Source organism: Numida meleagris, chromosome 1 (assembly GCF_002078875.1).
Source record: "Numida meleagris isolate 19003 breed g44 Domestic line chromosome 1, NumMel1.0, whole genome shotgun sequence".
Lineage (NCBI taxonomy): Eukaryota > Metazoa > Chordata > Aves > Galliformes > Numididae > Numida > Numida meleagris.
In genome coordinates, this window is record NC_034409.1 from 128664581 (window position 1) to 128736669 (window position 72089).

At 38.6% G+C, this 72089-nt stretch overlaps 1 long non-coding RNA gene across 1 annotated transcript; it reads left to right on the forward strand.

Annotated features, from left to right (window-relative positions):
• On the forward strand, positions 13853-18702 carry LOC110406155. The gene is made up of 4 exons (XR_002443301.1): positions 13853-13906; positions 15062-15125; positions 17236-17327; positions 18499-18702. It is a non-coding gene; the product is annotated as an uncharacterized LOC110406155 (long non-coding RNA).

A 72089-nucleotide genomic window follows, 5' to 3' on the forward strand; every position in this document is an offset into this window, starting at 1 on the left:
CTGCTGTGGACATAGAGTCATTCGTCTGGGTGGGCTGGGAGGGTGGTGTGGGGGATGGAAGGAGATCAGTGCCTCCAAGACAGGACATCAGCAAGGCCAATTCCAAACCACCCAGCACTGTCCTCCAGCCCTTGCAGGGCTGGTACTGCTCTGAGAGACATTTGTAGAGCCTTTGACTGTACACCACTACTGTTCAAATCATTCTCTCCAACACACTCAACCACCTGGATGACCATCTTGGGTATCCAGCTCTCGTAATAGTGCAGACCTGGGACAAGGAGCTGCATGCTTAGCCAGACCCATGTGTAGCAGCCTTTCTTACTCTCCTTCAGCCATCCCTGTCAGTGAGGTGGGAAATTCTTCCTACCATACCTTCCTTGAAGTCCATGAAGAGTGTCTGAATGACCAAGCCATGCCTGGCAGTGTCTTGAATGCATGGTGAGTTTTGGGAGATGTGGAAGCATTTGCCTTGTGAGCAATGAGTCCTGCCATTCCTCTTAGGGACACAAGGGAGCTGTCACCTTTTCTCGCCCTGTGTCACTGATCGCCCTTTGCTCAAACATGCATCTTCTCTATCCTTGCCACAGTGACTGCTCCTGCCAGAGTAAGGATATGCTTCTCAACAGGTGAGGAGCAGTGGCTATATCTATACTGTAAACACAATAAATGAATAGGAACAGATCTGCAGACCAAAGCATAAGCTCATGAAGACCTGACAGCAGCCTTTCAGGGAGATTTATTTTGGACCATGTTTGGTTTGCTCTTGCTGACTGCATGCCTGTTAGAAGCTGGAGTGCCTTAGGTTTGCTCCTGGCATCAGTCTTCTGGTTAGCTTTAATCTAAGAGCAACTTTGTGCAGTCTGATGTCACTTCAGCATTGTGAACCAAATTCACACAGTAGGATGCATGAGAGGGAAATTTGCTTCAGAAATGTGCTTTTGGTCAAACACCAGTTCCCTGATTCAAAGAAACACAGAAGACTTTAGACTAGAGAATGTGATACCTGTGACCTGGCTGTTAACTGTGGTCCACAAGCCCTTGAGCATCCATCTTCTTGCTAGTTCAGGCCCTCTGTTTTGTGTATTTTGAAAGACAAACACAGGCTGTGCTAATCCTGTTGCATATAATGAGATATTTCCTCAGGGTGACGTCTTCCACTGGCACAGTGCTAGTAACACCACTTTTGCCAAAAACTGTAATAAAAAAGTCATTCGAGAAAGGACATAGAAAAGAACAAAAGGGTTTATTGATCTTTCTTTTGCAGAAGAATATTAAAAATTGAATATATATGCAGAAAATTGTTTATTTCCTAATATACTCCTCATAATTTTATAGAGGTGCTGAGTGTACTTCCTGCTCACTGAATGTTATTTGAGGGCTTTTCCATAATCAGCCATTGCTTCTCCTTAGAACACCATAATAAAACAGAGATCACAATAACATCTGAGTCATACAACAGATGAAATTTCTGTTTTGGCCACTAAAGTGAAACATTTGCAAACATGTATAAGCTGTTATGGGATAAGGCTCTTCACTTATTGCTGTTCCACTTCACATTGCTAAATATTCTTCAAGCTAGAGAGAGGAAGAATATCTCAGTGGTAAGTTAATTAAGGGCATTGCTGAAAAATGTAGGTTTGAATCCCTGTTTGCATGAATATTCAATTTACACAAAGTATAACAGGAGACACGGTACTTACTGGTAGTTTAGGCATCTTCTGGGAGGGCTGAAATGCTGGTTCTGAACAAGGTAGAATGGAGATTTGAACTGGGGTATCCTGTGCTGCTCAACAATGGGGTTATCAAGAAGGGTTCTGTGGCTGCTGTGGGCTGAGGAGAGGGCAATGATATCATGTTCCCCTGATTTTTGTGGATAGCCTCACAGGCTACTCACAGGCTATTAAAAACCAGAATAGTGAGGATGGGATGCAGGTACCATTGGATTTGTCTTAGGATAGCTGAACTGTTTACATAGAGCTGGAGGTTAGGTCCCAGGCTGCTCTACAGCTGAGGCCAGATGGGATATTTCAAAGGCATTTCAAATGGCTTTAGGCATCTATATTTAGTAGTAGAGCCTCAGACATAGTTTTGGAAAAGCAAAAAGAAGTTAATGATTTTTTGTTTTTCTGATACGGCCAAAGATGAGTGCTTATCAAACAAAATACATTCCCCAGTAATCTTCCTATTTATCTGACAACAGTTACTTACTCACATGATTATGAAGAATTATTTATCAAAGACACTGTTATGACGTTGTTGTCTGTAAAGAGCAAAGGAGGTATTTCTGTCCACTGCTTCACTCACAGATCCTTCTCTAGGAAACACATGAGCAAACAAATTCTTAAGATGGCACAGGCAGGCTGACATTATCAGGTGTTAAGTGTCCAGAGAAAATGAGGTGGTAGCTCGGGGCAGCACATTCCTTGTTTAAGTGGAAGAAACATATCTGCAGGAACCAGAATGATCCAGCACCAGCAAAGGCTTTGCATTGTGTGCTGCACTGGGCTCTCCCAGCCAAGCATTTGGTGATGGCACAAAATCACATCTGAGAAGGTAGGGGGATTTTGCCTGTCAGCACAGGTCATGTCATATATGAGATTTATATTACAGTTTTTCAGGTTTTCTCTACTCAGACATCTGATCCAGTGCACACAGCAGCTCAGACTGTCACTGCCACCCTGAAAATATTGGCTAAGTGCTTTCAACTTTTGCAGTTCAAAGACAATCAGCTGCTGTTACATGGGAAAGTGGTGGATCATCAGCAATTTTAATATTTGAGAGTTCAGTTAATGAATTAAGTTACAATTACAGTGGGGAGCATTCTGATTTCCACACAATAGGCAGGTTTATTTATGTTTTTTCCTGCAGGTCTCTGGTGAAGTGCCCACTGGCTGTGTGCTCAGATGCTGCATGCCCAGGAGCACCATTGTTGTACTTACATGGGCTGTCTGAACAACATCACCTGTGTGCACTACTTTTAAAATATCCTGAAGAGAATGTGCTTAGCAGTGGTATATGCGCAGGGCAGACATTAGTGATCAGATGGTAGATATGCAGCTCACTGAATACACAGCTTTACCCAATGTTATGATGAGCTCATATCCCTTCGAACATTATTCAGGTGCATTTTGAGAGGACAACCTCATGATCTTTATGTAAGTGTGAAGAAATCTCGTGCATTCCGTATAGTCATTCATGTATTCTACACAGGCATGGAGACCAGAGACCTGCCTGCCAGCTGCTTCCCCTGTGAGGACAGGCTGAGCGAGCTGCGGCTGTTCAGCCTGGAGAAGGCTCTGGGTAGACCTGAGAGCGGCCTTTCACTACCTAAAGGGGGCTATAAGAAAGAAGGGGACAGACTCTTTAGCAGGATCTGTTGTGATAGGACAAGGGGAAATGATTTCACATTAAGAGAGGGAAGATTTGGATTGGATATAAGGAGGAAGTTTTTTATGATAAGGGTGGAAGAGGTTTCCCAGAGAGGTGGAGGATGCCGCTGTCCCTGGAGACATTTAAGGTCAGACTGGACAGGACTCTGAGATACCTAATCTAGAGTAGGTGTCCCTGTTCATTGCAGTGGGGTTGGACTAGATGGCCTTTAAATATCCCTTCAAACTCAAACAATTCTATGATTATATGAAAACTATAGTTGCTATGAACAGCTAAATAGTTCTCCATGGTACAGAAGTCCTTGGCCTAGGCAGTTGTCTTTGAGAATATTTTAGTACTATGTGTCTCTTTTTTAATTATGTGTTTCTTCTCCCATACTGGGGACAGATGATGTGTTAGTTTGTGTTGGGATCACATTACAGTTTAAATTGGAAAATGGTTTAAGTGGGCTCTCCTTATCTGCTTGAAAACTCATCCCAGGGCGCCCAGTCTGTTGTTGCAATTTATTTATGTCGGTAAATGAAAGCAAAATGTTCCTGTGTTAAGTGGGGCTCACAGTTGGGATGGTCTTTCTTTCAGAAAGTGGAACAATGCTTACTCACAAGATGTAAGAAACAAAGGATTATTCTTGCTGTGCTACATGTGAAAGAACTGACAGTCTGAGTGACAGGCTAGAGCGCACACAGTCTGTAGGGAGAGCCAGGCTCTTCCAACACCATACCTGTCCACTACTTACAAATTTATCCATCTCTGAAGAGAAAATTCAAAAGAATTTGCCACCCAGGAATCTAATTTCCATATCTGACTCATTCATTCCTCTCCAAGCACCTAATACATTAAGATACTATTCAAGAGAGCTAAAGATAAGATTAACCTCCAGTCTTCCTGCTGCTGTCCACTCAGGTATCACCTCAGGGGCAGCACTCTGCCTGCATTTTGAGAAAGAGCCATTTTCCAGGGTCTCCTCTATTATGTCCAGCCCCAGTGACTGCAGTCAGGAGCCCAAGAGGTGCTGACCCAGCCTGGGCTGCCCCTGATCCTTTACAGGCCTTCTGACTGGGTGAGAGAACACTGCCTCGTATTTTGGGGGTTTTCTCACTACCCTCTCTTTTCCTTCTTAATTCAGTATATTCTACCTTATTTTTTTTGGCAGACCTTTCCTCATCTCTGTTATAGTCTTCTAAACACTATTTTTGAATGTACAATCTTTGTGTTATATTTCTAATTATTTTCTTTCTTGATACATATTCATTGTTTTGGGTTTACAAATACTGAGACATCCCAGAGCATCCAAAATCTGAAGTCCTTTCTGTATACTGCATTTTCAGTGTATTACCATACTGTTATCTCATGGACTTGCTGTGAAGACTTGGGTGAGACTCCCAACATGTTACCCTCAGACAACAAAAATAATTGCTCAGTTGAGAAGGTTTACACTGCCTAGCACAATCCTATACACCTCTTTGCATGCACATTGCTAGGTTTGGGGGTGGCAATCCTGTTACTGCCAGCCTACAAGCTGTCACAACAGTTTGCTTGGTGTGATGTGGTAGGATGCTAATTATTTTTTCATGTTGTTTAGAAACATCCCTTTTTCCTCTCTGTACTCATAGCACAGGAAGGAAGCTCTGGAGAACTCTAGGGCATGGTCTGTACCCAAAAAGATTATCTTTGCAGTGAGATAATCCTCACTATGGCAACTAACAAGGCTTTAGATCTGGATTATGTTTGCTATGTAACAAAAGGCTACAATATAATTTCAGAGAATCTGGACCAGTTTGCATGGGAATGGAAAGTTCTGCATATTAAAATGGTAAATCTGTCATTTAATGGATGTGTGCATATGAAGAGAAGGAAGGTTTTTTTGTTTTAACTCTCACTCATTATGTAGAGTTGCAAAAAGTCTGGCTGTGGTAGTGTAGTTCTGTCTTGATCCAGAGATGGCTGGAAGACAAATAAGTCTTCAATTCAGAACAAAAATCAGTAAAGCAAACAACATTTCTGATACAATCCCATTCATCATAGATATCATTTTAGAGCTAACTGCTCTGGGCTAATGTCCTTTCTCAGAATATAATTTTTTGTACTCAGAAATTTATCTGGATGACTAATAGATTTTTCATTCTAGTGGATGAGTAACAGATAAAGAAAAGCGTGAGACTAAATAAAAATAACCATTTATTTATTTATTTAATAATCTACATGACATTTAGACACATTCTCTCCAAAGTTGCACAGAAAAACAATAACTTCAGTTCAGCCATTGACATTTACTTCAGTGTAAGTCAAAGGTGCACTTTATGTATGTATGTGTGTGTGTATTTTTATTTGACAGTGAAGAATTATTTACAACTTTTATATATAGATTTAAATATTTTCCTCCAATTTGATTTTTAAAACTCCTCTGGTCTGGCATGAGGCTATGGCTTGAGGTCACATAAAATGCTGCCAGCCAAGCATCTTAATCTATTTTTGAGACCTTCCATTCCAAATGTGAAAAGAAATAATCTACATATGTTCAGATCTTTTCTCTTTTCCCCTTGTTTTGTTGAATCTACTGAAATGGAATTTAGTCATTCTTTTCCAAATTATAGAAAAAGTTTAGAAATTGCTGCTGTAATCAAAACTTGATCCATGGTGCTGCATAGATATTGGTCAGAAATTACACCATCTGGGCTGATCTGACCCAGGGAAAGAGTAGCTGGGCTTTCAGACCTCCACGCCTCCCAGTGGGATTCACTTCTGTTTGTGCCTGTCCCTGCACCTTTGAGTTTGCAAACCATGGGCATTCTTTAAATGCATTTGACTCAAGCTCCAGTAGCCCTAGGAAAAGCTTAGTACCCTGCAGTGCTGAGCTGGTCACTGTGACATTTTTCAACATCTGGTCTGGAACATTTTAAGGACTATAAGTAACTTTGTTAGCTTTTTCATTCAACTTGCTTTTTGATTTATAGGCTATGACAAAATGTCCTCAGCAGGGTTCATTTTTTTTTCTCCTGGTGATTTGTACACACCAAATATACAGTAGGACTAAGAGCTACATGTAGATGACTGAGCTATGCCATCCTGGGAAAGCAGAGGCTTTGCGTGCAATGATTTCCTACAGCACAGGAGGGAAGATGAATGAGTGAGCTGCAACACCTCCATCACCTGAGTCCCTGCAGCCAGGCCACAAGGTATCGGCAAGGTGCAGTTCATGATAAAAACTATCTATCTGCGGAAATAACTTCAGATGCTCCAAAATCGTTCAGTATTTATAAACCTAAAGATATAAAAGTAAAAAAAAAAAAAATACTTTTAGCATAGATGAATATATGCTAATTTGTACCTCAGCCCTGCAGTGATGTTTGATGTGGAATGAACTCGTGGTATAACAGCATTCCCATTTCAAGATCTTCACAGTGCTTCTCAAGAAGTTTAAAAATTACATTGTAAAATTAAAAATGCCAGCAACATATGTCAGATAAATTTCAAGCAGCTTTTTGCTTAGAAGCCTATAATGTGATCAGTGACTTACGGCTAGTTTCTGGGACACCTTCACAGAAGGGGAAGTAATTGCCTGAGCACCATGCACGTGTATTAGTGAGTAATACTTACCAGATATATAAATAACAATTACACAAGGTGTTTTCCTAAGTCTTGTTTGCCTCTAGTGTAAGCTGAATTTTAAACAATACATAGGAAAAAGCAGGGAAGAAGGGGCAATTATCATGCCAGGGCAATCACTTACTATGAGAAAACTAAAGTGACACTGCTAGAGGTGCAAAGAATAATAGCGTAAGGATGACAGCAGGAGAACGACATAGAAAGAAAAAAAACCCACAAAAAAACCCACAAAACCTCACAGAAATTTAGGCAAAAGATTACAGAGCCGTAAGTAAAAGATAAACTATAGAACTGCAAATCTGAGTCTTTAGCATCACAAAGGTTAAGGCACAGAACGACACGGGGAACTTCAGGTATTTCACGGGACATTCATTATTCCTCAAAGAGAGATAGACACGATCAATAGAAAAATAAATAGACCACTTGTAACTTGACAAGGTTTTACAAGTTCCCTTAATTGCTCTGTTTCCTCCCTTTGCATCTTTCAGAGCAATAATAATTCCTGGCTCCATATAGCAGTGACAAGAAGCCAGCTTGACAACTTTAAAGGAGGAATTTGCATTTCAACTTAGAACTCCCCCAGAGGCAACAAGAACCGCTACAGGAAAAGGAGGAAATATTAGGTGTATGGCAAATACGCCGACCGCTGTTGTTGATGGATGTGGAAGTGTAGCCTCTTTGAGGATATTTAGAACCAAAGAAATTCTGTGCTTTTTAGGTCTTGCTGAGCCTGAGATAATTTCATGACCATCATCTGCAGTCATGCAAACTGACACTGAGTGAGTGAGTGTCCCAGCTGCTTGGTCAGCCGAAGTTCTACCTGTAACTAACCTCAGACCAGCCTTTGTGAAATCTCCATCATTTTGGCCATCTGAGGGCATACTGAAGAAGGGAAGTATTGCCAGAAGAACTTCTTAACAAGACAGAGCATCCTTGCTTAACCTGTCCAAGTTTTATGAACTTTATCTCAAGAAAACTCTGTGCCTAGTTACTTAACAGTAACAGCTCTAATGGATATGGAAACCAAACATCTGGAAAGCTAAGTAAGATAGAGTAAAAGCAAACAGTCAGGAAATGTTGCCTCCTTGACAAAGAACAAGTGCCTGGCAGGGATTTCTAGCATAATGGGAACTTTCTGGTAAATACAGAGAGTAGTTTCTCCTGGAGATCGAAATGATCCCCTTGGTGCACAGACTGTGGTGGCCACTGACCAGGTGCTGTAGGTACCAGGTGGATTGTTCAAGCTCAGGTGATTGAAATGACATTGCTGATATTTCTTTTTTGTAAATATTTTAAAGTTATAGGTGTTCCGTTACTACAAACTGAAAGCAGGCAATTTTGCTTAAGCAGTAATTTAAAAACTGCAATCAACTATGTGTACAGTGCCTAAAACCATGATGCTACTCTTGGTTTCATGGTTCAGTGCTCAAAGTTTGCAAAAAGGAGAGTGGTTCTACATTGAAAACCCTTGAGAAATGCTAGTCTCAATTGTCTGTTTACGAATGACATTAATTACTGAATGCCCAGGCATAGTAACCACATGGAGAACAGTCAGTGACAATAGCATGAGTTCTCCTAAGGGCTTTCTTCACACAACTTGCATGCTTTTGCATCAATTCAAGTTAATTAATAAGATAGTAGATTAAAATATTCTTTATTCTTACCCTAAAATTCAAAACTAAGCATTGCTACAAATCTCAAATCTATACTCCTGTTACAGTACCTCTTTGGGCCATTTGTACTGGCTTTTTCAGTTGTTTACAAAGACCCTGCAAGCAGGTTGTACACAGATTTAAAAGATAAGAAAATTACATCTTGACCAATACATACAAAATATAGCCCATATTTAATATGCCACATAACTTATTATACTTCCCACTCCAATAAGATACTGAAATAGTGGCTGCAGGCTACGCAGACATTAGTTGGAAGGAGAAGAACAGAACTACTTTGCTGTTTGGTATAGAAGATGTTCCTGAGTTGTAATCCTTTAGCATCTCTGTTACTTTTTTCCCTTTAGAATTTTATCCACTTCCATATCAGTGCTTTCTTTCCTGAATTCTTGAGCTACTAGAGATACTGCCTCAGCCATCTTACCTCTGTCTTCAACTTTATCATCCTTTTCTGTTCTACAGACTTTTCACAGTTCTTTCTCAAAACTCAGCAATTTCCTCAGCAGTCTGAGTCAAAAGTTATGCAGATGGGCCATGTTGGTGGCTTACCATTACTGGCACGCAAGTAACCAAGTCCTGGGACAAGTTACAGAAGGGTAAAGAAAGAGAGACATACATTGTCTACCATTTCACATTCGCCATCAGAATAAGATAAATGAAACAAGGAATAGAAACTACAGCACAGACTTTCCTATATGCTGAAATTTCACTTTATAAAATCTTCTAAATGTTATTTGAAAGAACTTCTGAGGTAAATCCTTTGAGTTTTTCTTGACTCCTGCCAAATAGGATAGTTGTTATTACTTGGATTACTCTGTACTTGTCAGATGATCCTGAAGTAGAGGTGCAAATTGTTTGAAAAGCTAAAGAAGAATCCCTGCGATGAATTTGAGTTTGCTTCTAGTTGACCATTATCCATTCATAAACACATTGGTCCCTTGCATTGTCCTGGCTCAGGCTAGATCATTATAAAACTTACAGTAATGTCTCTTATTTTTCAAAATTTTGTATGGAATTAAGCAATATTTTAAACCTCACACAAACCTCAAATATTTTTGAAGGAAGATCTGGATATCTCTATTCTACACGTTGCTTAAAACAGTGCTGGCTTAAAAGCTGGATCAGGTTGCTCAGAGGCAGTTGTCTATACTAATTTTGAAAATCTGCAAGGATGGTGATCACATAAAATCTTCAGGCAAGATGATCCAGTATTTGACACTCATCATTGTGAACATTTTTTTCTTTATGTTCAATCAGAAATTTTGTGTCAACTTGTGCCTGTTGCCTTTTGTTCTTTTTAGTGCACATCTGAGAAGAGTCTGACATCATATGCTCTGCAGCCTTTCTTCACACAGTGAAAGATAGTAGTTAAATTCCCATTTTGTATTCTTTCTTCAGGCTAAGTAAGTCCAATTCCTTTAATTTCACTTACACTGCTCTGGACTCTTAAGCACGCCAACATCTCTCTTGTACTGAGGAACCCAGACTAGAGGCAGTGTTCCAGAAGTGGCCCCATGTTTGATCAGCAAGGAGAATATTCTCTTCCTTTGACCTTCTGACTGTGATACTGCACATGCAGCCCAGGATGCAGTTGATCTTCATCTTTGGTCATGCTGCTGCCCTACGTTCAGTTTGGTATCCTCTGGAACAATTGGACCTTCTCTGAAAAGCTGTTTTCCAGCAGCTTTCCTGTTAGCTACTAGCATGTTCTGCCAACCCAGTTGCAGGACTTCGCACTTGTCTTCGTTGAACTTCCCACCTGAGGTTCCCACCAGTCGAGGTCCTTCTGGATGGCAGACTTGTACTCCATTTTATCAGTTGTAGTTTGTAAACACAAAAAAAACAGTTTATAAAGTTGCATAATTTGCAAATATTTTGCATTGTTCTCTTTCCTAACATGATGTCAGTAGGAATATAGTAGTACTTCCTAATTACAACCAACAAAAAGCATTTTTAAAGCTTGGGACAAACTTTATAAGATTGAGTTCATTCAATTGGGTATCAAGTCAGATTTCCAGTTGTTATCTGTTTCCATTATTCCTCACACTGGCTTTTATTTTCTTTCCCATTGTTTTTCTCCCCTTACTTTTGGGTAACAAGGAGAGAAGTGAACGAAATCCAAAGTTCTCCCAGAACAGTGGGAAAATCACCCTTTACATTAGTAGATCAGTATCCTCTTCAGTATTTCAGCTTCCTTGCTGTAAAAAGAATAACTTCAGCTGAGACAATATAGTGAATGAAGAACACACCAGAACATTTTATAGTTTACATTGCTAAACATAACAAAGCCATGAAAAGATTCAAAAATATGAATACACAAGACCTTTGCAATAGAACAGCACATTTTGCACTTTATATTCATTTTGACTTCTAATTTGCCTAAAGTCCTGCAGAGGGAAGCATTTATGTTTTGATAAAAATTGAGAGCATATATGTTTAGTGCGCATAGGTGGTTGTGTTTGCATAGGCAATAAGAGTTTGAGTTTAAGCTTGTCTAATCTAGATGAGAGAGCTTCAGAGCAGGAGATCCCATGTCTGTGCAGTGAAGGAGGCACTTATCTCCCAGAATTCTTAAAAGGAGCATTTTTTCCAGATGCCTTATGCTTATATTGTGTCCTCATTTAAACTCAAATGTCAGAAAGCAATTAACCATTTTCATCCTTGCTTCTGGGTGGATGGAGTCAGAATGAAGCTGCCTCATTTTCAGAACATTTGACATTAAGGGCTAAATTTCCACTTCAGTGCGTGGGCTTCATCCCTCCGCCTCCTATTAACATTAATGGAGATCCCTTCTCTAAATCCCCTGTAGTACATTGAAAATCTCTTCCTGTTTATAACTCGAGGTCATGTTCTTGTTTCTCCCTGGATTGTGTCCTGAGGGGATTATTTCCATTTTTATGCTCATGTTTTCATATAAAACAGAAGGACACGTTTTTAACATTTCTGGGCAGTATAATTTGCTTTTCATGAGCCTAGGAGCTTCATGATTATTATGTTGCAGTTTTCATTTCCTTTTAAACCTGCTCACACCAAGAAACAGTTCTTCTGGCTCCAACATTGAAAAAACAATAAAGAACACCCCCTTAGACTATTTATTCAGTTTTATTGCAAGTTAATTCTACACTTGTTTCTTCAAGACCAGAAATATCAATCTGCAGCTCACCCTGACTGACACGTACCAGAATACATGGCATTGAACATGTACTCAGTGTGGAAGGCAAGAACTATTTTTTCTTTTGCCTCAAAGCTTGCTTCCTGAGGCCTTTTGGGTGTTAAGGCTCTAACTGACAACCGCCAGTTATCTAGGGGGGCGAGTGGTGGGTGTCACCGTGCTAGGGTGCTTCTGCTTATGATTGATAAGCAGAAGCAAGACAAGCAGACTTTTTCGGGGGTGCGGCTTGAAGGAGCTGACCACTGCAAAAGGTGATAATGCTTGTGAATGGCAATGAAGGCACCACTGCCTGCTAGCTTAGCTGTTGGGCCAGATGTGTCACACTAACAGAGAGAAAGGAAGAAGAAGAAGAAAAAAACTGTGAAACAGGGGATAAAAGGTCCCCAGTAAACTAAGAACTTTGGAGAAGAACTCCCAAAGAAACGAAATCTTTGGGGGAGAAGAACTCCCAAAAGAAAAGAAAATTTTGACAGTGGAAAGAACCCCTCGGGGCCTGCTTGCTGTGAAGCTTCCTGGCTTTCTCCCATCCCCTGCGGTGATTGCACGAGTTCCTGAGATCAACGGAGGCATTACGAACAATGCTGGACCCATGGTGGTGACTGTTCTCTCTCTTGCTTTCTACAAGGACTCCTTCCTTTTTCCTACTCCTTTTCTATCATCTGCCTTCCCTTCCCCTTCTTCCTAAGCAACTAGGATTTGCAATAAACTGGTCGGGCTAACATTCGACCCGCTGTGTCTTAATCTCGCCATCAGGTATACATATATTAAAAGAACCTCCTCTTCCTCCTATAAATTGGAGTGAGACACTCAGGTCTTGTTTTGGCATACTGCTGGGAGTGTCAAAGAAACACTGGGAAGCACTCCCGAACTTCACAGCACGCAAGTACCCCTTCTGCGGAAAAACAATCACTCTGGGTGTGCATAGGGTGTGTTTCTGACTTGTCTACTCAGCCAGAGGTATGTAATAGCAATTAAATATGGAGTTACATGGACAGATCTGCTGATCACAGCTGCCTTTTCAGGGTGGAGGAAAGCTGCAGCAAGAGATGAAATGAGAAAGCTGTGCAAGCTTTAAGGCTTTAAGAAATACCTGAAATGCCTAGCATGCCTGGAGAGCAAAATCGACACACTCTGCTCAAAGGCTGTTTACAGCAGTGCATAAAACATGCATGGGAAGTATCCTGGGCTTTGATGCCAATTGGATACTGAATGTAAAGGAGCTATCTTACCCTCCCAAGCAGTTTGCCTATGCACCAGCTGTACATGTGATGGGGATGGTCCCCGGCACATGCTCACTCCTGAACCATGCCTGGAAATCAGTTATATGGCACAGAGTGGCTTGGGTCGGAACTGTCCCAGAGACAGTCCATCTATCTATCAGTACAGAGGGCTGTACTTCTTAGTTCACTGCTGTAAATAAACCTACCCATATAGTTTTCACACAGACATTTGCCATGTTAGATGCATGGGAAGAGCAGCGAAGATGATAGGTCAGCTCAGGTTTTACCTCAGCTGGCAGCCAAGGTGCAAAGCTTTGACTCAGGGACTCAATTCCATTTATGTCCATCTGACAGCATATGTTAATGCTGAAGCTCTCCCACCCTTGTTGCTGTTGTTGTCACTCCTATCTAGCTTAAATCTGCCACATTCATTCTATGATGTGGGCAGACCATATGTTCCTTAGATTTCAATTTCCTTTTTAAAAAGTATTTGGATGTTCAGCTGCCTAAAACTTCCAGAAACTTGGCAGAGTTTAGGTCACAAAGCACTCAGCCTCATCTGCAAAAGCTGCTCTGTGCCTCCCATACGCAGCCTCAGCCAGGGCAGTGCCACAGCTCAGCCCCACAGGACTGTAGCTGGACCTGTCCCTGGAGGTGCCCTAGGCCAGGCTGAATGGGCTGTGGGCAGCCTGATCTGATGGGTGGCAGTCCTGGGGTTGAAGACGGGTGATCTTTGGGGTCCCTTCTAACCCAAGCTGTTCTATGATTCTACAGCTCTATGACCCACCATGCTTCAGGGCAGATTCTCTCTATGTAGACTTCCAGCTTAGCAACAGAGCTCCTTGGTATGTTAAGCACCACTCGGTATACTCAGTCCAAAACTAGCTCAGGGCAGGAGATGAAGAAAAGTACTTGGAATAACAACTTCATAGACCTATATAAGATGTTGAGAGAGCTCACTTGTTATTTCTCATGAATGCTACCAGGGAGCCTCTTATACTGATAAATGGCTAGGGCACCTGTTGGTGTGATTTTCCACTGGAAAACAGCAACACCACCACCACCACACTAGATTCTAGTTCACTGTACTATGAAAAGTATTAGAGCTAGAGTCAGAAGGAAGAGTTCTGACTGATGAATGACTCACACCACATAGAGAAATCTTAAATATAATTATTCTGACTACCAGAAGTTCTACTGGTTTAAGTAATAAATGCTGGAGCTTGTTGGAAAACAAACATGCACTTTTAAATACATAAAAAATATTAATAAAATAAAGATTTGTTGTATGTATGCCTGAAAACTATATCTATCATATCTTACCTTGAAGATCAACAAGATGCTCCTACCTTTCTCCTTCTCCCTTCCAAGTAAAGACTTGAATTTTTGAAAAAGAGGAGATAGCATTCAGGTAACTTTTAGCCCCAGTTTGAATCCAAGAGATGTGGCAGCAATCCTTGTATGTGTTACAATAGTAACCTTATTTCTTTCATGGAACTTTGAACCAGATTCATTAGATGATGGAAAAGATAGAAGTGCAAGCCACTAAAAGTCGGGAAAAAGTCACACAGATCTTTCATTTTTTGCAAGCCCATGAAGGAGTGTCAAGAATCACATTTTTGAGACTGAGTATGTCGCTGCTGGCTATTAAAAGTCACCGGTAACTGCGGTTACATTGTTCATTTATCATTGTCTTCCAGCACGTCAGAGCATAATTGTTTTATGCCACATGTTTCAAAGGCTTTGAAGCCAAGTTTCAAGAAAAACCTAGAGCTGCAGGCTTATGACAGCTGTATCCTGATAACGGAACAAGTTAAATCCTCAGGGAATGCTGGGAGCTCCTCTTAATTATCTGCACAATGAGAGTGCAACTGACTGCACTTCTCTCCCTTCACATTTTTCATTCGTATTATATTCTTTTGGGGCATGCTCACTGCACTTTAATAAATTATGCTCATCGGTCTATTGTAAGTGACATTTTAACTCCTGTCCCTCTGTAGCACCTGTGTCTGTGTTAAAAGTAACTGCTGTGGTGCTGAAGATGCCACTCTCTACAGTGCTCAGGTGAGTTGAGTTGAGCTTGAGTTGACAGACCTTGGCTAGCTTTAGAATCAACAAGGAAACCTAAGAGTTACAGCCAGACAGTGAGAACTTACATATGTAATAAAGTCATTTTCTTCCTATTCTACCCATATTTTATCCTTCAAAAGGATAGAGCCGAAACAGAGGGCCTGTTATTCCTATTTATTCTTGTCCCATTATTTCTTGTGCTGTGCTGAAGTAAAGAAAACAGAAACAAAGATTTAGAAGAGGCAGGTTAGGAAGTATTTGTATTCCGGGTGCTTTTGGTTTTCTTTTTAATACATTCTTTATTACCTGAGATTTTAAAACTTTCTTGTGATAAAAATAGTAAGGTCTTTTTTTCCGGATGTCAACCTACCACTTATAAGCCATCTTTTTAAGGGACTATTCCCACTGCTGGGAACCTTTTGCAAGTAATCACTGAAGGAGATTTCTTAGGGGGATGCCAAAATCTCCTCAATTTCAGAGCCTCTGCTAGAAATGTCCACAGATTTAACAAGTTCAGAGGTGGGTAGAAATGAATGAACTGAATGACCTCTTGAGATCCCTGGTATATCAGTTTTGAAATTTGTGTGAGTTAAATCAGAAATATAAAGCAAAAAGAAGAGAAATTCATCAGGAAGAGAGAGGACAAAAACCAGTACTTCTTTTCTCTTGGGTTTTAAAGTCTATAGAGTGAAAATCTGGAAAAAGGCATGGTTATCCTACAACTTCTATGTCTAAAAAACAAGCTTTGAACAAGTTGTCCAAACAAAATATTGCCCCTGGAAATCTGCACAGATATTCAACAAAATAATGCTATAGATTTGGTTACTTCCTTCCTAGTGGCTCTATTTCAGTGGCTTAAAGATGCTTACGAACCATGAGAAATATCATAGGTTTGTCATCTTCCTTGTAGAGAAAAGCTCCCACTTGCTTTTCTTCAGATACTGGAGTTCTGATATTAAAATGAGATATAATTCACAATAAGTGAGTCAGATTTTTTAGTCCCCTTGTCTGCTACAAAAGTAATGTGGTTTTCTACAATATTAACAGTATACAGTGTCTACATAAGGATAATTCATTCAACAACTTTCAGGAAAGGGACATTTTCCTTTTTTTTTTTTTTTAAGATATAATGCAAGGTTGAACACAGATTTTTAAAGATGCATCATTGCCTCTGTTACTCTTGCTTCAGCTTTTTCAGAATTATTTCATGACTAAGAGGTACTTGCTTTATGTCATTAAAATGCTGGAAATCACAGCAGCAAGCTCGGAGGAATGTTACCAGGACTCACTGCTTGTGCTTCTAAGACCTTTCTCTGCACACTTGAGTGAGTTCTGCTTCTTCCCTTTGTTTGTTGTCAATGTTTGCACTGTGTTTTGGTGGACATCTGGTCCAAGATAAAAAAAAAAAAAAAAAGGAAGAAGGATAGAGAAAGGGAAAATAGGTCAGAGCTGAATAAATCTGACTTTCTTCAGGCAGTTGGACTAGGTGATTTCTGAAGGTTCTTTTCATCTAAACTATTCTAGTCTAGTCTAGTCTATAAAGGAAATGTGTGAAACAATAGCATATGAAATAAAAGTGAATCAGATCCAATTTAAATTGCCTTGTATGTTTCAGCTTTATAGCGTAGCACTTATTATAACATCTGTCCAAATATATTGTCCCATCACTATAATAGTAATGGCCTTCCACACATTTTTAAAAAATGAATAATTATAAACAGTTATTTTCAGCAAAGACATGCTCAGTGGAAACTTGGAAAACAGTAAATAATTCAGGCTTTACAGCCCGTCTCTGACAAAGAAACCTATAGTACGGGCAGAGTTACAGTGACATTCTAGAAGGTCAAGTGTTCCCTTGGACTGCTTAAATGAATTCTAGCTCAGCTTTTCAGAGGAAGACGGTCTTGACTCAGACAGGCATGTAATTAACGTCTTTGCCATTTGGTTTCTAGTTTGTGACATGAAAATACAGAAATCTGAAGACTACATGAAGAATATGTAGCACTAGGTTCCCTGATGCTTTTTAATGATGCTCATGCTCTCTGAAGAAGTGAAAAAATGCTATCAAATAAAAATGTGGTTGTTTGCATCCATTATTCTGTAGATGATATAAAGCAGTGAAGAATCTGACGCCTGATATTTTCTCTGTTCAATACGAGGAAAACATTCAATGCTGTTCACAGAAAATGGAAAGAGGTAAAGTGTCTGAAGAACTCACTGAAGGAAACATAAACTTCCAGTGAACGAAAGTGTACTATATCAATACGAAAGGACGTCCTTATTTCTTAGAATCAGAGAATCATAGAAAGGTTTGGGTTGGAAGGGACCCTTAAGACCACCTAGTTCCAACCCCCTGCTATAGGGAGGGACACCTCCCTGCTCACAGCTCCATCCAGCCTGGCCTTGAGTGCCTTTAGGAAGGGGGCATCTGCAACCTTGCTGGGCAACCTGTTCCAGTGTCTCACGACCTTCACAGTAAAGAATTTTTTCTAATATGGAGTCCAATTCTACCCTCTTCCAGTTTAAAGCCATTTCCCCTCATTGTGTTGCTACATGCCCTTATAAAAAGTCCAAGTCTCTCCTCAGCTTTTCTGTATTTCTTTGTGCTTAAGTCAATATGGACTGTTACAGAGAGAACAGCAGTTGTGACATTGGACCGATTATTTGTTTGTTTCATGTACTTCTGGAAGCTAATACGATTCATGCTGACTCTTTCTCTCTGGATTATTATTGCATTGACAAATTCTGTGCTGCATCAGGTATTTCAAATTGGTCTGTAGAGACGCGTGGTACTTAAGGAATCATATTTCAGAATCCGATTCATTAAACAAAGAGAAAAGAGTATTCTTTAGCACATCTAGTGCAAAATCTGTTATAGAAACTATCGATAGATGTGACAAAGGTAAAGAGTTTATGTCTCAAATTTATTCTAGACCTGCTTACATAAGCTTGAGGAGATGCATATTATGTGGCAAATGTTGGCATTTCTGTGGATCCTGCTCCAAGCTCAGATGTGAGATGGTAATAAGAACTATACAATTAGTTCTACCACTGAATTAACCAATCAATTACACTAGGGAGACTGGGTTTTCTTAAATCTTGTATCAGCTGTTTTCTGAAAAAGCCTGAAAAAGTGAGGACTAAGTTGTAAATATTTGATAAGTCTACAGTGTATAATCATTGGTGACTTGTGAAGATACAATTTTAGGACCCCATGGTTAAATAATTTATAGAGAGAAAACAAAAAGAAGGAACTAAAATGAAATGCACTTTTGGTCATAGTTGGGTGCGCAGGCAAAGTGTATTACTCTCAAAATCTTTATATTGATGGTAAACTGATTTACTCTTGATGACTTTTTCTTTTTAGAAAGATTCTGACAGACCCTGACAGTGCAACCATTGCAAGGCACATGAGGAGTCATGCAGAAAAAATGATCATGTACTTCAGGCAACTTCAAGGAGAAGCTCTTAAACACCCTTAGACACAGATATGTCTGGAGGTTAATGATTGATAAAAGGCTGTCATGAATTAATTACAAATATGGAAATAAATACATTCTTTATTTTAACTTCCCAAGAAGATGTCAAGCTCTGTTCCTGAGGTGAATCTCTCTACTTGGTAATGTGACCCTTAAACTGAAATATGAGCCCTCTTTGGATATCTGAATTAGTGTGCAGACCTTGCTCTGGCCTTTGGCCATTAGAAGGGAGGATTTTTGCTGAGGATGGCTATGGCTTTGTTAAAACACATAAAAAATTTGTTCTGGAAATTAAGTTTTAATCACTTTATTTCACATACAACTAATTGAAATTAGTCTTCATTGATAAATAATAGTTTTCTTAGGACAAGAATAATATTAGTAGTTAAGAATAAATGGATATTTTAACTTAACCTTTCAGTAAAGCATATATGACACCTAATACAAGGTTTTAATCTTCTTTCCTCTGAGTGTTCTTTTGCAATGGACCTTTATTCCCTCCTAGCATCCCTTCAGAAAAAATCCCTCCATATTCATGGCTCCTTAGCACGGCTTTTACCATAGGGTTTTATCAAGTGAAGACAGACAAAGCCATCTATCCATTTCACATCTAATCCTGTGAAGTGACTTAATAGTTCAAGTTTGTTTAGACTGTACAAGTATGTAGGGGTAATTATTACCAAGCGCTGTATCTAGATGAGAACTGCACTCCACACTGGATTTAGAATAAATATAATAAATAAATAATGTAAATATAATCTGTAGTGTACACTTAGTGTACATTCTGTATACATGTTGCACATGCTGCACATCAGTGCAGCACTCATGTATATATGCTATTTCTAAGACATATAACAGTTTGTCACTCTCACAGGGAGTTTTTCTAGTGACATTAGCATTTTGAGTGGGTATGAATATGTCCAAGACGCTGCAAACAGCTGCACTGATATCTGTGTGCAATATTCATTTTTATATACTTCTATTATTTTAATATCTGTAGCCATAAAAAGCTTTTCTGTATTTAAATAACTCTTTGATTCTGATGGCTGAACTTGCTACTTGAGTGAGGTCAGCTGAAGAGAAATAGTCTTTCTTCTTTTTAAGATGATAATAATATACTTACTGCTTTATATAAACTCACTTTACACAGCCCAATGATGCCAAAGAAAATATATTACTGTCTGACCTTTCTTATTTGCAGAACATTTCAAATCAATTTAATGTTAAGATTTAAAAGATTGGTTTTTTTGGGTGCCGAAAGACTAATCCTTCCAGTTGGCTCCTGTTGCAGGAGCCCGAGCCCCATACAGCCCTCACATCACTTTACTTCTTGCTCTGAGCCTTGGAGGTGGCACCTTCTGTGTGTTCCCTCACCTTTCCCTCCTGTTTTTTTCCTCTGGTCCTCCTCAGAGTTTGCTTCAGAGTATTGTTGTTCAGGTATGTAGGATTGTTCTCCTAACTCACATCCTAACACTGCTCATGGTCAGTAAAGCCCATTAGCTCCTTGTGCCAGCATTGTCCTTCAGCCTTCCTTTCACATCCTTCTGTCTCTCTGGTACATTTTCTTCATAATCTCACCTGGCCTAGACTTCATCAGATCAGACATGTTGTTTTTGTCTTCTCTTGTATGATATGAGCTTCACTCTCCCAGCATTTTAACATATCCTTCTGCACTTTTTCCAAATCCAATTTATCTTTTCTAATCACAGCTGACAAAAAATATATGCATTGCATTTACCATGTAACCTGTAATTCTGCAATAACACTTATATTTCCCTGTCTCCTAAAACATCTTAAGATATAATTTCTCTCTTTTAAAATGTAACCTTGTGTTGATTGCACATAATTATGGTGTCAGTGACTAGACTTTCCAGACCTCTGTCCCTGGCTCCTTTCCTCCTTTCAGAGTCCATCTCTTACAAAGAGAGGTGAAACTGTCCTACATTTTGCAATATTTGACTAGTCAAAGAAAGGAATAAATGATTAAAGAGAACTGCAGCATATAATTTTCCTGGCAAACACAGTTAAAAAGTCATGGTGATAAAAGTAATGAAAAGTCTATTGGGAAAAAATGCAACCTAATAACTTCTAAAAATCAGACAAACAGTTTAAAGAAACTTGAATAATAATTGCAGGGAAAAGAACTGGGAAAAAGAAGATGCATTAAAATGGTATAATGATCACTTGCTAATTCTGGTTACTTGTCCCACTGGCTAATTGACCCTGTGTATATTCCTCTGTGTTAATCATCATGCATTGTGTATCATAATAGCTAAAAAGACCAGCATTTTCTTTTATTGCTATTTTTAGTAGGGTTTAACATTAGTAATGTTTGAATTCTTTGGTATCTATTAAAATGTCTTTCTGCTAGAGGAGTTTTATACATTTTATTTCTTGCCTAATTAATGGATAGTTGTGCGTAGTACAATGAAAACTGTGCCACTAGCTACTTATAAATAGATAATGCCAACTTAACTAGTTACATTCTGACCTACACCCACAGATAATATTATGGTTGAGTTCCATGGGCTCTGGGTGAAATAGTTGAGCAGTGGAAAAAGTAGAGCTGTCTTTGAATGAGATGATAAGCATGATATTTTATTCAAAACTGTGCAGAATAACTGCAGCCTGCAGCGCCCTGTAGCCACGTTAAGAACATTTTAACAGATGCTGGTGCAAATCTGATATTTAAATCCAGCCTCATCTTTAGAATGGTATTCTAATTTATTCAGAGCCCCCTGTTTCCAGATGTGTGTGGTTTGTATGCTGGGGAACACATTACTGCAACTATATTCAGCAAAAGGGATTCCATAATGGAGTCTAAAAATGATCATAATCAAGTAAATACATTCCTTTCTGGGTGGTGAATCAATATACAAATAAAACTTTGTGCTAGGAATGGAACTGTTTCTTTTTGTTTCGGAGATATGAGAGGACTAGGAAAACTTCAGCGAGAACAAAGTGCGTATCATGAAGTTTTCCTAGGCCCAGTTTATCTTCTGCAAGAAAGATGGAAACCCATATCTGGTCTTGTTGTGAAAGTGATGAACTGAAATATGGAATTAACAAGAGGATGCATAAGAAGAAGAAAGTGAACTTTCATGCTATAAACCCTGTGGAAATACATCTAAACTTTGACCAAGTTCTTTGCTTAACCCCAGCTAACTTCCTCAGTCAGACATGACCTGATGGCAGGGATTCTTAATAAGCTAAGGAAAGTCTCAGAAAGGCAAAGCTGTTATCCAATTAGTCTTAAGAAGATACCTCGTGAGTTAAGGACTTGAGCTGCAAAGGAACTGTTTTATGAAAACAGGTTCAGACCATCGATTGTTACTGCTTGTGAATTTAGTGGCAGTAGTTTTTAAAAGTATAAATCTCTCCCTCTCAAGCTATTTTCTCCATTGTCTGTAGTACTGCTTGTTTAGTTCCACCTCCTTCTATACTAAATGGGAAGACTCAAATTTCCAGGCCAGCTTTTCAGCACATATACACATGCCACATTAGACTATTTGAATATATGCTCTATCAGGAATCACCTGCTTCAACAGGTTAAATCTATAATGTCGTTGGTATTCATAGTAGAAAACACCTTCTTCTTAATAGTTTTCTCAAGAGCTTTTTTCTAAAGCTCCAGACTAGCTACTCTCTATTATCTTTCACATTATCTAGGCATCACCTAGGTCAGTTTCCTTTTTTTAACAAACTGTCAAAGAATGGAAGAATGGTTCTGTTACTAGTGGAGATCCTCTTTAGCAGAGTCTGTTGTGAAATGGGGAAAAAAAAAGGGGGGGAAATGGTTTCAAACTTAAACAGAGGATGTTTAGATTGGATATAAGGAAAAGCTTTAACGGTAAGGGTGTGAGGCACTGGAATAGGTTGCCCAGAGAGGTGGTGGATCCTCTATTTTGTAGAGAAACTATTACATTGGTAATTAGTAGTAATATGTGAAAAATACATGGAAAATACATATTTAGAAGTCTTAGAAGTCAGGATGCATAATGGTGCAAACGCTCCTGGCTGGGGAAGCTTTGTGTGCTGTGACAATTGTGCTAATATCTGTACACTGGGGAGTTATTAGGAATTTTTCCCCTGCTTGTTTTTATGTGGAGTATGAACACTCTACTTCCTAAAATTAAGGAAAAAGATTCCTCTAATCATGTTGTTTTTGAAAGAACACTTATGCAATTAAATGGCCAGGGAAAAAAAAATCTCAATAACCTTGGTAATAAAGGGATATATCTACATAAAGTGTTTCTGAAGAGGCATGCTCCAGGCCAGACAGCAACCAGCTATTAACCGTGGTGTTGCCAAGCAACACCACCCTGCTTTCTTAAAATTAAAATGAGTTCCTCTCTCATTTTGCAGAGCAGTGGGGTTGAAATGGAGGGAACACACAAGCCCTAGAAATGAGGAAAAAAGCTGGAACTTTGCAGAGTTACTTATTCCTTGTGTAGTTGAATAATTTATGAAATTTCTTATTCAGTAGCACAAAGATTTATTTATTGTGGACACTGCAGTAACTCTTGAGTAAGTGTGTGTATTAGGTGTAGCATACTAGCATTTCTGTATAGATTTATCAAAATCAAATTACAAATTCTTACTTTTCTTGCAGTTACTACCCTGTTCTGTGCGAGCACAGTTCTCTTTCCATCATCTATTTCATATTGGACTGGGATGAAGGTGGTGATAATGGGTGGCTAACAAAGCAAGGACAAATGCAAATGATGACCTCTCATAAAAAATAAAATATGCCATCATAAAACAGCAGCCACATTGCAGAGGAATTGTTCCTCCACAGCATTACCCAAAGAAAACAACTACTGAAGTCTCTGGATGAGGAATGTGAATTCATAAACTAGTGAGAAGCCTCATAATACACAGGAAAATAAGACTATAAGGAGAAGGCTATTCCATTTTCTGCTTGAGAAAAGAGAATGTAGAACTCTCCAGAGTGAAAGCTTGGATGTGGAGCTGACAGATGCAGCAGGAATCTCTCCTAGGGATTCCCAAAAAAAGGAGGCTACAGTATACTCCTTTGCTACCTTTCTGTAGTACCTTTCCATGAATGAGAGACACTGACTTGCAGATTTCCCCAAAAAGGCTATATGACATGTTTACTCCACAGGGTCTTGAAGAGAAAAACAGGTATTCAAAATTTCTTGGCTTCTTAATTTCTGGAATACTGAGAGTGCACTAGAAATCTGAGATACAGGAATTTGATTTTTGATTCATTCTCTGAGACATGAAACTAAAGAGACCTCAGAAAATCCAAAAACTCAAAGATCTCAATTCAGCTATGAATTGAGGGTGTCCACATGTGAGATAGATACCTAAGCTCCTGGGATGGAGCTAATAGAGGAGATGTATTCTGGTGAGTTATTCATCTCTTTCTCAAAGGATGGATTAGACACTAATATTTGATCAATTGAACAGATATCTTTAGGCTCCCCAGTCCTTACAGTTCAATTGTCTAAATATAGGTGGCTGAGTGAAGATCTAGATCACCTTTGATAATAATTAGCACTTAGACAGTAGCTCACAGACTAAGTCTTGCACACTTGACAATATCTGAATGTTAGGATTAATGTTCCCACAGGATAGAATTCAGTTGTATAAACAGTAGTACCTATTGCCATTCCATGTCTTTGTAGACATCCACCTGGCTGCTAGATACCATTCTTGAAGAATACAGTCCTCCGTTCTCCTGCCATTTCATTTCACCCACACATCTTGGACATTGCATGACATCTAAAATGGTCTTGGATCTTTTTGTTTGGGTGGAAGACTCGCTGGCATCCAAAGATTTTCTCCACTTGCAGAGAAGCCTGCTACCAGTTTTCTGAGGATCTGACTAGTGCAACTGCAAAGCAAAAAGTGAGATTCATCTCATTAAACTTCAGAAGCTAGAAGTGTAGCAGCAGGTTTCTGTTGCTAAGCATACCTGGCTAGGGCCATTTCAAACACACCATATTATCTGAACATTCTGCATAGGCCAGGTACGTATTATAAAGGACCTATAGGAGGACTGGTCTGGAAACAAGGTGGGCTAACTTGATGGATTTAAAACAGTAATAGACATCAGTGTTTAGGTAACTGAATTCCATTCTAAGTGTCTAATGTTGCAGTTGTCTACAGTTAGGCAAGACAAACATGGCAGGAGTTTCCCAATTAATTTTATCTTAATCATATATTTTTTTTAAATTTTGAGCTGCTTAGGAAAAAAAAAACATATAGAGAGAGTATATTCTTTTGATGCTAACAATACCTGTAACTTGTTCAAGGTAGGTAGAATTCCATGCAAAGATTTTGTAAATGGTTTTGGTTCATGCAATTGTAGACTAAAAGCTTGCATTTTTGAATGCAAATGTAAGGCTATTTACTTCAGTAAAAAGGGAAAAATGTGTGTGAAGAGGTGATAGCACAATATTCACCTATAGTTTTCACAGCTATGTAAGCACTACTGTTGTGCTGGATATTCTTTGGAGAGGTTAACAACCTCCAAAGCTGTAAGCTAATGAAATTTAATAGTCTAAGATAGAGTGACATTTCTTACGCTGACATTATGTCATGCTCTCTGATCTACTGTGCTGCTTGCACTGCTTGGTAAAGGTGAAAATTATTTCTGATTTAATTCATCTAAAGTTTGCTCCTGTGATGATGTTTAAGGAAGGTTAATTAGTGAGGTGTCAATTACTGCAAAAGTGCCATGCAGTAGATGGCAGGATTTCCAGGAGTGAAAAGATAGTCAACTTTTGTATTGCTTGTGATCGCTTTACAGTACTTTTAAAACTGAAAAAAAAACAGCCAAATAAACAACAAAATAATGTAAATTAATGATAATTACCGTTTCCCATAAGCAAAACAAAGAAACATTCTTCAGGTATACACCACACTGTACACCATAACTGTATGAATGTGACTTTCCACAGTAATTTTTCACTTCATCTCTCAGTTTTCTCCAGAATCTTACAAAAAGTCATCTGAGGTTAACTCCTTTTTTATGTGTGAAACTAAACAGAACATCTCTACCTTGCCAAAAGTGATTAAAGTATATGTGGGACTTTCATGACTTTTTCTGATTGTAAACTGAAGATCATCATCGTATTTTGTTTCCTTATCTGTTAACTAAGAGGAAACGAGCAGAGGCATTGTAGGTGGGAATGCTGTCCTAAAACAGAAAAAAAATGGTAGGAAAAGAGTATTAGTGTCCCAAAAATGGAAAGGTCCTATTACAACGTAGTTAATGTAGGATATATTGATTATGATATTTCTGAGAAAGCTTCTATTCAATAACAATATAATAATATCTTTTTTTTTGGGGGGGGTGTGTCTGTGTGTGTTTGTGTGAGACATGAAAATATATTTTCAATCATCACTCTTGACTGATTTCTACCTCTAATGGTCTGTTTTCTTCTGTGAGGAACCAGTAAGTTTTTATGTGAGAGTTACTCTCTTTGCCAAACCACAAGATCACAGGCTGGCTGAGGCTGGAAGGCACCTCTGGAGATTATTCCATTCAACTCCCTGCTCAGAACAGGGCTAGCTACAGCCAGCTGCCCAGGGTTGTGCTCAAATGCATATATGAATTGTGCTGATTCCCAGGGTTGGCATTTGAAAGCAACTGTAACAGTTCTGTCATGCTGCTTGGGCTTGAACAAGAGTGTAGTAACAAAAATTTATATAAATAAAGCCTTCAGAAGATTAGAATGGTTCAAATAATACTCATAATTGTCTAGACACATATATTGTAAAAAAAAGAGTATGGATACATATGATTGATTCTCTTAAAACTTATTTGAAATTTCTTCTGAGTCTGATTTATGAAATGCACTATGTTCCTCAAATCAGGATAGGACGCTGAATCTTAATTAATGCCACTGCATCTTGTTTAGAAATGTCCAGGGGAGGACAGCTCCCTTATATTTTATTTATATGTTCCTATTTTTTGTCATTGTCCTATCTTGACTTCATGGCTTTAATGAAACATTTGGGTGCCCAGTAGAGATAATAAGAGTGCCTGACATTTGCAAATGCCACTTTAATAAACAGGTCAGGAGAGCCTAGGCATTGTCACTGGCTTGACTAAACATTAGAAGAATGAAAAGTAACTGCTCCTTTCCAGTGAGAATTTATGAACTGTTTTAACCTGTAGACAGTGAATACACTGTTCTGCTGACTATCAGGAAAAACTGTGTACCCATAGACTCTCCAAAAGAGAGTCACCATAGCTCCTGTTGATTAATCTTAGAGAAACATGTAGCTTAAAGACCACTTGTCTTCTCCAATTACTTCTTCCAAGTACTGTAGGTTGTTTTTTTTTTATTTAATTATTTGGCTTTCATAAATCTTAATTTTAAATATGGGGATCTTTTCGACAGTAGTTTCGTTTATTTTTGTTAAAAAGAAACTTGCTGTTTTCTTCTGTTACCTTATTCTATTTTGTATCTCTCTGACAAAAATCAGCACCAGACCAAGACTTGTCTTCTCCAGCTTTGGCAGTGCAGGAATAGGTGTAAATACGGCAGTCGCTTCTGCAGGCTGTGAGAAGGAGACGCAAATTCTCTGGCTGTATTAATGTCATCCCTTGGTTGCAAAGGTGATTTTGACTTCTCAGTGTATAGCACTTCAAACTGAAAGGCCAAAGCTGTGAATCAGGATAAACACTACATTGTAGTGTTTTTAAAAGACAGTACTGCAAATCTTGAACCCCCTATGTGACGGTTGGTGTTGAATACTTAGAGGAGCAAGAGGTGTTGTAGATGTGCTGAGGGAAAAGGAATTTCCATGTCTTCTTTCTTGTGGACATACTACAGTGCTGCTGTCAACATGAATTTGCTGGAAGAGGACTAGGAGCTGTAGCATAGCTTTATGCAGTTTAGCGTACAGGGATCTCTGCCAGGTGTGGAGACATCATTATGAATGAAACACACTGGAGAGCAGAAAGCATGAAAGAATATGCAGGAACCTGCTGTTTGCCACACTGTAGTAATAAAAATCATAATACATGTAACTAATGTTGAAAACAAATAGACTTAAGGAAATAATATATAACTAAAATACTAACAACACAAAAGATGATTTCCTTTGTTTGATACCATTCCACTTCATGCTGCTGTAAAAACATTGTTCTAATCATACCCTTGACATCCTTTTGAGGTACAAAAAGTTAAATATTATTACCCATAATTCACACAGAGAGAGATGAAGCAGAGAGATTAGGTCACCCACAACAGCAGCAGAGGATATTGGCAGAGGGGACAGGATTATAACAAGGAATTATTGTATTCCCAACAGATCACACCTTTTATGCCTGAAAAACAAATCAAAAAAAGACCTCTGGAGGTAGTGATGGGAACCACGGGCAAAAAATGAAGAGGTCAGTGGCAGTATCAGGAGTTGAAGGTCCTGTGAAAGTAAGAAGAGAAGACAAGATTTTCTTGAAAAATAAAAAGACTGCTGTATTGACAGAATGGTGAACTTGCAAGGACTGAAATATCTCATGGATGTTGATGTCTGCTAATGTCCAGTGACTCATTGCAACAAATCTGTTCCATTCCAAAATCGATACTGTCCGTTGGTTGTGCCTAAACCAAAAATCACACCCAAAATATTTCCTTCTCAAACTGCAAGGAATAGGAAAACGAACATTTCAGACAAGAGTACCACTAATGTATATTCCAAAAACAAAAGAAAATTTGATCAAAAATATACACTTTCTCTTATTAGTGGAAGTTTTTTTATCAGAGGAAATAGAGTACCTACATGACACTGGAGCTTAGTTTTTCCTATCAGAGCATTGGCCAATTATGTTAATTACAGAACTTTTAACAGCTTCATCAGCTGAACCACTCTAGCTGTCCATCTGTATGCTTTAGGCCTACTCAGACATAAGGTGAAGTACTTTAAATAGAAGAGGAAGAAGCTGCAGATTTTTTTTCTAGCGGTATATGATTAAGTCAAAATCAAATTGCATTTACACTCTAAGCCTTTCTGGAGAAAAATGCACGTGTTCATAGAGATATTATAATTCATGTGTTTACTTCAAGGACTGCTGGGCAATGCTTCTGTATATAACTGGGTAGCATTTTCCTGAAATTAAAGCTCTATCTGTTTAAAGGAAATCTGTAGACATTTCTAACAGCTGTCTGCCTGTTTCAGGAGATGTACTGATGTTCTTTTAGCACAGTTTCCTATCGACAGCTGTGTTTCTGTTCAGCCTAACACTCTTTTTGCAAATGTATCAGTTTTAGAAAGCGGAAAAGAAAGAAGCAAGGGCAGGAAGACACAAACCTTGTTTTTGCTGTTATGTTGTTAACCACAGTCTGTTAGCTACACTACATTTTGTCGTATCATGCAAATTCACGGCTTGGACTGAATCTTGGAACAAGTGAGTTCAATACCTTTGACTTCAATAGGTTTACATCCAAACTACGAGTATTTTTGGGATATTTCTACCACATATAAAAATAGTCATTTATTAAAATGTGTGTTGGTGGAAATGGGGATAAATTTCACTAAGATTGTTCTTGGTCTGGTATTGCTAAATCCAAAAAAAAAAAAAGTGTTTGCTAAAAAAGTATTATGCCATTAATTATATCTCATGCTCTGTCTTTGAAAAATCCAGCATCCAAATGCTGTGGTGTAGAGAAAATTTGAGGAAAAATCATTTTCCAGGTACCTGTTGTGACTACACTTGGTCTAAATATTAAATTCAGGGGAAGAATGCAAAATCTGTATTTCAGACTCCTGGCATCAATCTGTACACTGCTACCAACCCAGGAGCCCTTAGTACTTACACCAATCATTCAAATTAGCTGATAGAATTTTTATTTAATTTGATTAAGTGGCTACTTTCCTTTCTGTGTGTTAAATTGGATGGCCTGTTTCTATGCTATTGCAAGCTTTGAAATTCCTTTGTGATATCCATTAATGAAAAGGGAAAACAAGAACCTAGAATTCAGTATCTTTTCATCCATTCGTGGAGACTAAGCAGAACTGTCTAGAATATATCAAGCCTAAGCAAGATAATTTATACGTATGTTTTGTAGCATTTTGCAGCATTTCTCTTTAGAAAAGCAAATAGCTTTCTTTTGCCACTGGAAAGAATGTAATGATTACGCTCAAGAGTTGAAAAGCCTGTGTAATTAAATTGCATCCAATTTGAATGGTTTCTCATATGAAGCGCTGCCTCCTACAGAGCTGAGATGAAGAAGCTGTTGCCAAAGCAGGTTCTGCTGCTTTCTTATTTCAAAAGAGATGGAAGAAACTCTGGAGACAAAATTTCCCTTAAATTCAGAGAGAAATCTGTGTGTGTATGCCCAGTACCTTTCCTAAAAGAAAAGTACCTGTGTGCAGATAACCTGTGCAACAGAATAGGCAGCAAACCAAAGTAAAAACTTGGCTAATAACTATTCAAGGTTTAAGAACAGCAAAAGCCTTCGGTGCATTTGAAGGTTTGGTTTGTGGGAGAATTAACTGTGAAGGAGTGATACAGATTCTGGAAACAGTGGAAATCATGAAAGTGTTTTGGGTAAAAGATAAATAGCCTGGTTGGAAAAGCTGCAGCTGCTTACTAAGAGCTGATGATGACAATGATTCTCCTGGGATCCTGGAGATGTGTCACTCAACCTCCAACAATGGTGAATCAGAAGACAACGGCAGATATCCTACAGAAGCACTGGAAATCTCATTCCTCTAAAATAGCTCTATATGTATGGTCCAGTGTCCACAAATAGACAAAGAAATTGGAGAAAACTGCAAAAGATGAGTAAGAATTCGAAGTTTGGTCTTATTTGACTGTAAATAAAGAAGCTGTGCAAGGTTGAGGAGACAGTTCCTCAGCTCAAAAACTAAGAAAGATTGCTCTCATGTCAATGAAACACATGTGGAACTTAACAAAGAAGGGAGATTTAGAATGGATACAAGGAAAATGTTTTTTATGATAAAGGTGATGAGGCACTGGAACAGGTTGCTCAGAGAGGTGGTGGGTGTCCCATCTCTATAGACATTCAAGGCCAGGCTAGATGGCTTCAAGCACCCTGATCTAGCTGTAGATGTCCCTGTTCATTACAGGGGAGTTGGACTGGATGGTCTTTAAAGCTCCCTTCCAACTCATATGATTCTGTGATTCTATGATGACAGCACAAATGGATTGTGAACAGTTAACACCAAGGCCAGGGCAGGGAACATTTCCACAAGTCAAAGGATCAGTTCAGCACTGGCAATGTTAATCAGTATTGATGCACGCTATGTGCTAGCTTTGACAAAGTTTGCTTAGAATATCACAAATTGCAGTCTGTAGCATGCATTGATTTGTATTTCAAGCTTCCCTACCAAATCAAATGAACTGTAATTAGGAAGCTGTTTTAGCTGATCACTGTTCATACTTCGTCTTCTAGGACGAAAGTTAAAATGATTTCTTACTTTTGTGTGAAACTACAGCTTGTGAGCTCTCAAGAGCTAAGTAGATGAGGACTCGTGCTGGGAATGACAAGTTACTCCCAACCATGAGGGTGCTGCTCATTTTGGTTTAGGGTTACATCTTGTTTAAAATTTTGAAACAAACAGCTGTTTCATTCTTATCTTTGCCTGTCACCCCTGAAACATGGTTATAAAATGTATTCCAATTAAACTAGTGAGAACCCCTGCATTAGCTAAAGGGACTGTATAATTTAATTAGTGTGGGATCTAGGAGAATCTCCACGTTCGTGTAATTTCTTACATTTTTTTCTAATGTTTACATGTTCTCAGTGGCTGTGTTCAAATAAGAGTACAAGACCGATTCAAAACTGGTATCCCAGAAGAGGAGCTCAGACATAAATCATTGTTGTATTGCCTATCCAACTGGTTCATCATACTTAATACACCTTGCATTGCTGTACCCTTTATCAGCAGTTTCAAAAACAAAATATACCTCTCCCATGTTTGACCATACAATACTGCGTCCAGAAAAACTTCTGTCTACAATTCTGCTTCTCTCCAGTACCCATATTCAAAACAAATTTGCCAAAGGAAATAATGAGATGAGAAGGACATGTATAATGACTTCATTATTCTAATGTGTTATGATCTTGCCAGGAGAAAGTTATTGAAATACACTCTACTAGTTGTTCACTTGAAAATTTCAGCAATGTTGTTATAGGTCCTCAGTTAACAGCTGGAAAGAAAAAGAACAAGAGACAAAAATGAGATGATGTTATATTTGTGTTTAAGTTCCTCAGAAAGGAACGAAGTTCAACAGGGCTTGCCCATAGTATCTCTGTAGTGGGCAAAAGCTGTAAGAAGCATTTACATTAGTGATTTTTGTTGGATAAGAACATGCTTTTAAAGAACATCTCTAGATTGTCCATTTACTTCAATTTGATTCACAACCTGGAAAAAATACAAGTGTGCAAATTGGATTTCTTTAAGTGAAACTTCAAGTAGTGATTGCCTAATTGATAACTGTTAAAGTGTCTTCAGCTCAAAGGAAGAGTTTGTCTGAAGGGGCCCATTCTGAAAGAAATATAACAGAGATATCAAATATTTGTTATCAACTACTGCTCTACAGGTCTCCTACTGCAGCACATCACTTGCTAACGAAGCTAGTCACAGATCTTGTCAAGGAATGGTCAAGACTGAGAAAGAAGAAAAATAAGAAACACTGAAAGTTTTGCAAATGTAGCAAAAGATCTGTTAGATGGCATTTGTTTGGTCTAAGAGAAATTACATCATCTTTGCCAAACATATAGAGTCAAAGATTGCCAGGAAATAAAAATGGGTATAGGTATGGATGTTACAATAGGATTCCCGTCCTTAGGCTTCCTTAAAAATCAGCATCAACTTTTAAAATGTTGTTTTAAAGAGTGAAGAAGTGAGAGCTTGAGATGAATGAGACAGTGGTTGGTTCATGGTCCTGAGTTGTACCTTATGTTTAGGAAAAAAGGTTTATTTTTTATCGTTATGAGCCCAAAATGTTTCAGTGTGCTTGAATTAAAGACAAGGCTAATCAGAAAAAGCCTGCTTTCGTATGGGACTTAATGGGTTCAAAACAATACCTCTGTGATTTGGCAATGGAAGAGCTATGTCAGAGGTAGGTCAGACAAATGCTAACAAGAGTATGTTTATTCATCATATTTACATTAAATTTTAGCAGTCTGAAAGAACCACAAGTAACAAATAACATATGAGGTCTGTATTGGGAGATCAGTTTAGTAGTTTTATTGCTAGCTAAGTGTAGAGAAAAGTGAGTTTCTTCTCACATTTGCTTCTGGCATTGTTATTCCAGATTTCCTCTGAAGCTGGTTAGAAGAACAGACAATTATTTTTGCTATTATTTTACATTATAATATATGGCATATTATTTTTTGCTTCTACTTTAAAAACTGAATTCTCTTTAAAGTTTGCTACTGTAGGATAATGCAGGTACTTCAGTAGCCTTTGGGCAGCATGGTGCATAAGCACTCAAGTTGGCTGTACACAGAATCAGATCTTGCTAACTTGTTTTTAGCATCTTGTGAATAAAAATGCAGTGCTTAACTTTGGACCTGAATTAAGAATTAACTATATGCCCTCTCTGCAGGCTACTAGCTCAGCACTGCATTAACACTGCTATCAGACCAGAACCAGCATCATACTTTATGTCCTTGAAAGACTTACCTTGCAAAATGTGGTCTCTATCTGGATGTTGGTCATTTTGATTCTCTACTGTCTTCCAAGGGCAAAGTTTAAACCATTACAAGAATCCAGACTGAAAGAGGTAGATATCTCCACCCCATAAGACTTATGCTTCCCTTCAGCAGTGTCAGACTTAAAGTAATAAACATAAATCATTGTTTTCTATCTTGTTATAAGTGTCTTTTTTTTTTTAACTTTATCTTCATAGCCATGTAAGTTTGTACTGAATTCCCATTATGCTGAAGAAAGGCAGGATATAATTCGATGGTATCTTGATCTTCTAGTACCAGTTTCATTTTCCTTCAACTTCCTCTCCACATCACCAAAATAAAATTCTAATAATCCTTATACTATTTTGTGTAGCTAATGTATATTTAATATTTTATGAGCCGAGATAAAAGGTATTAACTCTTTGTATTTTAGGTCTTCATCTAGTTGAAAGGGTTCAGGTCCTACCTGGCACTCTGGCAAATATCAGCTGCATATGATTATCTACATCAAGTCACAGATTTGTAGTTCAAGATTTTTGCCACCAGTTTTGAAAGATTCAAGCATTGGTACACATCACGGAGTCTCGTAGTGCTCTGTACCTATCTGTTGTTACTACTATTCCTTTTCCTTCCTTCCAATAACTAGACACAGTTTTCCCCATCTCCTTTAGACCACCAGATTCCTGCTCCTTTCTGCGCTGTGTCTTCTTTCCATTTCCTTTTTGCTCAGCCACCGTGCTTACCTCTCGTGTAATCTCTGTTCACTTCCCTATACTCTGCCACTCCTGGTTGTTTGCTATGCCTTCCCATTTAATAAAAGAGGCTTTGTGGGGAAGACAAAATGGCTGTGGGCCATGATGTATGAGGTAATTTAATTGAAACAATATCTTGGTGACAAAGTAAGTTTCTTCAGTCCATCAGACTAGCAACCCACTGTGCTTAAAGTCATGAAATAATATTACTAAAAACGCACACACAGTATTCCTATAATAAACATTTACCTACGCTAAAGATTTTCTGTACACATGCATAAAAACACTTTCTGGAATGTAACTTCATGTATTCAAATATTTTCCCAACTGAAGGCAAGAAAATGTGGTATTAAAAATAGAAACCAAGTGTAGACATGATCATTTCATTTTATGCCCTCTATTGCAAAAACGATGATAAGATATTGAAATCTGGCAGTGTAGCTGACGTATTGAACAAATGTAACTACTTGTTTGGTTTTTTATCCTTTTTTTCTGGGGGAAATAGGGTGAACATAATTGAAATAGTTCACCAATTTAAGATGGAGAGAAATTTCATACTGATATAAAAACCAGGCCTGTTTCTCTGTGCCCTGTGTGTACCCTGAACATGCACCTTGAATATGAAGTGACCACTGCTCCACTTGCCATATTAATGTAACACACAAATAGAGCACTTCCTAGCAACATGGCAACAATTCTGTACTATCTCATATAAAGATTAAAAATATTTTTCCTATGAAAGGGACTTTGATGTTTGCATGCTATTTTTATAGCTATTCATCAGCTTCTCTTCATACTGATTACACTTTTTAGTTAATATACACAGAAATTGTTTCCAGGCAAGTACTAATTAAAGCTATCTTTATGGACAAATAGGAGAACAGAAAGAAAAACAGCTTGAGCATAGAGTTTTGCCTTTAACCCTTTCATACACAATTGGGAAATATCTTCAGGACTTTGTAAGGAAAATTTAATAATTCTTGCCTGAAACCCATTAACATAATTATTGCTTCAAAAATTACAGTTCCCCAATAATGCAAGTAAATCTGAATTAATAACCTTATGCAGGAGGAGGAGAAACAGACAGGTGATAGAAAATCAGGGAAGTGTCAAAACTCAAGAAATGCTGGGTCCAGACAGCCACTGTGTCCCAAGAAGCATAGATAACAAAATTATAGTGAGTATCTATCTCTGTGTGATCTGAACAATTTTAAACAATAGAAAAATTCAGTCAAGCTGACAGAGCAGGAAAGTTTCTTGGTTATGAAAACAGGAAGTCAAGTAGAGAATAGAGAGACCATAGACCTCTAATTTCCTCATGGGAGAAAGGCTAAAAAAAGCCCTTGCATCCTTTATTTATCTCATTAGATAATCAGTATATGCTTTGCTGTACCTTCTGCTCACAGATTTACTCTAGTGCATTTTTTTAACCACACTTGTTTATCAGTCCTTGCATAAGTATACTCAAGTCTGATTCACCACACTATCTTTATTCACACATAAGCACATCGTTAGGTCTCTGAGTTTGCTAGAGTTTAAGGTATACTATTAAGGTATATTGAATTAAGCTGGGGTAAAAGGTATAAAAAAGATGGCCCCTCACTGCAAGAAAGACATTGAGGCCCTGGAGCATGTTCGGAGGAGGGCGACGAAGCTGGTGAGGGGTCTGGAGCACAGGCCTTATGAGGAGCGGCTGAGGGAGCTGGGATTGTTCAGTCTGGAGAAGAGGAGGCTCAGGGGAGACCTCATCGCTCTCTATAACTACCTGAAGGGAGGCTGTAGTGAGCTGGGGGTTGGCCTCTTCTCTCTTGTAACTAGTGACAGGACAAGGGGGAATGGCCTCAAGTTGCGCCAGAGGAGATTTAGGCTGGACATTAGGAAACACTACTTTTCTGAAAGAGTGGTCAGGTGCTGGAATGGGTTGCCCAGGGAGGTGGTTCAGTCACTGTCTCTGGAGGTGTTCAAGAAACATTTAGATATAGTGTTGAGAGACATGGTTTAGTGGGGTTATTGGTGGTAGGTGGATGGTTGGACTGGATGATCTTGTAGGTCTTTTCCAACCTAGCTAATTATATGATTCTATGATTCTAAGATGAGGGCTATTTGCCTCCTCTTTGTGCTCCTAGGTGACATGAAATTCAGATTGGCAAGGGTTTCGCTGCCCAGCTACACAGGGAGATGTCTTGTTTGGGCAAGACTGCCAGACGTACCTTCATGGAGTTAATCTGGGTACTCCCAGGTGTTTTTTGCCAGCACAGCAGCCAGATTTAGAGCCATAGAATCATAGATTTACTCTCCATGTGTGTGACTTCTTGATGCCATGTCTGAATTGCTTTGGACAAATTGATTTGGACAATCAAATTTGCCTGGAACTATGTAGTCCTGCATGATCGAGGCTGCCTGTTTGCTTTGGACACACTGTTTTGGTTGACTGTGAATTTGCCTTCTTTACTGTTGCTTATGCTGTTGCTTATACTGGGCTCAGACCAGTAAATAACCTGCTGTGGGCAATTTGTTACTGCAAGTTAAAAGAGGACCTTGAAATAAAACACTTGAATTTAAATGCTGCCATTGTTTCAAGGCTTGTGGATATTAGAGAAAAAACAGAAATATACAAAAAATATCAAATCTTTGAAATTCCAAGCTCGTCTTTGGTAAACTGTCCTTAAAGTGATGGGTTTGGTCTTTAACTCAATCATACAGCTAGACTCCACATCAAGAAAAACCCTAAAAGAACTTAGCCTTGATCTAGACTGAATTACATGAAGGCTATGTGTACGTTTAATAATGTTGTAATGGAATGACAGAATGTAGCAGCATTGAGCCAATATTTCTCCCAATTACAAATGCAAAACTCCTTTCGGCAATGTCATGAGGTAAAAATGCAAGCCCAGCTGGTTTTACTTACCAAATGAGATGAAACTTCTAAATAGAAACCATATTCCATGTGTGCTAATAAGTTACGAATCTGTAAGAGAGGTAGCTACATGCTAGGACTATGTGCATCTACAAGAAATAAGACATGCTCTTTGAAAAAAATCTTCAGTTTACAAAAAAACAATGAGTATGACTGAGCAAATTGATTGTTTGAATGTTCAGAATATATAAAATGCAAAATATTTGTATTTGTTATGTTGACCATTGCTTTGAATTATTGAAGAAAAATCTCAATCTACTGAAAGTCTTTCACGTGTTCCACAGTATTTCTTCCATATCTGCTTTCTCTACTTTTTCCTCTGCTATGCAAAATGAGTCTTTTGACTTTCACTGGGCACACTAGCTAAGTGAATTTAATAATTTCTTTCATTTTCAGTCTTGTGATCACATTCTCCTTCTGCCAAGATTCAGTTGCCTTAAGATACATATCATTTACTTTGTAGATGTAGCATAGGCATATTTCTAAATGCTTTTCTTCCTCATCCAGTAAGGTTTTTTTTTGTTTGTTTCAGTCTATGTGAACAACTCTTATCAGCAGCTACATGCAGTCACTGTATGTTTGGGTTGATACAATTATCCTGAGGGAAAAAAGTAGATATAATGCCTATAATAACAATAATCAATATCCCTGGTTTTGGCTCTGGGTTAAATCCTTAGAGATATACAGAACTCTTGAATAATCACACTTTGTCAATACACTCTTATACTGAGTTAAATTCATCCTGATTTGACTGAGGACTCAACACTTTTGAAAGTCATCAGCTCTTTGAAATGGGGCTTTGTTGAGACAGAAGTTATATGAAGAGCTTGTTGTCTCTGTGTGCCTAAAAAAAAAAAACCAAAAAAAAAACATTTAGAAAAATAACCTGTGTTATTTTGATGTTTTACTACTTGGAGTTCATGAGGTCATGAGGACATATACTGAAACACCCATACAGTAAGCCAAACTATTGTTTTTTAGCCAAATCTTCAAGTAAAACATCAAATACTGTGATGTGGCCAATGGAATCACAGCAGGAGAGTCCTAAGATTCCCTGCTCTTTTATTATGTTTCTTCATATAGTCTCAATTTTTCAGTGGCAAAACAAATAATTTGCATTATTTCAGATGCAAATGTCTTCATTTGGATGTGTGATTGTAAATGTAGAGGCAGTCTATTTGCATGTTGACAGTCAATCTCATCTTTAAACACTCTACTGAACAGAAATTTCTGTGGACCTAAAATTTGTCTGTATTTTCAGCTCCTTTGATTATGTAGCTGTCTTATTCATATCCTGTACATACTGAATGGACTGACAGTGAATCATGAAAATGTGCTATATGGAATTGTATAGCATTAGTACACACAACTCATTTAAAATGGAAAGGTCATTTAATGATGGTCATTTAATGATAATAATTTGTTGAGGTGTGTATGGACTATTGTGGGGGCTCATATAAATATTTGCCTCATTATCTGCAATGACTATGACTCAATATACATTTTTGTTGGTAGCTTTTCTTTTCATTTCTTTTCTTTTTTTTTAAACCAACATTAACTAACAGTTATTTAGAAAAAATATTTACACTTTCACTACACTCCTATTAAAACACTGCAGTGAGAGAGTTCTGATGGCCTGTTGTCTTTGTTAACTGTGTTTACTAGCACTGTGGACTCCAACTTTTTTTTAAGGGCATTTTTCCACATGTCTACAAGACCATGCAAGTCAGTAACTATCAGTGAGTAGCTGAGATGGTGGAAACAAATAATTTAGTCCCTTTCATAGTCATAGGTGGCTGAATAGTAAACATACTATGAGCTGAGAAGTCAATGAGAAGACACAATATCTCATTTCTTTCCTTTAATGTGTCTCTTATCTTGTCTAAGTGGATGAGGCCAGGCTCTTTTCAGTGATGTGCAGTAACAGGAAAAGGGACAATGGGCACAAACTGGAACACAGGAAGTTCCATCTGAACATGAGGAACAATTTATTTACTCTGAGGTTGGCAGAGCAGTGGAACAGGCTGCCCAGAGAGGTTGTGGAATCTCCTGCTCTGAAGATATTCAAAACCTGCCTGGATGCTTCCCTGTGAGACCTGCTGTAGGTAACCTGCTTTAGCAGAGGTTTGGTCTCGATCTCCAGAGGTCCCTTCCAACCCCTACAGTTCCGTGATTCTGTGATATTCATCTAAGATGTAAAGCTGAACAATTATGAGAATGGGGAAAAAAGCGATTTAGTTTGTTGAGGATGTTAACTTTTTTTTTCTGCAATATATTTTTTTTTCTCTGAAATATGATAAAGTACAATAAATTGTTCTACAAAGTTGAAATTATACTTTATTTCATTAGGGTCAGTGAAAAGACCATGGCAATTTATCCCTTAACACTTCCTATTTCAAACTTTCATGCTTTTCAAGTATTGCAGCACTGCACAATTAACTAGTAAAGAAAATATCCTTTGACACCAATCACTGATGGGTTTACTTAAATGTATTCCAAAGCTGCAGTGGAAGCATGACTTGCACCTAAGCTGAACACATGAAAGTTTGCAGACGACACCAAGTTGGGAGGGCATGTTGATCTGCCAGAGGGTAGAAAGGCACTACAGAGGGACCTGGATAGACTGCATCGATGGGCCAAGGCAAACCATATGAGTTTCAACAGGGCCAAGTGTCGGGTCCTGCACTTTGGTCACAACAACCCCAGGCAACCCTACAGGTTTTGGGAGGAGTGGCTGGAAAGCTGCCTGATGGAAAGGGACCTTGACGTGCTGATGGACAGTCAGCTGAATATGAGCCAACAGTGTGCCCAGGTGGCCAACAAGGCCAATGGCATCCTGGCTTGGATCAGGAATGGTGCAGTGAGCAGGACTAGGGAAGTCATCCTGCCCTTGTACTCAGCATTAGTGAGGCCCCACCTTGAGTACTGTGTTCGGTTTTGGGCGCCTCAGTACAGAAAGGACATGGAGGTGCTGGAGCAGGTCCAAAGAAGGGCAACAAGGCTTGTGAAGGGCTTGGAGAATATGCCCTACGAGGAGAGACTAAAGGAACTGGGGCTGTTTAGTGTGGGGAAGAGGAGGCTGAGGGGAGACCTTATTGCTCTCTTCAAATACCTGAAAGGTGATTGCTGTGAGAGCGGGGCTGGTCTCTTCTCAGTGGTGACAGGTGACAAGACAAGGGGAAATGGCCTCAAGTTGTGCGAGAGGAGGTTTAGGTTGGATATCAGGGAAAACTTCTTTCCAGAAAGGGTTGTTAAGGACTGGAACAGGCTCCCCAGGGAGGTGGTTGAGTCACCCTCCCTGAATGTGTTTAAAAACCATTTGGATGTGGTGCTTGGGGACATGATTTAGCTGTGGGTTGTTAGAGTTACGGTAGTATGGTTAGGTTGCGGTTGGACTTGATGATCTTGAAGGTCCTTTCCAATCTGAGCAATTCTATGATTCTATGATTATTTGAATAAATAGGCAAGAGTCTTAGCAAATACCAGTGTAAAGTTAATTCTAAGATTAAGCTAAATATTTTACAGTCAGTTATATTTAATTTGGAAAATGTGTCTTTTTTAGCTTAATACTAAGACTTTAATGTATGAGGGTTGCACTGAAAGAAATGCCTCCTATTTGATTATGTTGGCCTGTCATGTCAGATGCAGATGTTGGTGGTATGGCAGTAGAAGTTGAGCCTTCCCACCAACATGCTGTTACATTTTGTTGGCGTGCAACACATGGTGGCAGAGGGGCAGTCTGACAAAATAGCATCTGACATGGAAGTGCATATGAAGCAAAGGTGTGTCACTGAATTTCTCCATGTGGAAAAAATGGTACCCAATGACATCCATTGATGCTTGATGAACATTTATGGAGATCAAACAGTGGATGTGAGCACAATGATGTGGTGCTTCAGCAGTGGTGACAGCCATGTTTTGGACAGCCATGCAGATTTTCACAAACATGACATGAAGGCTGTTGTTCATCTCTGGTGAAAATGCATAGCTAATAGTGGTGACTGCATTGAAAACTAGTTGTTTTGTAGCTGAGAACTTGTTCTATCAAATAATCTTACTGTGTTCCACGTATCTGTGTTAGTTTCTATGGAAACAAATAGGAGGCATTACTTTCAGAGCAGCAGGTATTTTGTCTTCAGGTTACATCCATGTAAGTAAATTTGAATTCAATAAATTATTTTCATTAGTGCATCTGCCTTTCACCAACTTGAATTCTGTGAAAGTTGGTTGTATTTTTATTTTGATACTATTACGATAATGAAAAAATCAAATGGCCCTTCCACATACACATTATTGGAAACAGATGGCATTCCAGCTAGTGAAAATGCTGAGGGTCCACAGTGAGCTTGAAAGCTGGACCGTTTATCCTTGCAAGAGAAAGAAGGCTATTGCTGTGAGGAATTATATCTCCTTTCACTCTCTGTACTGATCCAGCTCATATCAGAATCAAAGGAAATGCTCCTGTTGTCAAGCTGCAGCTTTATAATACAAGCGAGCCTCTGAAATAGAATAAATCTTCCTCTCTTGTTACTTTAGAGCTGGCTGATTCATAAGTCCTGAGTTTTGCTGTCATCTTCCATGCTGTGCAATCCAAAATATCACCAGAGCAATTGTACTTGCTTCTCCATGCTCAGCCTCTCAAGTGAAGTAGATACCATGGGTGAGATGCCAGAGGGGAAAAAAAAATAATTCTGTAGAACAAGATAGTGCTTCTTAGTCTAGTTCAATGCACAGGTACCAAGAACTGAAGGGAGGAGACAGAGAACTGAGCATAGGCTAAGAACTAAGTTCATTTTTTCTGAAATTAAGGAGATGCATTGAAATCAAAGTAAGAACCAAGGTGCAGATAGATTATTGCTGGAGGTTAGGGAAATAATAAGAAAAATGGTTAATATATGCTCATCTTTAAATAATGAACCTACTCATTGCCAGTTCCAGTACATCTCTTAAAATGCACGCTGTGTGTTTGTCATCTAATCAGTTCCAGCTGGAGTCAGTGGCTTTATTCTCAGGTTTGCAAACCTAGCCTGATGCTTAGTGCTTTGTTGAATCAGGTACTAAAAAGAAAATGTTTTCAGGACAGTAAGATTCAAAGACTGCATAGAAGGAAAAGAGAACATTGCAAATCATCTAAATCATATAGAATAAAAAACAGTAAGGTGAATCACTGTGGAAGAAGCAGTGATTACAACCCTCTAACCTACTACAATTATGCAATATTAATTCAGCACTGAATTTTAATTCATTGCAAAAATATATGTGGATTGGGAATTGCAACCTATTCACTAGAATTTTGTGTGCATATTATTTCATCATTTCATTGCCTGCTAACTCATCGTGCTTACTCAAAAAGGTGGGCTCAATTACTTCCTTTTAAGTGTTCCTCAAAACACACACAGATTGATTATTTTAACAAATTATCCATTTTGATTGAAATATATTTTCTGGAAAGGTGCATTCAAGCAATAGTAGCCAGGCTCATATTCTGGACCTTAGATTCAGATGGACAGTCTGGATACCTTGCAGTCATATCATAGAATCTAATGTAATCTGTGTTTTGCAGTATAATGAATATAAATCAGCTTCTTCCCCATCCCTCCCCAGCTCTTAGTGTGCCAAAGGGACACCCAGTCTTATCAGAAGGAAACTTGAGCCTGCATTTTGCACAGGAACTCTACTGCCATCCAGACAGCTTTCCTAATTTGTCCATCTAGAGAGTAATTTCTCTCTCTCTCTCTCTCTCTTTTTAAAAATTGATAGAACTGTTCCTTCCTTTTCTGTAAGGCCACACATGCATTTATGGGAATGTTGCACTGGGCATATTAAGGAAGCATGTCCCCTCCTCTGCCCCCCACCTTCCATTTTCTTACACTTTTCCCCATCTTTGGCTCTTCTGCTATACATCCGATAATGATTTTTGCATGTTCCCAAATTTCCTTTAGATAACTCATAATAATTTTGTTTTTTTCCCCACAAGACCCATGATAATTTTCGCTTTCTCATTTGTCAAACTCTGCCTGAAGCTTTTCAAGTAGGCCAGATTTTCTTAAAAATTGCTCCCTTAACTCAACTTTCATCTACCTGATTAAAGTTTGGAAAACCAACCTGGATGAGTTCTTCATTTTCTGAGCACTTTTATGAGAATAAATGGAAAGAAGACTTTTTAATGTAAGTTTCTGTTGTTTTTTTTTCCTTCCCAAATCACTTATTTTAACATCCATTATTTGAGGCTCTAGAGAGACTTAATAATCAGGATCTCTTGTAAGAATAAGGGCCACAAAAGTGGGCCCCTTGGGCTTGGAACATGGCATTTAACAACTTCTGGGATGAATCTACTTGTCTTTTTAGTTTTTTTGCTAGGTGACATGGGCAGCTCAATGCTCTTCTGGCACTATCTAGAGAGTGTGAGCTTCTAAACTTGCAACTTAGGTTTCCGCAAGAGTAAGAGTCAAAGACTGGCTTACTCAGTTCTCATTCTTATATAAGATCTCTTGTGGATGTAGCCCTTTGTATTGTAATGATGTTATTCATATTATTCATGTTAAGACAATACATACGATCCTTAGAAGACAGAACTCATGAGTCATTACACCTGTTTTCTAATCTTTATATTCAATTTATGAAGTTTCTCTGACTATAAATTGGAAATAATCCCAGAAAATGAATAAATGGAATACTCTGATTGCATTTTCAATTAAAAAGAGAGAAAGAGAATACATAGTGTAGTCAATCAGGAAATATTATGCTAATTACTGTAAAGATAACAGCTGTTCATACTCTTCAGATTATTAACACCTTCTACATTCCAGCAGGGAAGCTTCCCATGCAACACTAATCTTCCATGTGCAAACAACTGCTGTTCCTTCACAGGGAAGTGGGTAATACATTCTTCTCTCTGACAGAACAATAGACAAGCAACAGCAGGCAGAACAGAAGTTTCATGACTTTTAAGATTTTGTTAATGTCATTGGTGCTACAAACAGTACAATACATATGCTACTAGTGGAAAACAAATGTGATTCTTATAAAGAAGAAATCACATTCAGACTTTTATATATAAATAAATTACTAGGTTATGCTAGGTGTCAATTTTTTTAACTCTTTTGTTTAACTCTTTTGAGTTTTCCCTCTTTTTGTTTCAAACTCATTTAAAACTGACGAATACCCAACATTAGTTCTGAGCTGCTTTTCGTACAATTTAAGATTTGATTTTGAAAATCAGTTCTGTAGCCAGATTACTATTCTTTCTCTCCTTTTCATTTTCTGGATTATTGGAATAGATTCAGCATATTGTTACCTTAAATGTCCAGTTCACGTTACGTAGCAAATTCAATAATAATAATAATAAAGTTTTCTATTGAAAAATCCTTTCCGATCAAGAAATATTTGCTGTGATGTTTTATCTGCAAAATATATGACCTGAATAATAACAATCTTTGCTCTACATCTCTGCAATGTAGTGATTCCTCCAAAACAACAAAAAAAAAGCAACCAAGTTATGGAAATATCAAGTTGAAGAGCTCTCTTACCTGTTAGGCCTAAAGAGAGTTTAATTAAAGTTCATAGAGGAATTTAAAACTTACGAAGTCTATCTCAAGAAAGAGAGGAGTGAAAAACATCTAGCCCTCCAGCAAATGAGATAATTGCATGATAAAGCTCTCCTTTAGTACTGTGTCTCGATTTTGTGCTGTGAATGAATCACTCAGCAAGGCAGGTGCTCTGTGTGTTTCCTTTGGCAAAGATGTAGGCAGGTGCCTGTGTTCTGGCTGAAAATCAGCGAGATTAAAAGGTTGTCATGCTCCGCATCCCCACTCCTCTTCACTGCTCCCAATGGACAGAAGGTATAAAATCGAGATTTCCTGTGTGTTTGTTGCATAAGCAGTTCCCTCTAATGCAGTCCTGTCAAAGTGCTCTGCTCCTGCTGTTCTTCCTCCCTGCCCCTCTTAGAGCACTGTTCAGGTGCATGAGCTGTTTTAGTCATTTTGATGGCAGCAGGACACCCCAAGAGCAGATGTGCCAGCAGAAATCAGGGGCTGTGTCTCTCGACAAAATTAAAAGTTTATAAGTTCTGTGCAGTTCAGCTTTCAGTTATTCGCATTACTCATGAACATTTTAGTTTCACAGGTACTTCTGGTCAGCCTACAGCTAAGGAAAAACATTTACAGGGTGAGTCACCTTGGGTGAATCAGTTTTGCAGCACTCTGAAGTGTTGAAGTGGGTTATACCTACTCACTCTGGCTGGAGCTGAGCTCAAGAAACAGCCAAAAACCAAATTACCACTGCTCTTTACCCAGAATCCAGGTACAGAAAGACAGCAATGACGTATGCCTAACCTTTTAGTTTGTGCTCAGGCTTCCTTGTCTCAGAGATGCCTGATGCAGTAGGTTGTTTGTTTCTGTGGATGATGAGAGGTTCCACAGCCAACCTCAAACATGAGGCCACCCTAACTCAGTATTCACAGGAGACTAGAAAAATTTTATTGTTTCCTGAGACCATATAGGAAAAGAAAAGGAAAAGGAAGAAAAAGGAAAAAGAAAAAGAAAAAGAGGAAGAGGAAGAAAAAGAAAAAGAGTAAGAAGAGGAAAAAGAAAAAGAGGAAGGAAAAAAAAAAGAGAAAAAGAAAAAAAAAAGACTACACTCTCTATGGTGGAATATAGATATCAGATGTAGACAAGCTGGTAGCAGGATTTTACCAAACTGATGAGGTTTTGGGGACAGACAAATCAACCTGAATATTTTGCAACTTATCTGACTGAGATTTTCCTCACTGAATGCTAGGTGTTTTCAGTGTACACATCTTAGCTAACACGCTGTGCACTCCTTGAAAGGCAATGGTTACTTTTAGAGCAAAAGTAATTTGAGCAAATGATAGAGCTAAATTTAGGATGAGGTGAAGTGAAAAACAGAAATGATTCTACAGACTATAAAGGGAGAACGCAAACATTCACTGGGATGCAATGTCTATATTAAATCAGATTAATGCCGTCGCTTGTATTTAAATTACAGTAAGCTTTGTTCTAATTTAGCTGAACATTAAAATACTGTAGGTGCATCAGAGTGTAATTCTGTTGTAGAAACATGCTATGGAGTAAGAGCATTTTTAATGGAGAAAAGCTTTCACAGAAAGTGACTTTTTGTTAAGTATTACCTTAAAATGCCCAGACTGTTCATTTTTTGAAATTTGAAGTGAAACAGGAAACCCTGTTCCCTCCCGGTTTTAATAAAAGACAGTGCTATATTAGAAGTTTCTGCAAAGCTTATTTTCTTTTAGACATCTGAAGCTCTGTTAGAAACAGTCTGAAATGAATCCACTTCTAGAAGTTTGCTTGGATATCTAAAATCTCCAAAGAGTGACTTCCTAGCTTCTTTGCCAGAGATTATCTGGTGCTTGATTTTTGAGTCTAGCTCTTTCCTAGCAATTAGTGCTTTAACTGGAGTGTAAAATTAGGCATCTGCAAAATACGTATCTATTGATTATAGTAGTGAAGAGGAAAAGGAACTGATACTCTTGAAGAAGTGCTCATCTGTAAATGCAATAGAAACATGTGACATGTTAATTAAATTATATTTATAGTGCAGAAGTCCTAAATAATGCAGTGCTTCTCATATTTCATATTTTGGATGAGACGTACAGGAAGAATTTAAAATACAGGGTATTTCTCAATCTGGAATATCTTTAACCTTTACTAAAGCTAGAAGTATATGAAGTTGATTTTTCTACATTTATACTAATAGATTTACCCTGAGACAGAAAACCTTGACAAGAAAGCTTGGAGAGTAAAGAGTCTGGGTAATATTGTCTATGTCAACAATTTACTGTTTCCTGCAAGAGCTATAGAAAGGCTTCTTAGCTTTGTGAAGGTGTTTGTGTAGTTTTTGGAAGTCCACATTTTTTTTTCACTTTGGGTCAGCTTGGGTTTCCAGTATATGTTTGAAGCTTCTCTTTATGATGTATGTGCTAACATTCTGTTATTCCATGTAAAACTGGCTGAATGTCTTGGGATGCCTGGGATGGTTTCCAGTGGTTGTTTATGATTAGGAGCATCTCAAGTGGTGATGTTTTTTCACATCAGTGGAAAATAGGAAAAATATTTACTTTTAGTACTCATTTAATCATCAGCTTTGCTAAACTGTGTTTTTCATATATTCTTTTTCATTCTGCTTATTGCGCATTTCTCTTTTTTTCTTTCTGTATTTTTTCTTCCTTCACAAGAATATTGCATAATTTTGTGACAGGGGCTGGCTTGAAAGTGTCTGTCATAAAACTCACTTAAATCTTTAGTTTGTGATTCCATGGGCTTTGAATAAGCCCTGGAGAAACTGGTCATTGAGTTGGAGATGGTCATTACTTCCACAGTACAATCACTTATTGATGCTGCACTTGCTTTGGCAATTCATAGAAAGGTGCTAAATTAACCAGAGCAAGTGATTCATGATGTACAGCTGAGCAAATCTGTCCTCCATGGGAATCTCAATTGTCATGTTAGTAGCTGTCACTTCTGGATTTAACACCTACAGAAAAAAAATGAATATCTCTCTGCAAACTAGAAGGATCCTGAAAGAGATTATATGAAATAACTGTGAAGGTCAACTCCTTTGCTTAAACTCCCTCTTCCCAGTTTTTCTTTAAGGCCAAAACTAAGTTTCAGCATCCTCCCCTGACAAGGAAAAGTGAGGATACAAACAGTCATCAGTATGGGACAAAGCATGACCTCCTCTAAATCCTCAGTCTAGCAATATCCTCTCTGGTTTCTCAAGGCCTAAAGTTAGGCTCATATGAAATCAGAAACTGGAAAGCCTTTGTCTTCTTGAAGATGGCTGTAGACAGCAGTAACATTTGTTAATGGGTTACATTCATATATATACCACACATGCATTTTATCTGTATTCCACCATCCAGGGTAATGTATAGAGACAGAAAGCCTGCAAAGGATTTTTCCAGGATTACACAAAAATGTGTCTTGATTCTGGGAGTGTGGAACCTCCCTGCAAACCTATAGGGGAGCCCCTGGCAACTAAAGGTTTAAGAGCAGCTTTGGAAATAGGAGTACATAGATCCATAGAAAGTATGCTTTTAGCAAACTTCCCACTGATTTCCTCCGTCACTGCCACCTCCTCTTTCATACAAAGCAATCTGTTCCATTCAACCTTCACATCTTGTGAGGGTAGAGTACTGATGACAGGGTGATCATCCAAATGGGATTCTGGGATGAGGCTATTTCTTCTCCAGTTGATCAGATGATGCATCAGTAGCTAAAAACATGAAGTAACAAATGTGTATCCAGGTTAGGACTTAAAGGTCTGGATGGGTGGGAACAATGTGGGTAAAAAGCTGGCTGGATTATCGGTGGTTAATATGTGGACAGCTGTGATGGGTACTGCAATTTTATCAGTGACTTTGCAGTGCTGGTGGAGAGCACTCTAGTTAAGTTTGCAGATGACACCAAATTGGAGGCAGCCAATATGCTTAATGCCATCCTGAGGAACCCAGGCAGGCTGGAGGGGTGGGCCAACAGAAACCTCATAAAATTTAACATAAACAAATGCAAAGACCACATCTAGATTCTGTTTCCTGTTTTGGGCCCACAATATAGGAAAGACATGGGAAAACTAGAGGGAACTTAGTGAAGGGCCCAAAAGGTGATAGGGCTGCAGTACTTGTCCCATGAGTAGAGACTGGGGAGATAGGCCTTGTTCAGGCTGGAGAAGGAATGGCAACATTTCTTCCATCCAGTACCTATGTGGGGTCATTGAAGAGATGGAAATAGGCTTCTCGCAGTGAGAAAGTGACAAACAGTGGGCACAAGGTGAAATAACTGAAAAGAAATTACTCCTCCTGCTCACAGGAGTATCAGGAGCTCTTGCATCTCTCCTATGAAGATAGGATGAAGGAACTAGGCTTGTTCAGTCTGGAAAAGGGAAAGCTGCTGGGAGAGCTCATTGCAGCCTTCCAGTATTTAGAAACATGAGGGAAATCAGCTTTTTACGAGGGTAGATAGTGATAGGACAAGGGGAATGGTTCTAAACAAAAGGAAGGGAGATTTAGATTAGACGTCAGGGGCAAGTTTTTTTTTACTGAGAGAGTGATGAGGTGCTGGAACAGATTGCCCAGAGAGGTTGTGGATGCCCCATCCCTGGAGGTGTTCAAGGCCAGGTTGGATGGGGTCCTGAGCAATCTGATCTAGCACTTGATCTAGTGGCTGGCAACCCTGCCTGTGGCAAGGGAGTTGGAACTTGATGAGCCTTGAAGTCCCTTCCAACCCAAGCCATTCCATGATTCTATGACTCTATTCATTAGGTTTGTGTACTGTTCCTCTGAGCCCTTTAGGTTTATGAAGGAATTGTTATGCCAGTAAGTCTGACTGTAGCTGCAAAATTTCAGAAGGAGGACAGGAATGCAATTTTAAGACTGAGATCTGAATGATATTTTAAATCTCTTATATGGAGATATACAAACGAGGCTGCAAGATACCTAGGTTGTGGGAAATTAATCATGCTATCACCAGCTGACAGTTCCAGTGATTAATGTGCAGAGATCTTTCATATCTTAAAGCACCAGCATATTAATCTGATCAATTTAGGCAAGTGACATCAGTTATACACAGTCATATTGTAGCAGAAGTCTCAACTTTGTAATGATAGTGCTGTGCTAATTTACTACATAAGATGAGAAAGGGCTTAGAAATCTCATTTTTGACTTTGCTAAAAAACATACAACTTCCATTTCTGCGTAAGAGCTTTTCATAAATAGATTCAATCCTGTAAGTCGAAGCGAAAAATTTAATACTTTTGGTCCTGTTCTCATTAAGTCAATGACCAAAAATGGTTTTGCTCTTTATGTTCTTTTCAGCAAGTAATTTGTGACTCATAAATTTCCTTGCTATTACCTGGCAATATTTTCCTGTCACCACCTCAACTCTCCCTACTGTGTGATTTTCTGTGAATGGTTTGTGGCAGATAATGAAGCCAAAGCATTTGAAATAGGACTTATTCTGGCCAAAGCTGTTTGGAATTCTTTCTTCTTTCTGATAGAATGATCATGTGACAGAATGAAGCTCACCTGAAAGAAAAGATCTCTGAAGATACCATTTTGTAAGCAAGGAACATGCCTGAAACAAGTAGAAATTTAGAGATGATAAGGAAGACCTGGAAGAATTTTTGGAATTTAAAACTTTTTTTTTCTTCATGTCAGTAAAGGAATATAAACATCAAGGTTTCTGATAGAATTTAAATGTAATTTTTCGTTGCATTCAAAGCAAACTAACTATACACACAGAGAACAGAAGGAGGAGGTATATTTCTTCATCAAATTTACACAAACTAATTGTACATGAATATAATAAAGGTAGGAGACATAATTTTTTGTTCTGATTCTGTTGATTAGGAAGATATTTGTCATTGATCTCAGAGCAATATTTTCACACGAGTTCTTTAAAACTTTCCGATCAAAGGAACACATAGCACACGTGGGAGTCCTATAAGTTTGAACTCCTTTTTTGTCAGTATGTGCAAACAGATGTGCTGTGTTGCAAATGTCAATGATTTCTGCACAGTTTTGTGCACATAGAAGTGCATTATGAAAGAATATTTTAAACTGTAGTTTATAAAATAAGGTTTATAAAATTAAAATAAGTTTATAAAATTAAGGTTGTGGATTACTAAACAGAACTGTTTTTGATACTTCTAATAAAAGAGATACATTTTAATGAATTTGCAAAAAAAAAAAAAAAAAAAAAGAATGTCAGAAACGGAAAGGTAATTAAATCAGAAGACCAAAAGGTGTATGGGTTATGTGTATGGGTTATGTGTGCTGTTCTCTAAACTGCAACCTTGACAATAAATAATTGGCATTGTGATTGCAATGGCAAGTGTCAGAGAAAGACTCTTATGCTTCTGTTTGCATTCAAGGATGCTCAAAAGCTCTCAGAAATAACTTGTAACTACTGAAAATAGTTGAGTTGGGTTTTCTGGCTTAAGAATATTTGAAAGAAAATGGAAGGAAAAGGTTTATTTTGGGAAGAGGTTGTTGTTAGCAAAGAGAGGATTCATGGCACAATAAAGGTCCTTCTTCTTTCCATATAGTATCATTTGAATTAAAATAGCTTCCAGGGATGAAGGGAGGACACTTCAGGTTAAAAGAGGCAAAAAGGCATCTTTTTAACAATTCATGATACTCCTTTATAAACTACTGAGGAACTTCCTGCCTCAGAAAACTGGGTTCTAAATCACAGGTGGATTGAAAAATCTGGGTAGAATATCATAGAATCATAGAATCATGGAATGGTTTGGGTTGGAAGTCCCCCTGCTATAGGCAGGGACACCTTCCTCTAGACCAGGATGCTCACAGCCCCATCCAGCCTGGCCTTGAATGCTTCCAGGGAGGGGGCATCCACAACCTCTCTGGGCAACCTGTTCCAGTGTCTCACCACCCTCACAGTAAAGAATTTATTCCTAATATCTAGTCTAAATCTACCCTTTTCCAGTTTAAAACCATTTCCCCTCATTCTGTCACTACCTGCCCTTATAAAAAGTTACTCCCCTGCTTTCCTGTAGGACCCCTTTAGGTACTGACAAAGATCTGACAAAGAGAGTAGAAGAGTGCATTGAGATTACCTCAGGATGTTCCGGAGCCACAAATAACTTGAGGTGGTGTGATTGTTCAACGAAAATCCCTGCTCTGTTTGTATAAATATTTGTTCTTTCCTTTTACTCTTCACTAGGTGCTTGATACTGGGATAGATGGAACTTCAGTCTGGCTCCACACAGCACCTCCCATTGTATGTTTGCATCTGCTCCATGTAGTTCTCCTTTTTTCTGCTTTTGGATGAAAAAAGATGAATTGATGTACCCTGTGGATATTCAAGGTACACCTGAAATAGGATATCCTCCATGGAATTCTCACTGGATTTACTCAAGTTTCATAGGACCCTCTATAGTAGAACTGTTGTTTGGGGCACTGAGTGGCAGTGTTTTATAAAGCATATAATGTCAGTAGTTCAAAAACATGTGGTTGCAAACTACTGATTTGGTATAGAGGAACAGAAAGATCTTTACTTTCTACTGACGTATGTAAAAGTTTGTCCTGGTTTTAGCAGGGATAGTGTTATTTTTCATTGTAGAAGATCTTATGTTGTTGTGTTCTGCATTTGTGATAAAAACAGTGCTGATAACACACCAGTTCTAATTGTTGTAGAGCAGCATTGCATGGGGTCAAGGACTTTTCAGATACCCTGCCAGCAAGGATCTGGAGGAACACAAGTAGGTGGGAGGAGACACAACCAGGACAGCTGATCCTAATAGACCAAACAGATATCCTATACCATATGACATCATGCTCAGCAATAAAAGCTGAGAAAAGAATGAGGAAGTGGGAGGGCATGTAGGGTGATGGTATTTGTATTCCCAAGAAATTGTTAAGTGTGGCAGGCTCTTCTTTCCTGAAAATGGATGAACACCTACCTGCAGATGGGAAATACTGAAATGAATTCCTCTTTTTGCTTTACTTCTGTGCATGGCTTTTGCTTTACATAGTAAACTGTCTTTATCTCAACCCACAGATTCTTGCACTTTTGCTTTTCCTGTTCTTTCCCCCATCCCAGCTGGGGAGAGTGATCAAGTGGCTGTGTAATACTGAGCTGTCTTCTGGGGTTAAACTACAACAAAGCTAGTGTTTAATACTACCAAGAACTTACCAGTTCTGCACAATCAGAGAAGAGCTGTTGATCTTGGATAGCAAATTGGCACTAGAGAGATCACTGGAAGGGACAGGAGTTTCAGTTTGTCCTCCCATTCAAACAGCCAATCCTAAATAATGAAAGAATTGTCTCTACCTGAAACAAGCTTCTGACTTCTGCAGGTAAATATAAAGTTGAATTAAAAAATGGTTTTCATTTAATTCTGAGACCAAGTTAAACCAAGAATTTTCTTCAGCAGAGGACCTGGAATTCAGTTTCCATCCCTTCTCTCTTTTTTTTTTTTTTTTTTTTTTGAAGTTCTTGATGTATTTATCTTGTAGAATGATGCATTCCTCAAATATTTTTTCTGATCTCTGGCTCTGCCCGTATCAGATACCTCTGTAGAGATTAACAATATCATCATAACATGCTAGTCTGTGCTTAATAACACAGGGAATAACATTATTCTCTGTAAGATAGAGAAAAATAGATTAATCATGGGCAGGTATAAACATCAAGGATCACAGAAATTGTGCTTTGACACTAAAGATTTTCTTCTGTACTCTTCACTCTAATGTTCATTTTCCCTGTAGTTGATGAAGAGGAACAAGTATGTCTAAGACATGATTAGGCTACTGTGTTAGATAACTCTTCAGGATGAGTTCATCTGCACATTGTTTTCCTTTGACTGTAGAGGAAGCTTAAGGTCACTAACTCCCATGTAGATGCTGTAAATTGGTTAGATGAATACTTCAGTCTAATTCTCTCTGCAGAAAATATTTCTGCCTTCCTTTCCACCTGTGACTCAACAAGAAGTCCTTGGCTTTTTTAGGAAAGCTTGATGGCTTTATGAAGCAGCCAACTGCAAATATCCAAAAGCATTATCTTTTCACCATCTCTAAGATGTGGCAGTAGAGGAGCAACCTAGTCCTTAAACCAAGAAACATTACATACATGTTGGCAATGTTGGGAATGGTAATTTCAACAGTCTCCTATCTACCAAAACCTGCAGTAGTATCTGTGCAAATTTGTTCAAATATTGATGTCTGTGGGAGTTATACTACAGAATCACAGAACTGAAGGGGTTGGAAGGGACCTCAAGAGATCATCGAGTCCAAAACCCCTGCTAAAGCAGGTTGCCTACAATAGGTCACACAGGTAGGCGTCCAGACGGGTCTCGAATATCTCCATAGAAGGAGACTCCACAGCCTCTCTGGGCAGCCTGTTCTAGTGCTCCATCACCCTTACCATAAAAAAAGTTCTGTGTGTTTGTATGGAACTTCCTATCATTCCTAATGAGGTAAATGATACTTTTTAATTAACAGTTCTGTATATTCTTTTTTTTTTATTTTTCCCTAGTGATAATGACTCATTTTTTAAACAAAAGTTTTATTTTCAGATAATGAAGCTGTGGTGTTATCACGTCAAAGCAGTCCTGTACATACACACAAAAAAATACAGTAATTGTTAGAAGTCTCCCTTTCAAGGGAAATAGAAAGACTAATATGGATAGGAAACCCATCGATTTGTTAGTTATAAAAGTCCTTCACTGTAGTCTCCTGATAAATTTAGTCCATAATGCTCTGGACTCCCTGGAGTAAGAACCAAAGTATTGATGAGTACTGGGGGTACAAGTGACTTCCATGTCTTTGATTTTACTAGTTCACAAAATCCATCCTTAGAAATGTACTGTCTATCAAACATAACAATCTATTCAGTGCAGGCAGTGCTCCAGCAGTGCCAAACTCCCTTCTCTCATCCCACACTCCCCAGGCCAGGGCTTGATGTGCAGGGCTTCTAGAAGCTGTTGGATATTTCCAAATCCTGCTGTGCACAATGACAACTACTCATGCTGATAGAAAAGAAGAAATAAAATTGCCTCTGGATAAACACCTATTCGTGGAAACAGCAAATAATAAACTTAATTAATGTTGTGAGCTTAAAGGACCCATTGTTCTACCTGGAAGAAAGACTCCTTGAACATAATCTCCCTAGCAACCATGGTGCTGAATGCCACAGCTCCCTGTGAAAGGTCCCAGGGTGCATCCTGTTTTGTCCAATCGTTTTAATCGCTAATCCTTCCAGCAGCATGGCAAAGAGCAGGTTCAATATCCCTTTCAAAACAGGCCACTGCTATGCTAAAATTAACTCCTGATGGTGTCTCTGCCAAGTGCAGGTAAGGAGTTGAAAGGCTGAGGAGAGCAAGATGAGATGGAGCTGAGGCTTTGTCTTTATGCATTCACATCAACTGCATGTGAACTGAGAGCTCCACCATAACTGCACTGACACATCCTGCTTGCTTACTGTAGTGTGCCAGGATACAGGATGCAGTCAACCTTTTCTGACAGCAGGTCTACCAGAGGCACCTAGATGTGTCAAAGCAGTGCCCTGGAAGTTTGAATCAGAGTAATACGCTGGAAGAGAAAGAACTACACCGACAGTCCTGTCTCGATCAGTGAGAAGGCACAGGCTGCTTGAGAAATACTTGAATTGTGTGCAGTCACAGGCAAATACATGTTTCCTTATAATGTCAAAGAAAGTAAATGGAGCATGGTGAACAGGGCGTGGCATGTCAGTAAAGGCATGGCGCAGCAGTTTGCAGGCAGTTCACCCAGACAGGGTGTTCTGGGAGGTCACTGTTGCTGTGGTTTCCACAGGCGGTTGTAAGCTCATGAAGAGCTCCACCATGGAATCCACCCAGCAGAAAGCCATGTCTTCTGTGTCCCATGTGGCCTCTCCAGCCCCAGGAAGCAATGCAGCCACCCAGATGGAGCTCCTGAGGGAACACGAGGCCACTGAGGTCTTGCTGGTTGGTGGGCCTGTGTCTTCAGTCAGCTCCTCATGACAGCAGTGAATACACCTGTGGGAGGTGAGCCCAGGTTGAAGAGCTGCTCAGCCTGGTAGTGGAGCTTCGGGAGGAGGTGAGCAAGCTGAGGAGCATCAGGGAGTCATAGAAAAGATTGACAGTTCTGATAGTTTTGATAGTTCTACCATGCCTGAGACAGACTTGTCAGCCACCCACAGCATAAGAAATAAGGGTTCCCCTGCCCTATCACCACAAGAAAAAAGGTGAAGATCTAAGAGAGTGGGAGAATGGGAGAAGGTTTCTTGTCGAGGTGGCAGACAAATCCCCTCTCTGTCTACCTTACTTTCCCAGGTGCCTTTTCCACAAGAGGTATGAGGCTCTGGAGCTCAAGGGGACCCTTCCTCTATAACACTGAAAGCTCACATCACCACAGGATATGCTGCACATAAATTCCATTTACTATAAGAAGATGGCTCTATCATAAATTTTGGCAACATATGCCTTTTCAGAGGCAGAATGAGTAATCATTTGTTCTATCAAAATTCCTTGTCTACTTATTCACTTGGGAGTCCTCTGAGTCCTCCCAGGCAGCTGCTACTTTCTCCACATGGCTTTCTTTGTTACCACCAGTTGCTAATGCTGTGCTGCCTCTCTCACTCCTGAGATTTTGCAACTGCCAGACTCTTTCAGCTGGTGCTGCGATCTCTGGTTGTCCAGCATTAAGTGCCTGTTTTACTTGGAGGAATGATTTCCAAAGGATATTTGGGTCCCTCAGGAAAAGGTATAAGTCAGTAGAGCAGTTAGTAATCTTTCCAGGCCTTAATATTAATCCAGAATTCGGCATCATGACAAAAAGCTGCACTGCTTGGAAGCACGTTGTCTTGCTGAGGTAATGTACAGCTAAATGATTGAGTATTCTTGGTTATTAATGAAATATTTCATTTTGAGTCAAATTAAAATTGAAATGTTTTAAATGTATTTTGATTCAAGCTCTTATTTTTTTTTTCTCTCCAGTGTGACCATTAAACAGAAGAATAAATTATTCACAAGGCCCTACTGAATATAATAATATTTTTTACTCTCTCTCCATTGTCATCTAACACAAGCAACATTTACTCACAGTTTTAGACAGGTACTATTTGAGAGAAAAATCACTTTCTTAATTCTAAATCTCTGCAATTGTAAAGGAAGACTGGAATGCAATAATCAAAAGAAAGAAAACAAGAATGACTACTGAGAACTGCTGGTTCACTTGACTTTGTCTAATAACCAATATATGTTGAACTTGTATTCGCATGAAAGCATATTTTCTCCCAGAATGTACCACAGATATACCTATGACCATTCAACCAAAAGATGCAATGAATTCGTACTATGATGTGCAGCAAAAGAGAAGATGAAGGTAGAGCCCAATTCATGACATATACAGAGCCACGTACAGGGCAGGCATGGCCACTCATCAGCAACACAGAGGTGAAGGGGACCAATCTAAGCTAAGCTCTGCTATGGAATCCTCCTCTCCATCTGAAGCCAATCTATATTTCTGTACATTATTTGTACCCTTAGTTTTGAGATTGGACAAAGATATTTCTTTTTCTTTCTAGTCCAGTGGAACTGACTCAGTAAAGTAGGAGCCAAAAAAGAGAGCAAAGAGTTCTCGCTTGGAGAATGCATATTAGAACTTCCTGCTGTCTGTATATTTTAAAAAAAACATACTACACACACACACACACGCACACGCACACACATACACAAATCATCTGCAGAAATATATTTGTATAGCTGCAGCTCTTCTATGAGCTGATAAAAATCAAGAATTAAATAACTGGAAATAGCAAAAAGTATGTCTGTTTTAAATACTCAAATATCTGGATCTGGAGTACTTTGCATGGGCAAGGCTAAATTTTAAAATCTTTTATCATTTTATAATGCTGTTATATATTCAATTCTGGTTGCTACAGAGGTATCATTAATTTATACATTACACTTTTTTCTAGCTTTTATATGTGGAAATTATTTTTGTTAAAAGCAAAAACATTTAAAGTATTACTATAAATGGGAGTACAGAAAAAAATTGCTTTTTAAACTTGTTTATGCATTAGTTTTCATTGTTGTGTTTGGAGAAACAGGCTTGAATTCAATTTTCATTGTCAGTTTTATATTTCACACAACATTGGAGAAAAAAATATCTCCTAAGTTGTAAAATATGTTTACAACACCACAGAAATGGGCACAGAGAATCACAGGTAAGAAAACATCTGAAACTATTTTTTTATAGTACTTCTGTCAAAGATGGACTAGAATCCACAAAAAGAGAATGCTCCTTGGAACCGCAAAATATAATAACATATTTTCTTCTCTGGATAAAATATGCAAAGTATCTTGCAGCATTGCATGAAACAGAGAAAAAGAATCCAGTAAACATTTGATAGTAACATCTATGCATCTTTTAGCAATTTCACCAGACAAATGTGGAGTTGTGCAGGGTCAACTTCACAGCCTTACTCTGGGAAAGCTGTAAGTACTGTGAGTATATGATGCAAACAGGACAGCATCTGAACCAGGAGTTCATGTAAAACTGAAACTGTAAAAGATGACATATACTATAGTATGGACAGCTCGACACCTAAGAGAGAACATGATCAGATTTGTCCATGATAACATAAAATTTGACTAAGTCAGTTAAGCAGTGAGTTACTACTGAATCTTACATTGTGATCCCCATCAACATCAGATCCTCCTTTGCAGAATTGCTGTTTATTCAGTCATTCATCCTTCAGCCCTCAGACAGTTCTGATGAAATTCCAAGCTTGAATGAAATAATCAGCCTTCAAAGCTAACCTCAAATCATGACCTCAGTGTCACACAAAAGTAATAAGGGATGGAATTTCAAGGTAAATGCAATACTTTCCTGGAAAGCTTTCTCTACATTTTTTTCCTTTTTTTTTTTTTTTTTTTTTGAACGCGCAGAAATTAAACTAACCTCAAAATCTCAAGCTGTTTTTTAGAAAGAAATTACTGTTTTTGAAACTACTTTTGTTACTTTTGATCTCTTTGTTTTGGCAATAATGCAGAGGGAATTTTTCACAGAGAGAGAAATTCTACCTCTGTCAAAGAAATTGGTTGATTTTTTAAATTTAACTTAAAGTCAGTAATGATTAGCATTCTGAGAAGAAAATCATTTAGCTTAGAGATGGAAAATTTCTCCTATGATTTCTAAGTCAGTAGCATTGTTCATTATTTCAGATTTACTGTGGTATATACCTTACTTTAAATGTGCTTAAGTGCTAAAGCTTCCACTGCTCCTAATTAGGGGGTTTTTCCCCCGTCTTTTTTTCACACCATAAATGTCAGTGAGGAAAGAGAAACTCTTTTCTTGCAAAGAAAATTTGGAGAAATTTTCAAAAAAATTTTGCTTAAAAGAAAAAGACTAAGTATGGTAGTTTCAGCCTAACGGGCAAATAAAAGTCCACTACAACCACTCTCTGTCCTCAAAGGAAATGGGGAGGGATAATATGTGATGGAAAAAAGAGCTCACATGTTGAATGAAGGATAGTTAAATTAAAAGGAAAAGAGAGAAAAAACAAACATGTGAAGGCCACATGGAAGCAAAAAGAAGAAAACAAATTTTCTCCACTTCCTATTAGAACATGATGGTTGTCCAGGCCTCAATACATGTGGTGGTTGTTCAGAACAACAGATGTTTTCACAGTGATAGCCCCTCCCTTCTCCTTCACATTTCCTAACTTTTATTGCTGAGTGTGACTTCATATGGCATGACATATCTCTTCAGCCAATTTAGGTTGGCTACTCTGCAGATGTCCCCTCCCCATCTCTTGCTCACCTCCAGTGTCCTAGCTTTGAGAGTGTTGGAGAGATCCTTGATGTTGTGCCAGCAATGCTCAGCAATTATTGTGATATCAATGCTGCTCTAGCTACAAGGTCAGAGCACAGCATTCTATGGGCTGCTGTGGGGACAGTTAACACCTTCCCAGCCAGACCCCACACACGGGGGTACAAACAGTCTGGGAAAGACTGAAATAAGCAACATAAGCATGCTCAGGCTCAAAGAGATCAACCCACTGTATAGATATTCTTCTCTCATGGAAGATTCATTTTAATCAGTTAATACCATGCAAGTCCTGCAGCACACATCTTCTTTCTCTGCAGTGTCCTTCTGGTCTCTTTCTGTGTGGTGGCTAGATAAGAGTAGGACACAATGCATCCGGGGACGACTTCTTCCAGGACAATTATTTTTAGGTGCTAAGGAAAGACATCCAGGACTCTGCAAGTAACTCTTTCTATTTATAATCAGCATCCCTTTCTCCAGCCAAGCACTCCAGTTTAAATGTCAAGTGATGCTTGATGCTACATACAGCTTTCCTCACAAAATCGTTAAAATCCTAACTGCCTGCAAAATTTGTATTTAGACAAATGCTGATATTTTCTCTTTAATGCCCTTCTCCATTCCAAGTTAGATCTGGTGAGTTCTAAAATACCATCCAGTTACCACAAGAGGACATTAATGATTTATAAGAAATTGTCTATTGTCTATACATTTTGCATATCTTGTAAGTACATATCTTGCCTTTTTTTGCTCATAAAATTCTTCCAGGCATGAACAGTGAAAGGGAAGGTGTACTGGGGCTGCTTTTTATTTCTATGCTCATGGGAATACCTCCCAAGAACTCTTTGCTGTTAACTCCAGAGCCAACCCTTATATTCCACTGGGCCAGGAAAACGGCAAGATCAAACAATCTGACCCAACATGTTCATTAATTTAAGAATTCAAATTTACTGTTGGTAGCAGTTTTACACGGGAAGTAGCAGAAGACTGTATTGTCCTCTGCTTTCCACATTCCTTCAAAACTGAGAAAGCTTTTATTTTGGTACGCTACCTGACAAACTGCTTTGGAGTCCATCAACTTCCTTTGGAATCTGTCAAGCCCTCCTACCTTTTAATTAATTTGTGTTCTTTTCCTCTTGGGAAAGAGAATAAAGCCTCAAATATTCTTGAGCAAATGATAAAATGTTGCTGTTTAATCCTCTGGATATCTGTAAAATGAATCTACTTTACTAGCATTTTTTCTTTCCCTCCTCCCATTTATAATTATATAATTAGATGCATAGAAAAACTTAATGTTTATTTGATATTAATTATTTTCAAGTAAAGATCAATGAGCTTTGGGAAATGTTCAGTGCTGCACATGCAAAAGTGTCTAAGCAACCAGTGGTGCATGGATAGTCAGTATAGCGGAAATTCAAGTAAGGACAACAGGAATGTGTCCTGTGAGTCGCTGAGGAAACAAACAAACAAAGCAAAAAACAACAAAACATTCCAAAGATAAATAAGGAACAGTTTGTTATACAAAATGCTAAGCAAACTGTTTTTGAAGATTAAATATTTGATCTTAACAGAGACTGTAGATCACTTAGATGGTGTTTTCATTCTGAACTGGAAAAAGTAGATGTGCATCTGAAAGTGGTTACCACCACTGAGCTTCTATAGTTACAGTGAAATAGCACAAGTAAACAGATAACAAATGTCATTAGTTTTGAATATTATATGCTTTCTTCCTTGCAAGAAATGTGTGTGTGACTAAGTTTCTGCATGGGAGAAAATCCCACTAGAGTTAACTATTGTCCTATTAACAACTGAAGGAAGGATTTAGAAGTACTAGGATATTATATGGAAGGTCTCCCAGTGGAAAGAACGGAATCCTAGTATGACATGGCAGCCAGATTACCTATAGGCAGAGAAATCATGGCATTCCTCTCCCAGATTCCAGCTTGACACATATACATGGTATGTACAGCAGTTACATGTGTACTGGGCTATTTCAACCACTCATTTCAAATATTGTCATAGTTCATTTAATGTGAATTTCTGTAAGGACTGATGTCTGGAAAATGAAGTCAATAGAATTATTCCCACAAAATTGTTGAGAATATCCTGAAAAGTTCTGCAGGATCAGGATGGATTTAAAACACAAAATGAGATGTACTTGAAACTCTCCGTGACTATATATGGAGACAAGGCTTATTTCACAGAAGTATATTACAAATGTTAAGGCTCTTCTCTTAAATTATATAATGTAGTAAAATTAAATCAAGTTTTGATGGGTATTATCATTAAAGGATAAATATAAGAAGTTTAGAATTCAGTCACTTTCTGATTAATAGATTCCTATATTAGTTTCTTTTAAAATGCATTTTAGTCTTGACTGCTGTAAGTAGCTATTTCAGAGTCTTCCTTTTGCCACAGCAATCTCATGTATCTGGTTTTATACCTTTGGTACAGGAGAAAGTCACAAGCAAACTGGTAGCAAAGGTAGGAATGTAACCTCAATTCTCGTGGAGATAACCAACCTTGTAACAAAACCGTTTTGTCCCTATACTCATATGGAGAAAAAGTGCAGGGGCTTAAATATAAGTGTATGGATGTGCATATTGAATTCCACAGGCTTGAGTAGTGTGCTTGCTAATGGCTATGGGCGTACGTCTTTTTAAGACTAAGGCCTTATAACGCTGTAGATCCCTTACAAGCACTAGCTCACAACATCTGTACCATCCGCCATGCTCCCATGAGAGACTTCACCGCCTGTACATTTTTGCTTAACTGCAATGTACTTCTGTACATCATATTTAATTGTTTATATTTTTGAAGTTCTTCCTCACTTTGCATGACTAATTCTGTAATTGACAGACTTTTTGCAGAGAAAGTGCTCAGGAAAATTATGCTTGAACTTCAAATTGTTAGGTTGAATTGTATGGCTTGTTTAGCTCTATAGGTCAAGTGCACAAATGTGATCTCTGAAAGTGCAGATGAGTCACTACTTGTTATCCTATTGCTCATCATTCTGATCATTAATTCTAGAATAATACTGGTTCTCTGTTGAGGGAAGGAAATAAATTCTGAATTATCTTGTGCACAAATGCAACTCTGATCCCAATAATGTACATGCTGTAGCAAGAATTAATGCTAATTATGTGTAGAAGGTTTTGCAAGATCAGTCCTCATGTCTTTCCTCAAAGCATAAAACTATTACTTTTCCTTAATGGGTAGAGGAGTATATAGTTCAAGCTTTCCAAAATGTTACATAACTCATTTTCTAAGACCAGTTTGAGATATTTCAAAGGAATTCTGTTTTACATATGTTGTGCAAGGAATGGCACTTTGAAAATATTAACCAAGCTCAATTTAGATGTTTCACACCGGATACCCAGAAGACTTTTGAATCTTTAAAAAAAATTATAGACATGTTCTTTTATTTGTCCAGCATTTAAGAAGAAATGGAAAATCATATACAATTTTAGAGAATAACACAAAATGTACAAGTTTTTTACTATATTTCTTTTCTTCCCTAGATTGAAAATGATTGCAGAGGTAAAGAATTTTCCTAAATTGAACTAAAAACTTCATGTAGTCTACTTAAAAATCCCATTTTCAGTAAGAAAATTGTCGCTTTGCAGACTTACTTCTCCTAGGGCATCAGTAATCACTGTCTGGCAAATAACATACTAAACACATTCATCTGCAAAACTATCAGTGTGTAAGAATAACTTAATATATGAAAGACATTGCAATAAGAGCAGTCATTGTCTTTACAGGTTAACTCAGTTTATTCAAATCAAACCTTACAGCCTAGAAATATGAATTATGAAAACTTCTCCACACTATTTCTCTAATATACACTGAAGCAAAGAATACACTGTGGGAAGCCAACTCCTGTAACTATGCTTCTACTGTAGCTTGTCACAGAATCACAGAATCACAGAACTGTTGGCGTTGGATGGGACCTCTGGAGATCACCGAGTCCAATCCCCCTGCTAAAGCAGGTTCCCTACAGCAGGTAAGGTGTAGAGCTACAAGCAGTCATTGTAGAATAAAATATTAATAATGTAAAAGGGAAATATTTCAGAAGACATTCCCTTTTTATTTGTTGTTTTCTACTGAAGAATTATTCCTTAAATGTATCAGAAATAAAAAATAAAATTGCTTCACAAATCTTGAGTTTTTAGGCTACATATCAGCAACGTGCAATTGAAAGACTTAATTTATGCAGTCAAATCATACGTTTCCCTCAACGGTAGCTTTAGTTAGAAAAGGGCATATTCTTAACCTATAGACTGTTGACATCTTTTAGGTATCCTTGATTTTCTTTCAGAATTCCAACCTTTAGCTAACTGAGATTTATGTCGTTTTGGGTATGTTTTATTAGCAAACAATGTGCTTAATGAGTAATGAGAACATACAGAGTACATTTTGGAAAGAAAATAACTTCTGTGGCTGTTTCCTGTCAGAGAATTTTGTGTTCTATGCTTTTATAGATGACTATTTAATAATTGTCCAGTGTGAAATAAAATAGGCATCAAGATCTGATATTTGTGGCAGTACAGAAGGCAAGCAGAGTGTAAGTACTATGTGATAATGATTTTTTCCCTGAATTTAAAGCCATGAGGCTTCTCAGGTCACCTCTTCTGACCTGTAGTGTATCATAGGAGGAGCCTCAATTACAGTCTGGCCTTCCAGTTACCATTATTTGAATAGTGTGGGTAATTCTCAGGTATTAGTAGTGTTTAGGTGTACCTTTGCAGAATGCACAAGGATGTACTTGGCAGGTCCTCTTTCTTTCCAGCATCTGTCAGAGCATCTCTCTCTCAGCATGGTAAAGCAGGCAAGTGTATATCATGTAGGTAGTCCAGGTGTAGATGGAAGAGAGTGGCAAGCCATTGAGAAGCTGGAAGAAGTTGTGTAAATTTTCTTAGGTCCCTACTCAGACATGACTGAATCTCTGTGAGAAACCTCAAACCTCTCAAAGTTTATTTGCCTGTATCCATTGTGATGCAACTCGAGACTTAAAATATTTTTTTTTATGTACTAATACTGTAACAAAGAGTGATGGGAAGAAATTTCTGAGATTAAAATAACAATGAAACTTATCTGGTATAACCAGTGTACCCTGGTTGATCCACTATTAATTCAGCAATGAAGAGGGTGAAAATTATATGCTATGATCAACTTCTTTTCTTTCTCAATAGTTTTCATTCTTATTGTGTTTATTCAAAATAATTAAATAGCTGTATGAGGCCATGGAACTGTGTCTTTATGCTCAGATAAACAAATAGAAGTAACAATTGTTTTACTTGGCAACTATTGTGCGGCAATGATGAATGTGAAAACAAAGATGCTAGAAACAAAGATCAGAATGGAAGCTCTCTTCTCATCTGTTTGCCTCTGCTTGAAAGAGTTTGATATGGGGGCATGGCACCATCAAAAGCTAAATATATTATTATGGATAGAAACAATACTGCTTCTATTAATTTGGGCAATATCTGCACCTTTACTGTTTGTGCAAAGTGGAGAATATTAGGAATCCACCCTTGCAGAATGAGATTCCAGGAGGCTGTGAATTTGCTGGATACAAATTTGCAAGGTTTGGTTACTTGTGCCAGGTTACCCATACAGCTAAGGCAGGCATGGACATGAAGAAATGACTATTGAAGGGACACCCCTTGGTCTCCAAGTACAGTAGAATGATGTACAGCTCCGTCTAGCCTGAGGGTAGCTATCCTTGCCAGTCTCTGAGCTACCTAGGAACGAGCCAGCTCTGATCTAGGTGTTTTTAGCCCGAGTTGATGTGTCTTGCTGACACAGATCTTGCGTGACACTGTATGCAGCTGCCCTTACTTCTGTGTCAGAGTTGATATGTGTCTGGCCAGCTCAGAACAGACATAGGTGGAGAAGCATGTGTCTACCCCATCCACATGTATGTATTGTCATCTTTATATAAGTACAAAAAAAGCACGAAGAGGCATAGACCTGTTACGGTAAAATGCACTCCTAGAAATCACAGTTCAATGGGAAAGATGTACCGAGTAGGTTCCCTCTACTGGAGTCTCCCCAGGGACAGATGTTTCTTAACTGTTCTCATCAATGCCTTTGCAATGCATCTGATCATCATCTGTATCACTCGTTAACCTTTCATCTTCCCAGACAAATTTGCTTCTTAGCTTTATTCTTGGCTCGCAGATAGTTTTGGAACTCATCAACCTTAGGAAGAAGATGTCCATAAAGTGGCAAAATAAACTCTCAAGCATAGACTAATTTTGAAAATCTGCTTGCTTTCTAGCCTTAAAGGCAAATTTTCAATACTTGCAGAGAGAAACAGCCCTTTTTGTTTTGTTTCAGTGATGCTCCATGAACGCTCTGCTATCCTCAAGAGCATTCTCAAAAGTTCAAATCTTGTGGGGACCTAGCTCTTGTTTTAGCTGCAAAGGAAGTATTTCTGGATGAATTTTACCACAGTTACTGAGCAGTTCTTGTTCAAGCACAATTTTTACCTTCACGTGTTTTAAGGCTTTAATAACATCTTTTACAGTTTCTATGTGCCAATATTCAGTCAGCTTTTTTTTTGGAGAGGGGAGGGGGGGGAGAGTCTGGAATTCAAACAATGTTTCAGAAGCTTGTAGACAATTTGGATTATTGAATTATTCTCCCTGGGTTTTAGGGGTGGGATTTTGTGCAACTTGGCCCATGCTTGGATATCTCAAGCTACTCATCCATTTCACTTGTACTGTTCATAATGCCATTCCTTCCTTGTACTTACTGTTTGTTATTCCTCTGTGTCATTTTATCCCATAGATAATCTCAGTGCAGTTTTTGGTTGCATGCACAGTGTGTTGGAGAATTGTACTTTTGTCTAGCGATAAAAGGCAAAGCAAAAAAAATTCACTTAATGTTATGCAGCAGAGGGTACCTCTTCTCCCTTGCTCTCGCATCACCTACCAAACAAATGAAACAATAAAAGTCTGAACAGATGAGCATGAGATTAAGGGGAAAAATGCAAAATGTTAGCAAAGAATAGCATCAAAGATTTTCTGAAGGTCAATTAGCTGAGGAGAAAAAATGCAAGAAAAGCACCAGGCTATTGTTCAATAGACATGGAAAGCTATTAGCAGATGGCTAGTAGGATGGTTAGAAAGAAGGTCAGTCTTCACTGTCTATTTTGGCGCCAGACTTCACTAAAAAGATCAATTGTAATCAGGTGGAAAGCTTAAAAAATACAAGTTGGAGACTGTGAAAAGTTATCCCACATCATCTGAGTGACTGAAAAACTTTAAAAACTGCCATTTAGCTCTTGTAGTTACTTTTTAAAGTGTGAAGGAGATGGAGTTGAATTAAACATCCACAATACTGGAAAAAGACAATAAAAATGCCTGACTTCTTCAAATGGAAAGCCAAGAGAAAAAGGAAAAAAAAGTAAGAATGAAAAAACCAAGGAAGTACAAGCTTAGATACTTTCAGTTTCCGGAAAAGATATTGAAATATCATGGAATCACAGAATGGTAGGGGTTGGAGGAGACCTCTGGACATCATCAAGTCCAGCCCCCTACTAATGCATGTTCCCTACAGAAGGTCACACAGGAAAGCACACAGACGGGTCTTGAATATCTCCAGACTAGGAGACTCCACAACCTCTTTGGGCAGCCTGTTCGACTGCTGTGTCACTCTTACAGTGAAGAAGTTCATCCTCATTTTTATATGGAATTTCCTGTGTTCCAGTTTCTGGCCTTTGCACCTTGTTCTACTGCTTCATACCACCAAAAAGAGTCTGCCCCCATCAACTTGACTCCTACACTTTAGATATTTATGAACAGTGATGAGATCGTCTCTCAGCCTTCTCTTCTCCAGGCTGAACAGCCACAGGCCTCTCAGCCTTTCCTCAAATTGGAGATGTTCCAGGCCCTGATCACTTTTTTGACCTTCTGCCAGACTCTTTCTAGGAGATCCCGGTCTTTTGGAACTAGGGAGCCCAGAACTGGACACAGTGCTCCAACTGTCACCTCACCAGGGCGGAGTAGAGGGATAGGATCACCTTCCTTGACAATTGGCCTTCTTGACCACAAGAGCACACTGCTAGCTCATGGCCAATCTGCTGCCCACCAGGACACCCAGGTCCTTCTCTGCAGAGCTCCTCACTGGCAGGTCGGCCCATAACTGATGCATGTGGTAAATAAAAGAAAGAAAATCTTATGTAAACACCTAGAAGATAAGAAAACTATCAGCAAATGTAATTTGTCAAACACATCAAACCAATCTAATGGAACCCAGTAAAAGCCCTGTTACAAAGGTTCTTATATCTATCTCACTTTTTTTTTTTGAAGGCAAGCTAGGAGAACGTTTAACAACACATAGATGGGTGGACTGAGGAAAGTAAGATCACACCTCCAGATATTCAAGGCCACTTGAAGAAATGGTGCAAATCACATAGCATTTCCCCAAGAATGAGGACCAAGCAACCTGCAGGCAAAAGCTCTGGTTTGCACAAAGACAGAGTGAAGAACAATTGGCCAGGCATCAGCACTGAATGAAAATATGCCCTTGGGTGTGTAAACAAGGCTGTTATGTGCAAGAAACTTGAAGTAACTCTTCTTACTTGATCCTGGTTATATGTGAATGGATCTTGGAGCACTGTTTATTGCATAATTAAAAAAAAAAAAAGCACACCTGGAGAGAATTGAATTGCAAATATGATTTAGAAAATATAATGAATGAGGAAAAGTCCATAAAGACCATAAAGGCTTGGTCTTTGTTTTAGAACAGAAATATCTTAAAGCAGAGATGAGGTGACATTTCAAAAAGTTAACTATAAGGACAAAAGGAATACAGTCTCTACATTTTATGTGAAAATGAAAAAATGTAATTTTTAAACATATGCCAAGATTGACATAATTATAGCTGAACCTGCATTGGGAGGGGCAAGGGATGGGTAATCAAAGTGCTTTCTAGTCCCATGGTTCATGAACTGTAGCCCTATATCTATATTAAGTAAAACTGAGATATTAATTTATTATTGATTTTTTGTTTTATTGAAATTTTAAATGGTTTTATTTAAAAGCAAGATTTTTCCAGCATAAATAATCTGCAGCATGCATACCTTTTTAGAGCTGGCTTAAAGAATAACTATATAAATTGAATAAGTCATCATTTCCCTGTCTGATCCCAGCAGGACATGACCAGAATCAATGTAAAAACCTGACTCAGATCTTTAGAAAGGCTTCAATTATTTTGGATTGATTTCATTTTAAGGCGTTACAGTCACACTGTGATTAATGGCTCTAGTAACGGTACAGTTTTTCAGTAGAACTGTTGCAGGCAGTCCATTTTTAAAGAGGCCCTTTGGGCTTTATTTCAGAGAACAAATGGGCAGCACTGACCCACCAAGAATGAAATTAGTGGTAACTGTTAACATTTCCACATGTATTTGCCTCCCAAAGCTTCCCACAGACACAGATCTGTGTTACCAGCCATTTTGAGTGCTGTGTCTAGATTCTCACCCCTTCACACCACGTTGTGCCTTGCTGGAGTGTCCCAGCTTGAGGGTGCAAAATTTCTGTGTTTCCTGAGTCAAAGTGGGAACATGAATCCATGGTGCTTCTATGTTTGGGTATTGAATATTTGGAGTGGGGCTTTTTCAGGTGCTCCTACTTCAGGAACATCACTCTTTGCAACAGGAATGCAACATTTGCTTGGTCATGGAGAGAGGGGCACCTGCATCGTCATTGCTCTGTTTGCTTCCAGAAATGCAAAGCCTTTCCACCAAGTCAAAATGGAAAATTTTGAATGGAGTTGAACTAATTTTGGAGTCTCTCAGGACCTAGAGGAGGTCTATCTGCTAACTTATCAGTTAGGTATTTTGTTTTTCTGCTCTTTGCATAGACATGGAGCTGTCTTTCTGGCTGTGGGTAGAATATCCCTCACTGAGGTTTGCTCTGAACATTCCCTCCAAAAGTCCAGTCCTGTGGCAACACACACTGAGGAAGGTTTAATAATATTTCCAAAAAGTTTAGGAGCTGTGACTGTGCTCGGTTTCCAGAAACCTTGTGTATTTAACTCTTGGCCAGTATCTGACTTCTGGCAGCTCTGTACACAACAAATAGCAGTAACAGAAGAATTTGCTGCATAAGATAACTGCCAAGTGTTGGTCTGAAATGCATAGCAATGGTTTGAGATGATTAGTGATGGCTTGTTCTGCTGGTGAAGCAGGGAATTCGAATCCTTAGCCATTTCTGGTGTCTCTGAAATTGGCTGTGCATTGCCAAGGCAGGGGACTGGGGGCTTGGGAGCCCTTGGAGGACTTGGGCTTGGATCGTTCATTTATAATGTCACTGGTAGTGGTTCCAGCTGTGGCTGTCCTGGTCCTCCCAGTTGGTACAGGTGTTAGTAGGAGAAGCAAAGGGCAACTGAGCAGGTGTATTATTTGTGCGTGGTTTCTAAACATTCAAGAAAGCGCTGGCTTTGGATTTGACTTACATCTTTGCTCTTTCCATTTTGAGTTAGTATGAGTGGGGTTTCATGTGCTGAACTTTTGACTTCTGAAAATGTAACTAGTTGCTGAGACTCACTTTATTGCAGAAAGAGACAAAAAGGGTATCTCAAGAGGGCATTTTTTCTTACTTATTTTGGACTCCTGTCATGAGGTTGCAATGATTCTCTCTGTGAAGGTTAATATAGTGAGACCCTCAGTGACTGCCTTTGTTGGCTAAAGTGCTTGAGCTACACATACAACACCTGTTCATTTACACCTTTTTGTCTTTTTTTTTTAAATAATAGCCTCCACCTTCACAGGTGACTATTTTCCACCTTTTTTTTCTCTTCTCATGCTTTCATGTATTTCCTATCCAGGGGTCTCCCAAGATCTGCATTAATATGAAATATCAGGTGGGTAAGTGCTGTGTGATAGTAGAAGCAGCATCCAAGATGAATCATTTTTTACATACATTAAAATTATGCAGTCGTATAATGAAATTCTGACTAATACAGGAATGACACACTGTCTGACAACTTAGGCAAACATGTCTCTACCCATAAATGGAGATGCTAGAATCACCCGAAGAGCAGTTAACTCCTTCAAGCTAGAATAACACCTGTGTTTATTGATCTCCATCTTTGTGCACATAAGAGGGAAAATTGATCTATGTAAGCTCATCTGTGAAGGGTTTCTGCTTAGAACATTTCAAGGCAGAAAAATCTATCTCAGCCTTTTACACAAAACTGAATGTAACATACAGTGGATGTGTCTGGGGTGGATACAAGAGAGGGTCCCGGTGGCCTCTGCCAAGCAGGGGAAAAGCCTCCAGCTTCAGTGTGGAGCTGCAGTGTGGCAGCACTGTGGGGTTTGAAGCTGGGAAAGTAAATACTTACAGGCACTGCAATGGCAAGACTGTGGCAGTGTGGTACTGTTCTGATTAGTCTCATCTGAGTTAATTAACAAAACTGTAAACTGAACACTAGTTAGGTGGTGCCTCCAGTCCTGGAAGAAGATTATTCAGAGCCTGTTCTGGGGTTATTGCACCAAGCATCATTATATCCTTCAAAAGATAGTAACCTAATGCCTTTTGCTGACCTCCTTCAGTGCCACCAGATCAATGAGGACTCGGTCAGCATGGTCCTGTGGAGCGGCAAGGTCACAGGCAGTGGTGTATGGAGATCATCAGCATGTAGGGACAGTTCAGGGAGCATGACCCTGTGCTGAGCTGGTGTTGGTGCAGGGACAGCACTGGTTTGGGAGCAGGGACTGGGGAGCTGCCCGCAGCACGGGCTGCCTCCAGCAATAGCTTTGCATACAGCGGGCTTCCCTGGGAATGGAAATGGTGCTCTCACTGGAGGCAAGCACTGCAGCTCTACTGTTCCCTCTTGTGCTCTGTGTTGATCTTGCTTGTCTCCAAAGAAAGTAGGACTAGCAGCAGCAACTGGAGCCCTGCTCTGTCTCGACTATTTTTTCCCCTGAAAGAAAGGAATTCATCTTTTCAATATGGCAATACAGCCTAAAATATAGTCACATGGGAGCCTTTCTTACAAAGCTTATCTGTGAAAAAGAAAAAGATTGAGGACATCATTAAAGTAAAAGCCTTCCTTAATACCTTACATCAGCATGGCCTTTACAGTTTTCATTTTCTTCCTTTTCTGCTTTACTAATACAACTTCTCAAGAATTTTTAATGGCAATCGTTACCATGGAACGAAGAAGACCAAAACCACAGTTCAAAATCCTGAACCATTTTTACCTCCTTGCTGCTATGTCTAGTTATCCTGTAGACTTTGTTATGATGCCAGTTCCAATAGGTTCTGCTGAAAGTAAAATCCTATTACACAAACACTTCCAATTGCTGGAGCTGAGCCTTCCCCTGCAGCTCTCAGAGTGCTCTGCAGTCACACACAACACAGCTTGCTGAAGCCAGGGACAGAGCAGCACCAGCACATGGTGGATTTTCCCAGTGTTACTCAACATATCCATCACAGAAACAAGGACAAACTTCCACATTTCCCCAAAGCCCATTCAGAGTCTTAATTCTGGATCATGATGCCTACATATGAATTGCTTGCAGACATTCTCAGAAAGTTTAAAATGGATATATATTTAATACATGTATTTAGCATATTTCTAGTATTCTTGTCTCTTTTTCTGTCTTATGCAAGGTTTTGATTTAAAAACCCTTTTGACTTTAAAATTTATGTGACTTTTTGAATCAGTGCTAAAAGAAGGAGTCACTAGAGGTGACATTTGATGTGCTCTGGACCAAACGCTGTTGAGATGATTCTGAATTGTTTCTGGTCAAAACATAATGGAGGACAAATTTGACTCCAATTTTATGAAATCATAGAGCGCTTATTTAGACATT